Below are 70,157 nucleotides of genomic sequence, written 5' to 3'. Positions count from 1 at the left end.
ACTCACCCTGCAAGCATCCCCACGCCCAAAGCAACACGGTGTTACATACGAAATAAAACCACCGTGACAGGTGGAGAGAAAGCGCAGAAGAAAGTGAGTGCTTTTCACCACACTTCCCCCTACTTTTGGAACACAGGGCCCCGCATTTTCATTTTGCACTGAGCCTCACAGATTAGGTAGCTGGTCCTGGGTCGGAAGGAGGTGGGGATAGGGGAGGACTTGCACCTTTTACTCCAACTATGTCCATACTGTTCTGTGTTTTGCCAAGATGCATCTGATCATGCATTCATTTGCAATTTTTTAAATTCTAAGGAGAGTTTAATGGTGACACATGCAGAGGGAGAGACACAAACACACACAGACACACCTACACAGACATGGAGATACACAGACATACACAGACACACTTGGATATACACACAGATGCATACACAGACACACCCACAGATTCATACACAAACACACACACACTGGAGTTTAGAACCCAGGGACTGACTCCCAGGCGGAAGATCTTCTGTGACCCCTTGCCAGCCCCAAGCAGGCTCTGGGGAGTCCTATGAGGACTGGTGAGGGCTCGATAGTGAGCCTGCCTACCCCTTTTCTGAAAAGCAGAGAAAGGCCATGTGGCATTCACTCCTCCACTCACGCATGCACTCTCTAATCGATACTCAACAATTCCACACTGAGAAGCTGCGATTTGCCAAGCACAGTCAGTGTCCTGCAGACATGACGGGATGAGTCCCTGCCCTCAAGGGGTGAGGGTATGCCCAGGGGTGGGGACAGCTGGGACAGAGAAGGCAACCCAGGTGGGAATAAACCCCTGCTCCACAGCAGGGAGGTGGCAAACAGACACATTCAGGGGCCTGGAGGGAGCTGAGCATGAGCAGGCGGCCAGGGCGTGGTCAGAGTGTGGGGGGACAATGAGACTGAGGAGGCGGCGGCAGCAGATTGTGGGGGGGCACTGAGAGCTGGCCGAGGAGCTCACCTGCGGCCAACGGGCCCCACTCCCTGCCACAGCCCTCCCCTCCACTTTGCTGACAGTGTCCCTGTGATGTGTTCCTGTGACACTGCGAGCACAGGCCAAGGAGGACCCACCCTGAAGAAGCCTCTGGAGCTCTGCCACTGGCAGTTGTGTGGCCTCGGGAAAGTTACTTAACTTCTCTGTGCCTCAGTTTCCTTATCCTATAATGGGGATGATGTGGTGAGGAGGATTCAACGGAGTGGTGGGAGGTGGATATTTGAAAGCTCTTGGAACACAGTGTGCTTATTATATAAAGTGACAGAGGCCAGCACCCTGTCCAGGTCCACTGGCCCTCTGTACCTTCCACCACCCACCTCACTGGGCCCCTGAAGGGAAGAAGAAGGAGGAGAGTGAAAATAGATTCCTGGGGCCTCACCAGCCCAACTTGCCCTCTGAGCAACGTCATCTCCATTTCACAGAAGAGAAACTGAGGCCCTGAGAGAGTAAGCCACTTGCTGAAGGCCACGCGGCCAGTCAGGGTGGACCCAGGATTCAATCCAGGCGGGGCAGCCACTGGGGCCACAGAGTGAGTGGCCCCTGTCCCTGGGACCCTCCGCAGAAAAGCCAGCCCAGGTCACCCCCCAGGGTGCGAGACCAGCTGTCCATCCCACCAACGCTCTTCGGGCTCTGGGCGAGCCGCTGTCATGGGCTGTCCCCTGCCAGCGGGGAAAAAAAAAAAAAAAAAAAAAAAGCTTCTCCAAACCGGAGCAGCAGCCGGGCCTGACTCAGCACCCACCGGCTCGGGCAGCGGGAGGGGCGCGTAGACGCGGCTGGATGGCAGATGGAACCCGCGGCCCGGACTGAACTCCGCGGCTTTGGGTCTTACCCCCGACTCAGCGCCGGGCCCGCGCCTGCACCTCCGGCGGAGCAGCGAGGGGGGCTCTGCGCGCCGGTTCTCGGCCGAGACGCCGTGGCTGACACCGGTGGAGCGATCTGCCCGAGCTCGCGCGGCGGACGAGTGCTGGAGACAGGGTTCCAAGCTGGTTCTGTCGGGTTCCCTCCAGACCCGAGAGCACGGACTCCCGAGGGACCCGGACACTTCCGACCCCAGCAGAGCCCGCCCTGCCCCAGGACCGCACCAGGGTCGGCACCCGCGCTCTCCGAGACCCGTTTCTGGCCCGCGAAGACGCGCCCTCTCCTCCCGCACCCGAGGGCCGCGTCCCCAGGCAGGGTGAGGTCCTGCGGGGCTGGGGGCGAGGCGGGGGGCGCGCGAGGCGGCTCCGGAGCCTAGGGGCCGGGCGCCCTGCAGCCCTCGCTTACCTTCGGAAACTTCGAGGTCGGCGGCCCCATTGAGCTGGCACAGGCACCAGGAGCCCTGGTCGGCGGCGGGCGCGGCGGGCGCGGCGGGGGCGCGGTCAGCTGGCAAAACAGCAAGGGCGCGTGAGCGCGGGCCCGGGGCGGGGGGCGGGGGGCGGGGGCGCGCGGCGAGGCTAACCCGGCTGCTGGGCCATGGGCGGCTCCGCAGGCTGCGACCGCGACGGGCGTCCTCCGGGCGGCTGCGGGGGGCCGGGCGCGGCGGCCGCTCCTCCTCCGCCTCCTCCGGGCTCGGCTCCCTGCGCGGGCGGGCGGGGGGGGGGGGAGGCGCGCCCAGGAGGCTCCGCCCGGAGCGCGGGTGCGGGGCGCGGGGTGCGGCTGCGGGCGCCGAGGATGGGCGCGGGGCGAGGATCCCGGGACGCGGATCGCACGGCGTGGATCCCGGGGCGCGTGGCAGGGTGCCGGGTGGGAGGCGTGGGGCGCGGGCGCGGGGCGGGGTGTGAGTGCGGGCGCTGGGGCTGTCGCCGCGGACCGAAGCGTCCCTTTCTACCCCACCCACTGGTCCCGCGGCGGCCGCCTCTGCCAGCCGTCACCGCGCGAGGGCCGCCTGCCTCACAGCGATGCCCATTTTATCCAGGAGAAACTGAGACACGACAAGGGGAAGGGACTCAGCCAGAGTAAGCGGCCAAAGCGGGGCTCCGCTCCAGGCTCGGATTCTGGCCTGAGCCCCTTTGCGTCCTGCCCTTCACCAGGCCCGCCCTTCTGGGAGCCGGGGTCGCTGCCCACCCGCGCCCCCGGGATCCTAAGGGGACAGCAATCAATGCCATGAGGAGGGGCGGCAGCTTCACGGGCGCGCTTTCCGACCTTCCACGTGCAGCAGAGGAAGGAGGGAGAGCAATCGGCCACTCCGAGAGGAGGAGGCTGGACGTCCCGCGGGAAGGGTCAGGGCTAGAGAAGCCCGTCCAGGGACAGAGGAGACAGCGTGAGGGCGCCTGCTCCCCGGGTGATCCCGAGGCACCAGGGGCCGCTGGCCCTCCTGGGGTCTCAGCTGCCTCACCCTAAATGAGCACAGCACCCCAGGATGCCAGTGTGCACAAAGTGCAAGTAGAGAACCACAGGGGCACACGTTAATCCCCCCACTCCTCCTTCTCCTCCCCTCCCCTCTCAAGAAGGGAGAGAAGCTGGGATGGCTAAGGAGGGACTCTCCAGGGAGCAGAAGAAGGAAAGTAGAGGGAAGGAAAGAGTGCCGCAGGCCCCAGGCAGAAGGTCAGGCCACCTGGCCGCACCTTGGCCCAGCTCTAGGCCCCTGAGCGGCACCCTAGCCCCTCTACACCTCACCTAGCATGTGGGGTCACTCCAGTTCCTCTGCCTTCTAAGCTTCTGACCTTGGCCTTGAAAGTCCAGCTTCTTTACCTCCTCCTCCAGGAAGTCCTCCAGATTCTCCCAGGAGCCCTGAAAGCCCCAGAGCAGCCTCTGCCCAGGGCAGTGCCTGTCTTCCAACACAAGGGCATCTTGCAGCAGCATCACACCCTGTTCTCTCTGCCCTCAGCCCTGTGCCTGGCACAGCATCAGGGCATAGCGGGTTCTCCTGATAAATAGAGGCTCCACGGGCATCCTTACAGCCTGAGATGGGGTGAACCTGGGTCAGGTCCTGGACAGTCACTTGACATGACCTAGTTTCATATTTACAACAACCCTATGAATAGACATAAATATCCCCATTTTAAAGGTTAGAGCCTGGATGCTCCGGGTCAGGCTGCTGGGAGCCCTGGGATGCATCGGCCCGGCCCGGCCGCTCACAGCAGGTGAGCTGTGGAGGTGGGACAAGCCCTCAGCTGAGCTTTTGCACTGTACCAGGGCGTGGCCCGTTTCCTTGAGTGTGCAAGGGAGACAGGAAGGCAGGTAATAATCAATTCATTTGTTCTTCCAACAAAAGGTAGGCAGCCCCTCCCTTCTCCCAGGTGCCAAATCCGGTAGTGAACAAAACGAAGCCTCGTGGAGTGTATGGTTTAGTGGGTGAGGAAGATGTTAACCAAACGCACAGGTTGCTTTGGAATTCTGTAGAACAATCAATGCTACTGAGAGGGGGTTTCATGGATGCTGTCTTTGGCCTTCCATGTGCAAGACACAAAGGAGGAATAGCAGTTCACCACGCGAAGGGAGGAGGAAGTGCTTCCAGGCAGGAGGCTCAGCACGTGCAAAAGGCTTGGGTGGCCAGGGACTTGAAGGATCCAGCCAGGCAAGGGTGGTGGCCAAAGGAAGTGCACTCATTCCAGGCACAAGAGACACACAGAGGAGGGGACAGTGAGGATGGGGAGCCGGGCCGGCTGCAGTTGCTGGAAGGAATGTGGTAGAAGCATCTGGAAGGCAGGGCCAGAAAAGCAAGCTGGGGCTCAACCCTGAACTGTCTGCAATGCAGGCTGAGGGCGAGGCTTCCTGAGGGAGACACTGGGTATCTATGGGAGGCTTGGGGGCAGGAGTACACAAGGCTCCACGCTGCTGATCGGGAGGACCACTCAGCCCTGGGCATAGTCCCAAGCGGTTTGCCCATTAAAGCAAGAGCAAGTCCCCCAGAACTGTCCCAACTAGGATGAAGAGTGCTGATGTCACAGGGTCCAGACTGAACGGGAGACGGCGCTGGTGGGTCCCTATCGCAAACTCTCGCACCTGTAGAGGTCAGGCTGTTGCTCCTTCTGAGTCACCTGGGGTAAGTCTGGTACGCTCTACAGTTCACGAGGACAGTGGTGGCCGCTTCAAGGAGCGTCAGTGCCAGAGAATGCTGGCATGACCTGAGACTGTCCCTGTAGCTGCACAGGCCCCTCTGGCACCCCGTGTGTTTCATGACAGAGCTTTGATTCAAATGGGAAGCATTTTGCAGTACGTCTCATCAGAGTAGGGGGTGGGGGGATACACATTTGGCACCAGCTTTTTTTCTGACAACAATTTGCTACTAGTAACCAAAGTAACAGAACCCAAAACCTAAAATAGCCTCTTCGGGCTGGGCACGCCAGAGCCTGTTCTTAGAAAGAAATGTTTCTAGGCTGTAGTCTGTCCCTGCAGTGAAATGCCACCCTGCGTGAAGTGAAGCTGAACTTTCATCTGAGATTGTCATGGAAGCTGCCCAGACTCTTCCCCCCACCCAGGAGACTCCCCCCACCTCACTGCAGTGAGAAATTCTCTCCCCCACCCCCAGTCACAGAAGGGTGTGTCCCCAAGGCCAGGACGGACACTCTGTCTCTCACGGCTGGTACAGTAAGAAAACAGTTGAGGAGGGAAAAAAAACCAACTCCGACCAGCCATTAGAGGAGACCAGGGAGACGTGAAGTAAGCGCTTGGCATCATCGTGGGCTGTGCGCACCATACCTAGACCACATCATCATCCCTGACTCCCCCCGCTCAAACAGACATCAGATTCATCAGCAGATTCCGTCAGCTCTGCCTGCAAAACAGTCAAGCCCGACCACGTCCCCACCTCCACTGCTATTCCCAGGTCCCAGCCACCACCATGTCTCACCTGGACTATTGCATCTGCCTCCTACCTGATCTCCCCACTTCTGCCCGTCCGGGTCTGGGGTGTTCTCCACCCAGCAGCACAGCAGTCAGAGGGATCCTTTTACAACATACGTCAGCTCACCTCACTCTTTGCTCCAAATCCTGCAATGGCTCCCACTTCCTTCGGAGTAAGAGCCAAAGTCCCACCAAGCCCCCTATCTGCCCACTGCCCCCCACTCCTGTTGTTCTTCCCCTGGTTCCCTCCATTCCAACTACAGGAAAGGAGGGAACTGGCTCTTGCCTGGCTTGAGCTTACCAGGCACGGTGCTGCCTCAGGGCCTTTGCACTTGCAGTGACCACAGCCCAGTAAGGTTGGTCCCCAGACATTCACTCCGCCCTCTCCCCCACTTCCTGCTCAGATGTCGCTTTCTCAATTTAAAAATAAAAACTGCACCCCTTTAAATTGTACCCAATTTAAAACTGTACCCCCCTACCCTATCTCCTGATGGAGTTTGGATATTTGTCCTCTCCAAATCTCATGTTGAAATGTGATCCCCGTCAGGGATTACAGGCCGTGCTGGTTCACACCTGTAATCCCTGCACTTTGGAAGGCCAAGGTGGGTGGATCACCTGAGGCCAGGAGTTTGAGACCAGACTGGCCAAAACGGTGAAACCCCGCTCTGCCAAAAATACAAAAATTAGCTGGGCATGGTGGTGCACATCTGTAGTCTCAGCTATTCGGGAGACTGAGGCAGGTGAATCACTTGAACCTGGGAGACAGAGGTTACAAGACTCTGTCAAAAGAAAGAAAAGAAAAAGAGAGAGAAAAAGGAAGGAAGGAGGGAAAGGGAGGAGATGGGACGGGAGGGGAGGAGAAGGGAGGAGGGGAAGAGGAGAGGGTAGGGGAGGGGAGAGGAGGAGGGGAGGGGGGAGGGGGGAGGGCAGGAGGGGAGGGGGGAGGGGAGGGGAAGGGAGAGGAAGTAAGGGGAGGGGAGGGAGAAATTTGATCCCTAATGTGGGAAATGGGGAGGTGTTTGGATGATGAGGGCAGACCCCTCATGAATGGCTTGCTGCCATCCCCATTGCAGTGAGTGAATTCTCACTCTGTTAGTTCACCCACGAGATCTTTTTCTTTTCTTTTTTTTAAGCCTGACACCTTCCTTCCCTACCTCTCACTCTCTCTCTCACTGTCTCTTTTTTTTTCTTGAGATAGGGCCTTACTCTGTCGTCCAAGCTGGAATGCAGTGATTCAATCACAGCTTACCGCAGGCTGGACTTCTTGGTGTCAAGCCATGCTCCCACCTCAGCCTCCTGAGTATCTTGGACCACAGGCACCTGCCACCACATCCAGCTCTTTAAAAAAAAAAATTATGTAGACAGAATGTCATCATGTGGCCCAGGGTGGTCTCAAACTCTTGAGCTCAGGTGATCTTCCCGTTTCAGCCTCCCAAAGTACTAGGATTACAGGCACAAGCCACCTCGCTTAGCTCCTTCTCTCCTGCCCCCTCTCTCGCCATGTGACACACTGGGTCCCCTTTGCCTTCCACCATGACTGGAAGCTTCCTGAGGTCCTCAACCACAGCAGGTGCTAGTACCACACTTCTTATGTGGCCTGCAGAACGGTGAGCCTAATAAACCTCTTTTCTTTATAAATTAGCTAGCCTCAGGTATTCCTTTACAGCAATGCAAAGTGAACAAAGACAACTGCCTATCTTCTAAATGTGTTAGCACTTACCATTACCCGCATAGCATATATTTTGCTCACCTATAACAATGCTTAAAATATAGTAGGTGCTCAGTAAATATTTCTTATTTCTTGTCAGAGAAAGCAAGACAGGCAACCCTGGAACACCGGGACAATTTTACCTAAAAGAACGAGTTCACACCCTGAACCCAGAGGTTGCCAACGTACCCTTCAGGGCCTCACTAAAATAATCAGATCTTTGTATAGTTCATTATTGCTTTCTATTTTAATGTTAGTAGACATTTGTTATTTTCTCTTACCAGAAAAGTATCTCCCCTTTTGGGGGAAACTCCCTTTCCCCACTCTAACCATGGGAGAGCCACCAATCTAAGTATTCCCCCTGCCCCCATCACCTGCCTCTCATAGGCGAGCGTGAGACTGACAGGCAGAATCCTCATCCCCGGTGGCTGGGAGGGGTGGCGGCTGACAGCTCAGATGGGTCCCTCCTCACCGCCTGTCTTCTGCTGCAGAGGCTCAGCCAAGGTCACACTTACACTAAAAAATAGTTTCCCTGGGACAGCCCACACTCAGTGACTGGCCTTCGCAGGGAATAAAGGCCAGGCTTGTTTGTGATTTGGGCAGCTCAGAAGAGCCATCTCCGATCCCTGGAGGGTCAGCTGAGACTTGCGCTCTGTCTTAGAGGTCGATGTCTCCTGCCAGGACTGCCTGCCGCACGACCCCTCCCGGCGATCCTGAGAGCCTCCCTGCGAAACCTCCCATCTGCACATACCTGTCTCCTGGTCTGTTTCCCCAAGGGTGTTCTGGAAGAGTCGCCTCTGAAATGGGTTTTGGAGTTGGGTCATCTACCGGCTGCGTGGCGATGAGGCCTCTCGCAGGGGAGGAGGGGCGTAAATTGTCCCACCGGCACGCGGCAGCCGTCCAGCTATGAAATTTCCACTGGCAGTGAACCCGGATTTGTGCTGCTGGGAGGGAATTTGGTGGAAGAGGCACTGTGTCTTTCTGGCTTTTGAGGCAGAGGCAGAAATAGTGACAACAGTGACCATGGATGTTTAGGGCTCTTGCTTGCAGCTGTCACTGCCATGGAGAAAGATAGGGAGGCTGAGGGGGGAGGCCGAGCATGAAGGTCGGAATGAAGGTTCTCTACATTCACAGCAGCACAGAAATGTTCTTCTTGGCAGCTGGAGGGTAGAAAAAAAGCAAGAACCAGGCCAGGTGCGGTGGCTCATGCCTGGAATCCCAGGACTTTGGGAGGCCGAGGAGGGCAGATCACCTGAGGTCAGGAGTTCGAGACCAGCCTGGCCAACACGGTGAAATTTCATCTCTACTAAAAATACAAAAGTCAGCCAGGTGTGGTGGCAGGCGCCTATGATCCCAGCTACTTGGGAGGCTGAGGCAGGAGAATTGCTTGAACCCAGGAGGTGGAGGTTGCAGTGAGCCAAGATCACGCCACTGCACTCCAGCCTGGGCGACAAGAGCAAAAACTCTGTCTCAAAAAAATAAAGCAAGAACCAGCCCAGGGCTTAGTTATGAAGAGGGAAGCTGCAGAGTAGGCTGGGTCCCCAGCCCTGCCAGGTCTGCGATGCCAAGCTTGCAGCCCTGATCACAAAGGACTGGGACTTCAAGAAGAGCACGATGGGATGTCTGGGTGAATACACAGTCTCGAATTGTAGTTCCCCAAATTTCCCTGGACTCCCGGGGCCTGCAGAAGTGGCCAAGTCCTCCCTCAGAGGATAACACCCTCTCCTTGGCTAAAGATGATACCGCAGCCCTCAGCGTGGAAGACCAAACATCCTGCCCTCGGAATCCACCCACAGCCCATGCCAGCCACCAGATTCATCACTCGGGTTAAGTCACAACCACAGTCACCTGGCAACATGCTGGGCCAGCCAGGGAGGAAAAAACTGTACCCCGAAGGAGCTATGGGCCCAGCCGGCATGGCGCAGTGAGAGGCAGGACAGTGCTCTTGGGACTGGGTCAAGTGCAGGAGGAGCTCATGAAATGGGGGCCTTCTCTTGTTGTCATGTATTCAATTACATCCCCCAAAAAATTCATAGGTGGAAGCTCTAACCCCCCAATGTGGCTGTATTTGGAGATGGTCTATAAGGAGGTAATTAAGGTGAAATGAGGTCATCAGGGTGAGACCCTAACCTGATAAGGCTGGTATCCTTAGAAAAGATACCAAATATCTCTCTCTCTCTCTCTCTCTCTCCTCCCTCCCACTCCGCGCCCCCCCATACATGCACAGAGGAAAGGCTATGTGAGGACACAGGGAGAAGACAGCCACCTACAACCAAGGAGAGAGCTCTCTCCAGAAACTGATCCTGCTGGTACGTTGATCTTGGACTTCCAGCCTTCAAAACCATGAGAAAATGAAAGTCTGCTGTTTAAGCTGCTCAGTCTGGTTTCTTCTTATGGCAGCCCGAGCTGACTAAGACACCAGTCATGCCGTATTTAACAGTAGGAGACAGTGCTGACGCACTGCTGAAGTGGCTCTTGAAACTTGGACAAAGGTGGCAGATGATAGTGGAAGGGATCAAAAGACAGAAGTGGGCATGGACCAGAGGAGGCAGAAAACCCACCGGGTGACAGCATTCCACAAGACAGCACCAAGGGCATTCCACTGACCCAGATGCCAACTTCACCAAGCAGCTTGGGGTTGCCCACCATAAGCCAGGGTGCGCAGTGGGAGGTGCTGTTCCAGAGCCAGGCTTGCTGAGAGTGCTGGGAATAAGAGGATGCAGAAATAAGGGGCTGGGAGCCTGCACCAAACCACCGGAATCAAGGTCAGTGCCATCATTGTAACAAGCCTCGAGGCCGGAACACAGTGAGGTCCACGGCGAGCCATGGAGACGCTTGGTAGACAATAGCACCTGGCCGGGTGCAGTGGCTCCCGCCTGTAATCCTAGTACTTTGGGAGGCTGAGATAGGTGGATCACCTGAGGTCAGGAGTTCAAGACCAGCCTGGCCAATATGGTGAAGCCCCAACTCTACTAAAAAGAATTAGAATAATAAATAAATAAATAGCTGGGCCATGGGGGCTGGCGCCCATAATCCCAGCTACTCAGGAGGCTGAGGTAAGAGAATCACTTGAACACAGGATGTGGAGGTTGCAGTGAGCCAAGATCATGCCATTGCACTCCAGCCTGGGCAACGAGTGAAACTCCATCTCTAAAAAAGAAGGAAGGAAAGAAAACAGCACGCTAGGGACAAGATGGATGGATGGCTGACATGGGTGACACGTGGCCCATCCTCTCCAGACAAATCCAGGCAGGAACGGTGAAGAGGCTACAGGTAGCCCCCCAGAGAGAAATCCTGATCCCTTGCCCAGTGTCAAGACCTGAGCCAGTTTTCAAATTCAAATCCCATCCATTGAAGGGAAAAGCATGTTCCTGGGAAGAAGGACTCTGCACCACGATGACAAGGGGCTATGGGAATCCCCTACTCCTTCCCCAGTGGGACTGATGCTCATTACTCAGGTAACCAGACACCTAGGGAAAAATACCCAGATCTTTCAGGAAGTGTGGCTGAAAGCAGCAACAGACATTTGTGGTCATCCCAGTGTCTGCAGGTGAAGAATCCAGAGTGGCTTCACTGTGCATTGCTGCCTCATGGGCCTTCCTGAGGTTGCAGTAGGATGTCTTCCAAAACAGCTGGGGCTGGGCTGCAGGGCCTGCCTCCAAGGCACTCACTACTGAACTGGCAAGTGGGCCAAGGGCTCCGCTTCACAGCAAAAGAGGTGTGACAGCGAGCACACCCTCGGTGTCTAGTGGTCCTGTTACGTGCTGTACCACCCAGAGGCTGCTGGCTGATGCGGGAATGGGGTGGCCAGTGGAAGACTCAACCACAGGACCAGCTTGGAGCTGCCACCTGTGAAGCCAGGGCACCATCCTTCAGGGTGTATATGCACCCCCAAGTCCATGTCCAGTACACGGTGTGCCCAGTGGGTAAAATACCTGGGCCTAAGAACCAAAGAGTGGAAGCAGGAATCGCCTAATTTAGCATCATTCTCAGTGACCTACTTGGAGAATTTGTTCTTCCTGTCCACACAACTGCAGACTCTGTAGGTTCAGAGGTTCTGGTTTCCAAAGCGGTGATGCTTCCACCAAGTGACACCAGTCAGGCCAGGCTACTCAGGTCAAGACACAAGTAGGCAGGGGAAGTCACCCATTGAGCAGGGGCAATTGACCTGAACCATCAGAGGAGGTAGGGTTGCTGTCACACAATGGAAGCGGACAAGACTGTGTGGCACCCACATGGGTATCTCAGGACTCTTTCACCTGATATAGTCAGCAAATAGGCAAGTGTAGTCAGCTGTGGCTCAAGAAGGGAATGGTCACCAGGGGCTCAGCCTTGTTGGGGCAAGTATCTGGGGCAACGCGCCAGGTGAGCTATCTAGTCCAGCATGGGTCTAGTTGATGGTGAAAGGGATCTGAATGAGCAATCCAGGAGAGGGTTTGAGTACTGTACTGTATCAGCTACAAGCCTGAGACTAGCTGCAGCAGGAGCTCATGCAAGAGCCTTGAGGAAAACACAGATGAAACCTACACAGCTGTGATACAGAGAAAATGACATGAGATCTCACATGCGGTTGTAGTCAGATGGGGGACTGGTGCTGAAATACTTGGTGATCTTGAGCTGCTCCATGTGGTCTGCCCCATGTGGGCTGGTTGGGCTTCCTCACAGCATGGTGGCCTCAGGGCAGTTGGACTGCTGACAGGGCAAATCAGGCCTCCATGCATGAGTGCTCCAGCGAACATGGATGTCATGGAACTCACACAATGCCACTTTCACTACATTCTCTTTGTAACAAGTGTGTCAGAAGCCCACCCATGGGCTAGGCACAGTGGCTTATGCGTGTAATCCCAATACTTTGGGAGGATCCCTTGAGACTAGAAGTTTGAGACCAGCATAGATAACACGGAGAGATCCTGTCTACAAAAAAGAAAAGAAAAATTGGTTACACCTATAATTTCAGCACTTTGAGAGGTGGTGGTGGGAGGATGCCTTGAGCTCAGGAGTTCAAGATCAGCCTAGGCAACATAACAAGATACTATATCTTTAAAAAAAAAAAAAGTTTTAATTAGTCAGGAATAATGGCACACACCTATAGTCATAGCTACTCAAGAGGCTGAGACAGGAGGATCACCTGAGCCTAGGAGTTTGAGGCTGAAGTAAGTTAGGAGTCCACCTCTGTATTCTGGCCTGGGCAACAGAGTAAGACTCTATCTCTAAGAAAACAAAAATTAATAAAATAAAAAACAAATATATAAACAAGATTCAATGGGAAGAGACATAGACTCTATGAGAAGAATATCAAAATCATATTGTAAACCAAAATTCTAAGCCCCAACTGATAGAATGGACTCCCTGTTGGTCAAGGGGATTCCAAAGAAACCCAAAAAAATGAGTTCAGGCCATGATGGGAAGTGGGGCTCACACATCCGTCATCATAGACTCCCCCCTTTAAGTCTCAGCACGACTGACCGGCATTCACATTAACACAGAGAGGCTCCTGAGACTGATGGAACACTCCTTGTAGCAATAAGAGACCCAGCTCCAACCTGACCCCGTATAGTATCACACGACACAGAGCAGGCCCCAAGGGAAATCAAAGTATTCTACCCCAAAAGAGATTTTCTTCGACATATTTTGAAATGGACTTGCAAAGCCGTCTCTTGCGGGGGAAATTTGCATTCTGTAGAGAATCTCCTTCCCTTACTAGCTCTTTTCCAGACTCTGACACCTTTTAAGGTCCCAAGAGACATGCACATCTATTCTCTCTGAAGCCTGCTATGCGGAAACTTCATCTACGTAACAAGAACCTTAGCTTCCACATTCCTGTTGTCTTAACTCAGGCACTTCTTTCTGGCTACTTCAAATCTTCAGGTAAAGCTTAACTCTCTTAACCAATTGCCAACCAGGAAGTCTTTGAATCCACCTATGACCTGGAAGCACCACTCATCCACTTCAAGGTGTCCCACCTTTCTGTGCCAAACCAATGTATACTTTACATGTACTGATTTATGTCTTTGCCTGTAACTTCTGTAAAATGTATAAAACTAAGCTATAACCCAACCACCTTGGACACCTGTTCTCAGGCCCTTCAGAGGCTGTGTCACAGGCCATGGCCACTCACATTTGGCTTAGAATAAACCTCTCGAGACATTTTACAGAGTGCGGTTTTCCCCATCAACCAAATCCTACAAAGAGCTCGTGAGGTGGGTAATGGTGTGAAGGCCATCTTTGGCAAATACAGTCTGCCCAAGATTGTGGCACTGTCCTATCAGATAAACTCAGTGGCTTAACACAATTATAGCTTATTTTTCCCTCTTGTCGCAGCTCTTTGGGCTCCTCATCGTTCCATGTGGTTCTTCAGAGCCTCCATTGGTGGCTCTGACCTCCCTGTGGTCCTCAGAGTGCTCTCCACTGGGTCAGTGGGTGAGGAAGAGAGCAGGGCTCACCCACAGGAGGTTGTTAGGGGCCAGCCTGGAAGAGGAGCACAGCGCCTCCCCCTCACCATCTCATTGGCTAGCACTCAGCCATGTGGCCGCACTTGGATGCAGAGGCTGGACAGTGGAGTCCAGCTGTGAGCCTGGCCGACTGTGGGGGCATGTGTTAGTGAGTACTGTCCACATCAGGCTCAGAGCATCTGACCTGAGGCCATGGGGATGCAGGGGTTCCGAGGGGGTGGATGGGACTTAAGCAGGATGCAGTCTTGCTGGAGAACCCGTTCTCAGGTTCCATTTGTTAAACCAATGGGCAAGAGGACCAGCACTTTTGATCAGAGCTGCAGCTCTGGCCCCACTAGAATATGCCAGACAGGGTCACAGCTGTGTGGTTCTCAGACAGTAAACCCCAAGCCACAGACCCTTGCTTTCTGGGGCAGGGAGTGTAAGGTCTCCATATGCAACCCTGGAGGCGGAAAGTCTGAAGTCCTGCCTGCCCTGGCTGAAGTCTACCACCCCCTGCCTGCATTCGCCATTGTCCCTGAATGCTTCCCCGGACAAGCCCCTCACCCAACCCTGTCATCTTAAGCTGTTCTTACGATACTGTCAATACCTCTCACCCAACCCTGCCACTGTAACTGAACTTGTATACTCCTTCCCCCTACCCCCTACCACTGTAACTAAACTTACTCTGCAACACCCCTGTCCCCCCCCGAAAAAACTACCCAAACCTATAAAACCAACTCCTGTCCCACTGCCCTTTGCTAACGCCCTTTTCGGCCTTAGCCCACCTGCACCCAGGTGAATAAACAGCCATGTTGTTCACACAAAGTCTGGAATATCTCTTCATTGAGAGCGTGCATTTTTTCAACAGGGAGTAGTGGACAAGGCTGGCTCCTGGCAACAGTCCCCAACAGGCTGCATCAATGTGACTGCACCTCCCCCGAGCGACAAGAGGTGCTGTGCTCACGCTCTCAGCCTGGGTGTATTCTCACTTTGTTCACAGCGCTTCTATCTGCCCCATTTCACTGAGGCTCAGTGCGGTTACCCACCATGCCCCAGGTCACCATCCAGTAACCCAGAAAGTTTGTCTTGGCTCCTCCACTAACTGTGTGATCTCGGACAAGTCAGGTACTATCTGTAAAAGCCTGTTCTCCTTAAAATGGAGAAAGTCGAGCCGGGCTCTGTGGTTCATGCCTGTAATCCCAGCACTTTGGGAGGCCGAGGGAGGAGGATCCCTTGAGCCCAGGAGTTTGGGACCAGCCTGGCAAGATAGCGAGACCGCCATCTCTAAAAAATTTTGTTTTTCATTAACTGGTGGCATGCGCCTGTGGTTCCAGCTTCTCAGGAGGCTGAGGTGGGAGGATCACCTGAGCCCGGGAGGCCAAGACTGCAGTGAGCCCTGATCAGGCCACTGCACCCTGGCCTGGGAGACAGAGTGACACCCTGTCCAAAAAAAAACAAAAAAAGAAAGAAAACAGTCCCATAACAAGCCCCTCATGGCGCCACCCAGATGGGGTTTCGACGCGAGGGAGAAAAGGGAAAGGGTGGTCAGGGAAGGCTCCCGGTGGCAGACCTCCCAGAGTCCATGCTGAGCTGATTTTTGCACCGCAGCCTTTGAATCCCGTAGCGGAGTGCAGAGGGCGGGATGCAGGTACTGCAAAGAGGCACCACCAGAGCATGGGCTTTGGGCGAGGAGGGGTCTCCTCTGGTTGGGGGAGATTTAGCAGGCTTGGGGAGGATGGGGCTGAAAGGATCGACAGGGAGGGAAGGCCAAAACACTGGAGACCGGGATGGAGAGCTAAACAGCGAAGAGCAGGCGCCCTGCCCGCCGCAGGCCCCGCGCCTCCAGCTCCCCCTTCCCGCGCCTCCCCGGGGTGGGCGCCCAGCGGGCCGGCAGGCAACGTGCCCCGCCCCCGCCTGCAGCCAATGGGCGGCGTCCCCGCCCGCGCGGCCGCCCCGCCCCCCGCGAACCCGGAAGTGGGCCCGGCACCTTCCCCGCAGGCTGCAGGGATGGGGCTGCTGCGCTGGCTGCCGTTGCTGGCGCCGCTGCTGCTGCTGCGACCGCCGGGGGTCCAGTCCGCCGGCCCCATTCGGGCCTTCGTGGTGCCCCACAGCCACATGGACGTGGGCTGGGTCTACACGGTGCAGGTAGGTGCCGATGACGCCCCGCACGCCCCCGACGCTGCAGCTTTCCTCTTCCCGCGGGATCCGAGCGTGGGTTTGCGTCCCGGGACCCGATGCCGGCGCAGGAGGCTCACTGGGTTCAGGACCCCACGCTGCTATTGACTGGTTGCGTCACTGACTTCGGGCCGGTCACTTCCTGCCTCCGAACCCCAATTTCCCCTTCTGAGAGTGGTGCAGAATGGATGGGCCCCTTCATTCCCGGCCGGGGAGGGGCGTGGGGATTGACAGCGGTAACCCATTTCTCAGGGAGGCCTGGAGCAGGAGAGGGTGGGGCTGGCTTCAGAGCTGGTGGATGTCAGGTGCTTGCTGGGAAAGGGCGGGGCTGAATATTGGAGACCAGCTCAGCGTCCTCCACCACCCAGGACAGGGGTGAAGGTGGACCTGTGGTCACCTCCGGGTTTTACTCAGGACCTTGGGTGAGAGGCTTTGCTCCCTGAGCCTCAGTTTCCCCATCTGTAATGGGAGAACAGTAATCCCTACGGTACATCCAGGGAGCCTGGGTGCTCCAGGAGTGGCACGCTTCAGATTCCTAACACAGCCAGGCTGCCAAGACTTAAGAACTGGTCTGATCTGGGGCAGCCTTGGGTTCCCCAGGTGGCCAGAAGCCAGCCACCAATGCTGCTTTCATCGTGGTCCTGAATGTGAGGAAGGGAGGTTCCCATTTCTGTCATCTGTGTAAATGCTCAGTGGCCCCTGCCTGCCCGAGCCATATGGGGATTGGCTGTTCCCCACAACTCTGAAGGGAGCGGGTCTGGCCCCCACCTCACTCCTCCCCAGCCATGCTGGTCTCTATCCTCACTCCCTACACCTCCAAGACTACTCCTGCCTCAGGGTCTCTGCACTGGCTGTGCCCTGCCCAAAAGGCGTTCCTCCCCAGTGTCTGCCAGACTCAGTCCCTCCCTTCCTTCAGGTGGTTGTTTGAAAGTCAGTTTTTTGAGGAGACCTTCGCTGCAACCCCGACTACACCTCTGTTCCCTTCCTCATCTGTCCTGTAGGTTTTCTCCGTAGGCTTGCCTTATTGCCTTGTTGCTCACTCTTTTCCCCTGGAATGGAAGCTCCACAGGGCAGGGGCTCTGTGCATTTTGTTCACTGATCTGTCCTTACCAGGTCTGACAGCCTAGGTACTCTGCGAATATTTGTTGAATGAATGTGTGATATGAGTGCGAAAAGAAAATGAGGGAAAAGCCTGGATTTTCTTGAGTTTCTGGGGTGGATGGCTGGGCATTGTGGAGTGAGACAGGAAATACCTACATAAGTGAACAGAAACCTTTTGTGAATTTGGATATAATGCCTTCACAGAGGACATTAGTAAGAGAGGGGCGACATTTTAAAGAGAGAGCAAAAGTTACAGGAAGAGGGTTTGATGTTGAGTGTTAGGTCCGGTCCTAGGGAGCATGTGGCAGCCTGGGGTGGGGAGTGAACCACCCAAAGATGGAGACAGCTTAAGGGTAGGGGAAGCATGTCCACTACAGCTGGTTTCCAGAGGAGGAAACCGAGGCCCATTGAGGGTTGGTGCCTTGCCCAAGGTCACGCGGGAATAACCCCCATGCCCCCTGACCCCTGTTCTGTGCCCCTTCCATTCACTGACACACTGTGCAGGCACCCCTGTGTGTGGGGCCCTGGGGACTTGGATGGGAACACAATACAGCTCTGGCCCTCAGCGCTCCCAGCCTAGGGGAGGCAGACGACTAGACCCCAGGGACAGCCTGGGGAGCTCCTCCTCTCAGCACCAGTTTTCATCATTTCAGCCCCAGCAGGCCCCTTTGGGGTCACTGGACCACACCCCTGCTGGACCCCAGGACTTTCCTGTGCAGCCTCCCAATTGCACACTCAGGGCGCAGCTTGCTTGCTCCTCTGGGAAGGTGACCCTGACCCCTGGGCTGGGCAGGCACGTGTCTCTGCCCATGTAGGGTGTCTGTTTCCCTCCCTCTCTCCCAGGAGAGCACGATTCCATCCAGTGGGGAGAGGCTGGTGCAGAGCGGGTGCCTGATAGCTGTGTGCTCGGTGAGAGCAGGGAAGGAAGGGCAGAGCCCCCAACTCTGTGCAGATGCGCCGGCGAATGGCAGGGGCCCCAGGGACATTTGGTCTTGTTGGACCGGGGTTGGCATGATGCTGTCCCCTCCCCAGGAAAGCATGCAGGCATATGCCGCCAATGTCTACACGTCAGTGGTGGAAGAGCTGACCCGCAGGCAACAGCGTCGCTTCATCGCCGTGGAACAGGAGTTTTTCCGGCTGTGGTGGGACGGCGTCGCCTCGGACCAGCAGAAACGCCAGGTAATGACGCCACCAAGTGACACAGCTGGCCCGGTGGCCTGGCAAAGACCTAGGCAGAAAACTCAAGGGGGCAGTTCTAGCCACGGCCAGGGTCAGGGTCAGGCTGGCGTAAACCACGGGACCAAAACCCTGCCAGGCTGTTAACAAGCCTCGTTTAGATCAAGGTTTACAGTCAGTTTCATGCCTGGAAGAGATTGATTTCAATTTAATACTGAATTCCTGGCTACTCTTGAAAAAACGGCCAGCTCTGCCAACCCAGCTATGCGCTTCCATGACAGCTAGCGCTAAGTCAGCGATGCCTCCTGACACCAGGCGTCCCAGGCGTCCTGAGCTGGAGCCCTCTTCTGTCATTTGCATTATCTGCCTGGCCTTCTGGGCCCCAGGTCTGGTGACCCTGGATGACAGTGCAGCGGTCCCTGTGGTTTGAGGGCAGACAGCAGATTGCTTCAGCATGGAGAGTCAGAGTCCCCACTGCATAGTGAGGCAACCTGGGTCCCATCCTGCCCCCGCACCAGGGGACACGGCTAGCCCCTGCGAACCTCAGATTCCACTTCTATTAAGAGGAGGTGACCTCCTCGTTGCAGAGAGGTCATGCCAAGAATCAGGCCCTGGCCTGAGCACCCAAGACGATACTCAGGGGCTCTTAGTTTTCTTCCCGGTGTTCACCTGCCTTCAGAGCAGTTGCTGATCATAAAGTTCAGAGCTGCCAGTCAACTTGCTCAAGGGAATGAAGCCAAGAAGGGAGAGCAGGGAGTCCACCAGGTCCTGCCAGAGTCACAGGAAGGAGTCAGACATCCAGTGGTCACTTGCTGCTGCCAGATAGTGGGTTGTTACCTCAAGTTAAGGAGACATTGCAGGTTCAGAGAGGGGGCCACTGGCCTGTGGTCACATAGCTTGTAAGCTGGGATTCTGGGCCAGGCATGCCTGACTTGAGGCAGGCCTTTCCAGGTGTCCTGTGGGCGGCCCATGCTTCTTTAGGTGGACTCTCCCAAACCCAGTGTCTGTCGCCTAGCCCTCAAAGACAAGCATGGCCCGCATGGCCCAGGAAAGACCTGAACAGGAAACGTGTGGGCTGGGCTCCCTCGAGGCAGGAATTTAGGTGTTCACTTAATATTGGTTGAGTGAGTGATCTACAAGTAATGCACCTTAAGAAACAAACCAAAGGCACAGCTATAAACAGCTGTGTGTACACATCCTGAGGTGTGGAGAGGCAAGGGCATGCTGCTGCTAACTTACTTTAGGTGGTTTGGGACAAAGGCGGTGTGTGTGTAGAGATGGGGAGTGAAGCAAATCGGTTACAAATGGTAGTGATGAGCGAACCTTGGGAGAGGATACGGGAGCTCTTTGTTCCATTCCTGAAACTCTGATAAAGCTTACAATTATTTAATAACATAAGACTTAAGAAAATCTTATATATATGAATATATAATATATCCCAAATGCCACCTGGGGGCCGCATGATTTCTAGGTGGTGGGGACACAGTGTGGACCAGGACAGACAGTGCCCTGCTTCTGCAGAGGAAGCAAGGGTGCCACGTGTGTGGCGCTGTAGGCGTGTGCCACACAGACCCAGCCACAGTCAGGAGCCGTAACCGGCTTTTTTCTCTCTGCCTTCCCATGTCAAGGTCCACCAGCTCCTGGAGGAAGGACGCCTGGAGTTTGTCCTCGGAGGCCAGGTCATGCATGACGAGGCTGTGACACACCTTGATGACCAGATCCTGCAGCTCACAGGTTTGGGCACCCTTCCCTGCACCCAGGGTCCCCAGGACCTCCAGGGGACTCGGCCTCAGTATCCGGAGTCCCAGGTTCTGAGCTCTTTCTGCCCCTCTTAGTGGGCTGGGGGGACCTTAACCAGTGAAAGCAGTGATTTGCTAGTGCCATATTCATGTGTCACCAAGGAAGTTAAACGTAGGGGTTAAGAGCATGCATGCTGGAGTGAGACGGGCTCGATGTATCCTGGCTTTGCCAATTCCCAGCTCTGTGACCCTGGAAAGGAATGTAACTTTAGTTTCCTCGTAGATAAAATGAGTCTGATGGTAATGCCTGCCTCAAAGAGTTGTTGTGAGCATTAAATTGGGATCATTCAGATAAAGCACTTCAATAGGATGTGGGTTCCCTAGTGAATGCATGGTAAATGTTTGCCGCCTTCACCATCACAATCACCACCATCATTACCACCACCACCACCTTCAGCACCACGATGACCATCACTACTACATAACCACAGCCACCATCGCCACCACCACCACAGTGACCATCACCATCAGCACCACCACCCTTCACCACAGTGACCATCATCATCACCACCACAGTGACCATCACCATCACCACCACCCTTCACCACCACCTCCCTTCACCACAGTGACCATCACCTTCACCACCACCACCCTTCACCACCACAGTGACCATCACCATCACCACCACAGTGACCATCACCTTCACCACCACAGTGACCACCACCCTTCACCACCACAGTGACCATCACCATCACCACCACCACCCTTCACCACCACCACCACCACCCTTCACCACCACAGTGACCATCACCATCAGCACCACCACCCTTCACCATCACAGTGACCATCACCATCACCACCACAGTGACCATCACCATCAGCACCACCACACTTCACCATCACAGTGACCATCACCATCACCACCACAGTGACAATCACCATCAGCACCACCACCCTTCACCACAGTGACCATCACCATCACCACCACCCTTCACCACAGTGACCATCACCACCACCCTTCACCAGCACAGTGACCATCACCTTCGCCACCACCACCCTTCACCACCACAGTGACCATCATCACCACCACCACCACCCTTCACCATCACAGTGACCATCACCATCAGCACCACCACCCTTCACCATCACAGTGACCATCACCATCACCACCACAGTGACCATCACCATCAGCACCACCACACTTCACCATCACAGTGACCATCACCATCACCACCACAGTGACAATCACCATCAGCACCATCACCCTTCACCAGCACAGTGACCACCACAATGACAATCACTACCACCACCACCATCATTATCACCACCCTTCAGCACCACAATGACCATCACTACCACCATCACCACCACCACTCTGAAAACACTATCACCATGATCACCGCCATCACCACCCATCACCGTCTCCACCACCATCACCACATCCATCACTACCATCACCTCCACAGTCATCACCATCACCACCACCACCACAACCATCTTCCTCACCACCGTGTCCGCTGTCCTCAGCACATCCTCACGTTTGCTAAACGGTGAGTAGCCTGCCATGAGGCACTCACCCCAGCCAATCCTAATGGCAGGCTGATGGTGAGGCAGGGTGATGCCCTGTCTCACTTTGCAGATGTGGAAACTGAGACCCAAAGAAATGAAGGGACTGTCTCCGGGGCAGATGACCAGGACTTGAGTCCAGGCCTACGGACTGAAGCTGCAAGTCCACAGTCACTCCACGGCAGCATGGGCCCTGATTTCCCCACTTGTCAAGCATCCAGGTGGAATGCGATGTTGTCGGAGGGTGTTTTTGGCACTCTCTCCCTTTTCCTGTGTGTAATTTGGAGCCTTCCCCATCTCAGTTTCCTACTGCCTTACGTCTGGACTTTGCTCAAGCCCTAGACTTGCCCTTCCATGAGAAGGAGGCGTGCTGGAAGCAGCCCTGTGGCCAGGAGCTCAGCCCATGCTTGTCCCCCTGCCTCCTCACAGGCCCGGAGGTAACGGGGTAAGAGAGCGAGGCACAGGCTGGGAGAGGGAGCAGCTGGCCCTTAGCCACCGGCTGTGGCTTCCTGACTCCACAGCCCCTGCTCTTTCACTCCCCCGTGTGAAGTGTGGGCAAGGGATCCATCCCAGCAGGCCTCCCCCACACCCCTCACAAGCCCACTGCCAGGGCACGTGTGGCACTGTAGGCGTGTCGCCCACCTGCCTCCTGCCCCCCGCGCCAGCGAGGAGGCTCCGGCGCCGCATCTCACCTGTGCCATTTCACGCAGTGCTCCCCCTCATTCTCCACTCTCCTCCTCAAGATGGAGCTGAGAAGCCCCTCCCGCAGGAATCTCCTCCGAGTCCCTGCAGTTCTGTATCACCTCCCCACTTCCCCTGCCAAACTCAAGATGCCCCTGGCAGGGACCCTCAGCTGACTCATCTCAGCACCCAGCATAAGGTCTGGCCCAGACCAGTGCTCACTGGACAAGGCCAGGCAAGGGGTGGGCACTGAACTGCCCTGCCCTGGGGGTGCCCACCGCTGGGGTACCTTGCCTCTGGCCTCAGCCCACTGTGCCTAAGTGCTGATACCCCAGTGCTGGCCCTGCAGGTCCAACCTGGCAACTGGAAGCCCCAGGGAACCTGAGGCTGTGTTGCTCTGGGGCAGGAAGAGCCCCCAGAGACACTAGAGAGAGTGGGTGTTGGGAGGCCCCATTTCCAGACCTGTCCAAGCTCATGGGCCCTCTGGGGACAGACACATGACAACCCCCTTGTTCTAGGTACAAGATGTACACATATTTTTTTCAGTCCTCAGGGCAATCTGGTAGATGGGTAATCTTACAAAAGCTTATTTGTAGAGAAGTTTGAGGCTCAAATGCTTTCAGAGCGTGCCCACCACCAGCTAAGTGACGGGTCCCCAATCTGACCCCAGCCTGGCCACGTCAATAAGGTTACATGTCGCTGGCCCCTCTCCCTGGTGGCTGAGCCAAGCCCTTTCCCATCTGCCAGCTCCTGGTTGCCTCAGAACAGCCTGGTGGCAGATGGTACTGTTCACTGCCCCATTTGACAGCTGAGGAAACTGAGGTACAGAGGTACAGGACTGTATGCAGTAGGTAGCAGAACTGGTGCTCAGACTCACGTGTGCCTGGCCCAGGCTCCCCCTCTAACTCGTAGTCCCGAGGGTGGGGGAAGAGCATGTGCATTGGACTCTCTGGGTGGCCTTTCAGACCACCCATCTCAGATGTCCCAGGTATTCTGGCTGTGAAATATGTCCACAGTGGGCTGGTTTTCTCAGATGTGTTGGGGTGAGAGGGGCTGGGCCACCCCTCACTGCTTCTGGGCCCTTCATCCTCCGTCTCACCTTGGTGGATCCCCTGCCTCAAGGCAGGCCCTGGACAGCAAAGGAAGACAGGAGCAGGCTGGCACCGCCTCTAGACCTCTGACCTTCTGCTTGGGGTAGCTGGGGTGCCAAACCATCTCCTCAACCAAGACCCACTCCTGGGGGACTGGGGCTGCCGGGCCTGCCTGTGAGCTAACCATTCCAGCCTTTACCTCCCCAGCTTCTGCTCCCCGCAGGCACGCCAACACCACCTTAATTTTAGATGTGACATTTCTAGTGAGGGGAAAAGTACTTGTTCCCAGCACCACAGTGACAGAGAAAAGCTGGGTGTGGGCAGCAGCCCCTGGGGATAAGAGCTTTCATGCCCTTCCCTGAGGGGACAGCTTCCCAGCCAGGATGCTTAGCAGAGGCCTGGCAGAATGGCAGGTGCCAGAGGGAAAGACCCTCTTACCCCTATCCTGAGGGGTGAAAGTCCAGCTCAGGCCTCAGAGGTGCTGAGAGGCAAAGGGTCCAGGCAAGAGCCAAGAAGACACCTGGGGCCGTCCTAGATGACCGCTGCTGTCCTGGCCATTCAAACCCAAGCTCTTGGCCCTGCCCCCCGAGCCCACACCCCTCCCACTCAGCGACCCCTCTCTCCGGTGTCACGGACTCTCTTCTGCCTTCTCTTGTCCCTGACTCCTCGCAGCAGTATTTATTTGTTGTTGTGGTTGTTGTGAGACAGAGTCTCACTCTGTCACTTAGGCTGGAGCGCAGTGTCGCGATCTTGGCTCACTGCAATCTCTGCCTCCTGGGTTCAAGCAACTCTCATGCCTCAGCCTCCCAAGTAGCTGAGACTACAGGCATGCACCACCATGCCCAGCTAATTCTCATATTTTTAGTAAAGACAGAGGTTTTGCCCTGTTGGCCAGGCTGGTCTTGAACTCCTGACTTCAAGTGATCCACCCACCTTGGCCTCCCAAACTGATGGGATTGCAGACGTGAGCCACCAAGCCTGAGCCCCAGCAGTATTAAAAACACACCTAAATTGTCTCTTTTTAAATTTATTTATTTATTTGTTTTAAGATGGGGTCCACTGTTTTGCCCAGGCTGGTCCTGAACTCCTGTCCTCAACATGATCATAAAGTAAGCTTCTCCAGCTCAGGCTGGAGCAATATTATTTATTCCCACCACCACCTCACCCGCCACCACCTCCCACTACTTAACCCTTGGCCCCTGCAGCCTGGCCTCTGCCCTCCACATGCTGGCTAGCTTCCTCGTGACCTGGTCATTATACTGGTGAGGATACTGGTTCAGCAGCTTGAGCAGAGACCAAGTGACCCTAACAAGAGGGAAGGTGTGTTTCTTTCCTGTGGAAGAGTCTGCAGTGCAGGCCGCTCTGGTGACTGAGTGGCCCTGCTCCATGATGTGACCCAGGGATCCAGGCTTCTTCCAGCTTGATGCTCAGCTATCTCCCATGGTGTTGCCTGCCTAAGTTGCAGTTGAGGCTGGCTCACCCCCCTCCATTGTCCTTCTGGCAGCTAGGGGATAGGGAATGGTGGAGCCAGGGCAGGCACCTTCCTTGTAAAAGATGACCCAGAACCTACCCACATCACTCCTCACATTCCCAATTGACCAGAACTTTGTCACATGGCCTCCCTCAACTGCAGGGAGTGCTGGGAAATGGAGTCTATTATTTTGCTCACAGCCCATTGGCCAAAGTGGTGTCATGTGACCTCTACCAGCTGCAGAGGAGGCTGGGGAATGTATTATCTGGCTTGCAGCCCATGTGCTCTGCTAAAACCAAGAAGGAGCATGTGGTTCTGTTACTAAAAGGAAGAAGGACAGGGTGTATATCGGAGGTCAAGTAGCAGTTTCAGCCATGAATCTCCTTGAAGTCTCAGGAATGCTTTCTGCTGGAGGGCCAGAAAACCTGAGTAAAGCTGTTACTGGTGGAAGGGATCCAAGTCACCAGCAGCTAATCCATACGGGTCTGCAGCACCCTCAGTTCTTGCCTCAGAAGAAAGAATTTGAACTGATGGGCATAAGGCAGTAAAAGACTGAGGCATGTTTTAGAGCAGAAGTGGAAGTTTATTTTAAAAGGCTTTAGAAAAAGAAAGAAAGGAAAATATGCTTGGAAGAGTCCCAAGTAGGCATGTGATGGTCAAGTGCTGTGTGGGTCCTTGATCCTAGGAATTTATAGGCTGGTCCCTTTTCCCATGATTCTTCTCTGAGGGTGGTCTACCCCCACGCACAGTACCCTCCTTACCCTTGGGAGGTGAGCACGTGCAGTGTTTAGGAAGTTGCACGCATGCCTATCTGACGCTTTCTTCCCTTTTCCAGTGGAGTGCCCCTGGAATGTCAAACTCCACCGTTTTGTCTCTTAAGGCACCTGCCCAGGAAGTTGCGTCTCCCTGGCACCTGCATTCCTTTAACACATGAGTACAACAGGTGTGGGCCATCAGGAAATGGTCTCTCCCTAGCCCAGCTGCCAATTTATCACTTTCAGAAAGGCAACGAGATCATTGCCAAACTATCACCCAACATTCCTAGTGGGTGGGGAGGGCCCTCCTGTGCCCCACTCATGGTTGTCTAACCACCTGTAACAAAGCAACTTGAGTCTTAAGAACATTTACTGTTTGCGTAACAAGATGGGGATAGTTTGGGACTGGTTCTGCGGTACCTTGATATCTGTGATTCTCATGTCCTTACCCTCATGGTCACAATATGGCTGCCATAGCTCCAGGCATCATGTTACCAGACACTACATTCAAGGCAGTAAAAGGAAGAGTGGGGCTTTCTATACCCATAGCGTATTCTGTTGGACAGACTTAGACACGCTGAAATGTTAGCGTTTATTTGAACAAACAGTGATTCCTGCTGTGAGCAGTTCAGGGCCCCACTAAGGGAACACGAGGGAAAACTTCTCTAAGGTGCTCCTGGAAGCAAGACAGAAAACATTTGCCTACGGTGAACAGTCCCTAGTTAGAGGTTGTTGGCAGCTTCTGATGGATCAAGCTTAAGTTCTCTTTTCCTGTTTACAGTGAATTGGATTGGGTTTGCTGATGGAAGAACCCGAGGCCTGGAGCCAGCTTGGCCTGATGGCCTCCCAGTTTGTTTCTTAACAATGCCCCTCCAGCTGCCACACAGGCTGAGAGAACAAATATCTGACAGGAGGGAGTGAGCATGCCATATTTGCCTTAGATCAACTGTGATCATCCCTTGAGGCTGGGCGTGGTACCCCCGAACAGAGGGAAGGTTCTGCGAGTGAAGAAGGGGTGCTGACTTGGCAGTTGTCAGCCTGCTCCCGTCGGCTGCCCTGTCTGGTGCTAGGCCATACCCTCCAGAGCTCCTGCCCCCTCTCAGTGCCGTGCTGTTGCCCACTCCCTCCTTCATCCTGTACCTGGCACTCCCCCGGTGCTCCCCCCACCCTCTGGCTGCTCCTTCTCCATCGTCTCTGCTTACACTCACACGGCCTACGCCCACACTCCTAGTCCGTGCTCCCTCCTGGTCCCCTGACGCCAGCCCCACCCCTCACCTCCCACAGTCACCCCCCTGCCCTGTCTTAGCCTTGCTTATGGGTCTGACCACTGCTCGGTCCCAGCATCCCAGGCCTCATCTGAACCTCAGCCAGGGTCCCCAGGACTGCGAGTTCAGCAGTGAAAGGCAGTTTGACTCTAGATCAGTTATGAGAGTTCTCTGAGGCTTTGTTCACCAATCTTAAAGTGCAGATTATAACACCCATCTCTCAAAGTATTAGAAAGATTATATTTGGGGGAAAGACTTGGGGAATGTTAATCAATGGCTTATACAAGTATGGGGTTTTCTTTCTCCCTGCAGCACTGAACCCAATATCTGGTTCACTATGGTGACTCTTCAGTAATAAATGAGTAAATGAATGGCTGGGTGATTCTGGCATGGAGCCGTCTGTATTTGTGATCTATTTCCATGTGGCAAATTGTCTCAAAATTCAGGGACTTCCAAGAACAGACATTTCATATCTACAGCTCCTGTGGGTGAGGAGCTCAGGAGTGGCTTAGCCAGGGGGTTCTGCCTCTGGACCTCTTGAGAAGTTCCCATCTGGGAGTCAGGTGGGGCAGTGTCATCTGAAGGCTGGACTGGGGCTGGAGGATCTGCTCCAGGCTGGCTCCCACAGCTGTAAGGGGAGGCCTTGGTTCCTCACTGTGTGACTGCTCATGGCACAGCAGCTGGTTCCCCAGTGCAGTGACCCAGGAGAGCAGGCAAGAGCCGCCACAGTGGAGGCTGCGTGCACTTCATCTCACCTCAGGGGCACACAGGCATTTCTGCCTCATTGTGTCTGTTAGAAGAGACTCAGTGCGTCTGGCCACCCTCTAGGCCCTACGCCTCACCCCTTGAAGAAAGCGATAGTTTATGATGTCTTTTCTTTTTCTTTTTTGAGACACAGTCTCACTGTCTCCCAGGCTGAAGCCCAATGGCAGGATCACAGCTCACTGCAGCCTCAACCTCCTGAGCTCAAGCGATCCTCCTGCCTCAGCCTTCTCCCAGCCTAACTACCTGGGACTACAGGCATCTGCCACCACACCTGGCTAATTTTTTTTTACTTTGTGTGCATGTGTAGAGACAGGGTCTCACTGTATTGCCCAGGCTGGTCTCAAACTCCTAGGCTCAAGCAATCCACCCAAAGTGCTGGGATTACAGGCGTGAGCTACCTTGCTGGTCTTGGATGTCTTTTGAACCACCACATGCTTAAGTTTGAAGTTCACCTTTAACCTTTTATTGTTGGTGATGTCCAAGACCTCCATAGCATCATCAAAATCCATGCTGTATCCAAGTTCACACAAAAATTCTCACCCCTGCATGTTATAACATGCAGGAACCTTGAGGACATTATGCAGAGTGAAATCAGTCACAGAAGGACTAATGCTGTGTGAGTCCACTGGTATCTAATTGATCATCAAATTCACAGAGTCCGGGGGGTAGAATGGGGGTGCCAGGGGCTGGGGGAGGGGCATGGGGAGTTAGTGTTTAATGAGGACAAGAGCTTCATTTTGGGAAAAGGAGAACATTCTGGAAAGGGGTGATGGCGGTGGTTGTGTAACAGCGTGAACATACTAACACCGCTCAGCTATACACTTGGAAATGATCGTATGTTACGTGTGCTTCACCAGATTAAAAGGTAATAACTAACATCCTCACCCCTGCAGTTCGGCATGGCCCTGCCTGGTACTGCAGCCCACTGGGCGGGGAGGGTCCCCTGGGGTGAGCGTGGGGGCGGGAGGCGCAGGCCCACCCTCCAGACACCAGCGGGCGATGCTGTCTTTGCAGAAGGACACGGGTTTCTCTATGAAACATTTGGGATCCGGCCACAGTTCTCCTGGCACGTTGACCCGTTTGGCGCCTCTGCCACGACCCCCACCCTGTTTGCGCTGGCAGGGTTCAATGCCCACCTCGGCTCCAGGATCGACTACGACCTGAAGGCAGCCATGCAGGAGGCCCAGGTGAGTGTGTGCCGTGACTGCTGCCGCCCGCCACCGCGGCTTCCTTCCCTCCGTGGGTCAGAGCATGGTGGAAAGACGCTGCTCTACGCCGGCGTGCTCGGGAATTGCTGGCAGCCACATAGACCACGGGGCTGTCCCCTAGCCTTTGCTCTCGCTGTCTCCTCCACCAGGAGGCCCCCCTTCCCTGTATGCCCAGCTTCTCACAGAGCTGCAGGCATAGCATGGGGGTCTCCCGCTTCCAGACCCCTATCTGTAGGGCTGTTGGGCCCCACAGGGTCGTGGGGTGTCCCTTATGCTGTGCTGAGGTGCAGGATCCGAGAAGTAAAGAGACAGGACACTGAAGAACTGGAGAAGAGCAGCTGGACTTGGGGGGCCACGCCACCTATGATCAGAGATCAGCGAGAGCCCCAAATGCACAGAAGCATCTGTATTTATTAGGTACAAGCAGGGGGCAGGGTCGTCAGTGAGGTCATCATCTATAGGCTTAGGGCATACATAATCACATGAGTCACAAGTGAGGGGGCCACCCCATTATGTCACCTGGGCAGAGAGGTGGGCCGTGCGCAGTAGGGGGCCGTGCAGTGTGCAGTAGTAGAGGGTCGTGTACAGAAAAGAGGTCCACCCCCATTAAGTCACCAAGGCAAGGAGGTGGGCTGTGTGCAACAGGTGTCGTGTGCAACACTTCTTATCTAGGGGCTGGAGACTTCAAAGGATTTCTAATAGAAGAATATTGTAAGCCAATGCGGTGGGAGCTGACAGACTTGTGTTCTTCTCTTAAGATATTTACGGGAGGAAGATTTGAGGCAGCACAGAAGTGCCAAAAGGCTGACAGGGTGTACAGCCACCGTGAATGGTCACACCAGAGGGGTTCTTCTCCCTCAGGTATTTCCAGGATCTCAGGCCTGAGGCCTGCTTTCCACAGGAACTGGATGCAAGGTGCTACAACTCCTTTATCAGGAGGAGAGGCTCTTGCTCCAAGCTGGCCATACAGCGTATGTCCTTTCAGGCAGGGACGCCACCGCCTGGGTCTTTGGTTCTTGTCCTGGTCTGGCTGTTTTCCCATGTACTGCTTCTGTTCTGTGACTGCTCTAGGCATTCCTCCTACTACAAACTACTATATGGTTATATAGAAGGATTCTATAAATCAGCACTAAATGTGTCAGTACAGCTCTGACTACATAGAACTGAGTATGCTAGATATAAGTATTAAGTATGATTATATAAGCTAGATATATGTAAGCAGTGAGTTATGCTTCAGGCACTAATTCTATAAACTAATATATGATTATGTATAAAGGATTATATAAAGGAAATAGCTGAGTAATAACACTATAACTAAGATATTCTTCAGGCACTAATTGTGCCTGGGGTCTGGACAGTTCTCCTTCCTCGGTGCCCATGGGGGGTGTTACCCACACCTATCCGCTTCAGCTGGCCCAGAGGTGGGCTTATTCCTTCTGTGGGCCCCCAGCAGGGACGACAGCAGAATGGCACTCAGTAAGCAGGGGCTCACGGCCAGAGGAATGGCAGGGCGTGTTCAGCTGGGAGAAGAGTTAGCAGCGACGCCCTGACCCTCAGGTGTGTGGGCAGCTATTACTACAAGACTTAAGTAGCAGCCACCGCCCTGGTAGACGCTGCCCTCCATCGTGCCCGTGGGAGTGCCAGGCCTGGTTCCAGGCCCTACCATCCGTCATCTCTTTTTCTTTTTTTTTGGAGACAGGGTCTCACTGTGTCACCCGGGCTAGAGTGCACAATCTCGGCTCACGATAAATTCTACCTTCCGGGTTCCAGCGATTCTCGTGCCTCAGCCTCTCAAGTAGCTGGGATTACAGGTGTGCACCTCCAACCCCAGATAAATTTTTTTTGTATTTTTTGTAGAGACAGGGTTTCACCATGTTGGTCAGGCTGGTCTCAAGCTCCTGGCCTCAAGCGATCCACCCACCTCAGCCTCCCAAAGTGCTGGGATGACAGGCGGGAGCCGCGGTGCCCGGCTTCATCTTGCATTTCTTTTAACCCTCACAGCAACCTTATGGGATGGTGTCTTAGTTTCCTGGGGCTGCCGTAACAAAGCATCACAGACTGGTAACTTAAGCAATAGAAACATTGTCCCACGGTTCTGTAGGCTGGAAGTCCAGGGTCAAGGCGTCGGCAGGGCCACGCCCCCCTCTGAAGGTGCAAGGGAAGGGGCTACTCCAGGCCTCGCTCCTTGGCTTGCGGACGTCGCTCTTCTCCCAGTGCCCTCTGTCATCTTCCCTCTGTGCATGTCTGTGTCTCAGTTTTCCCGTTTTCTAAGGGCACCTGTCCTATTGTATTGGGGTCCACCTTAATGACCTCATTTTAACTTGATTACTTCTGTAAAGATCCCACTTCTGGCTGGGCATGGTGGCTCACGCCTATAATCCCAGCCCTTTGGGAGGCCAAGGCAGGCGGATCACCTGAGGTCGGGAGTTCAAGACCAGCCTGGCCAACATGACGAAACCCTGTCTCTACTAACAATACAAAAATTAGCCAGGCGTGGTGGCAGGTGCCTGTAATCCCAGCTACTTGGGAGGCTGAGGCAAGACAATCGCTTGAACCCGGGAGGTAGAGGTTGCAGTAAGTCGAGATCACACCACTACACTCCAGCCTGGGCAAAGAGTGAGACTCTGTCTCCAAAAAAAAAAAAAAAGACCTCATTTCCAAATAAGGTCACATTCTCGGGTACTGGAGGTCTGGGGGTTAGGACTGCAGCATATTTTTTGAGGGGGGCACAATTCCCATAACAGATGGATAAGGTTATAATCATACCCATTTTACACATGAGGAAACTAAGGCCCAAAAAGTTACATATCCTTTCCAGGATTGATCTGGTAACAGTTCTGGAGGGCAGTGGTCGGCCTGGCCAGCGGGAGTTACACAGAAGTAGACATAGGCTGTAGGTGGGCAGGAGAGGTCACATTTTTATTGTGAGTGGGGGCTCTTCAGTGCCTCCTGAACACATACTTCCTGGGTCTGCCCCATGTCACCTGCTGATGGCCCTGTGTGCTGGGTGTGGGCCTCCCCATTTTTCATGCAGAAACCGAGTCGCAGAGCCAGTACTTAATAGAACTAGGACTTTTTTTCCTGCTTTGTAAACCCTGAGCACTTTCTAACCATCAGAACTATTAAAAATAAACTGTTCCTCAAGGATCTAGAACCAGAAATACCATTTGACCCAGCAATCCCATGACTGGGTGTGTATTCAAAGGATTATAAGTCATTCTGCTATAAAGACACATGCACACGTGTGTTTATTGCTGCCCTATTCACAATAGCGAAGACGTGGAGCCAACCCAAATGTTCATCAATGATAGACTGGATAAAGAAAATGTGGCACACATACACCATGGAATACTATGCAGCCATAAACATGAATGAGTTCATGTTCTTTGCAGGAACCTGGACGAAGGTGGAAACCATCATTCTCAGCAAGCTAACACAGGGGCAGAAAACCAAACACCACATGTTCTCACTCATAAGTGGGAGTTGAACTATGATAACGCATGGACACAGGGAGGGGAACATCACACACTGGGGCCTGTTGGGGGGTTGGGGACTAGGGGAGGGATAGCATTAGAAATACCTAATGTAGATGACAGGTTGATGGATGCAGCAAACCACCATGGCACGTGTATACCTATGTAACAAACCTGCATGTTCTGCACATGTACCCCAGAACTTAAAGTATAATAATAAATTGATAAAAAAAATAAACTGCACACTTGGTGAGAAGTAATGAGCTCCGTGCATCTGGGGGCATTCAAGCAGAGTTAGAATGCGCTGATCCTACAGGCTTTGGCAAAGAAAAGCCTGCATTGAGGAGTGGGTGGGGTGAATGAGCACGCTTTCCCAAGGGAAATCCCACAACCAGTCTTACAGAGGAAACAGCAGAGGAGATCTCGTCCTTGAACCATTGAGGGAGGGCTGAGGTGAGGGCAGGCAGGACACATCCAGATGGGGCTGAGGGAAGTGCAGCTGGGGCAGCCGCTGGGCCCCTCCAGCCTCACTCTGCTCCCTCTTGGTTTTCAGGGGCTGCAGTTCGTGTGGCGAGGGTCCCGATCCCTGTTGGAGCAGCAGGAGATCTTCACACACGTCATGGACCAGTACAGCTACTGCACCCCGTCCCACATCCCTTTCTCCAACAGGTACGTGCCCTTCCACGGTGCCCTTGGGATCTGAGACAGCAGGGTTGGCCCAGCCCCTGCAGCTGTTCTACAGCATTGTTTTTGTTTGTTTGTTTAAGACAAGAATGTCCGCCCTGTTGCCCTGGCTGGAGTGCAGTGGCGCAATTTCAGCTCACTGCAACCTCCATCGCTTGAGTTCCAGCGATTCTCCTGCCTCAGTCTCCCTGGTGGCTGGGATTACAGGTGCCCACCACCACGCCCAGCTAATTTTTTTTATTTTTAGTAGAGACAGCGTTTCACCATGTTAGCCAGGCTGGTCTCAAACTCCTGACCTCAGGTGATCCACCCACCTCGGCCTCCCAAAGTGCTGGGATTACAGGTGTGAGCCGCCGTGTCTGGCCCTGGTCTGCTGTTTTTGACAAGAGCTCCTTGAGCGTTTCCACACATGGTTTCCCATTCTTAAGCTTCCCCAGCAGAGTGGGTGGGCTTATCAACCGCATTTTACACATGAGGAAACTGAGGCTCAGAGAGAATAAGTGACCAGATTAGGGTCACCCAGCTGGTAAGGAGGGGAAACAGGATTTGACTCCAGTTCTGTGTGACTCCGAATTGCTTCTTGTTATGAGTCCCTGTCTCAACAGAGGACTATTTAAAAGTTGAGGCCTTGGCTGGGTACGGTGCCTCATGTCTGTAATCCCAGTGCTTTGGGAGGCTGAGGTAGGACAATCATTTGAGCCCAGGAGTTCAAAACCAGCCTGGGCTTCATAGTGAGACCCTATCTGTATAAAAACTTAAAAATTAACCAGGTGCATATAGTCCCAGTTATTTAGGAGGCTGAGGCAGAAGAATTGCCTGGATCCAGGAGTTGGAGGTTACAGTGAGCCATGATGGTGCCACTGCACTCCAGCCTGAGCAACAGAGTGAGACCCTGTGTCTATTTAAAATAAAATAGAATAAAAATAGGTGTCAGACCTGTAATCCCAGCAGTTTGGGAAGCCAAGGTGGGTGGATCACTTGAGGTCAAGAGTTTGAGACCAGCCTGGCCAACATAGGCAAAACCCTGTCTCTACTAAAAATACAAAAAAAAAAAAAAAAATTAGCTGGACATGGTGGCAAATGCCTGTAATCCCACCTACTTGGGAGGCTGAAGTTGGAGAATCACTTGAATCCAGGAGGCAGAGTTCACAGTAAGCTGAGATTATGCCACTGCACTCCAGCCTGGGTAACACAGCAAGACTCTGTCTCAAAAATAAGTAAATAAAAATAAATTAATTAAAACGATAAGGTCTTTACATCGGTGTTCCCAAGAACCTCCTTCCTGGCCATGACAGGTCCCCTTCTGCTCTGGCCTCCGCTGTCGCTATCTGCAAGGTGAGGAAGTTGAATGCGCTGACTTCCGGAGCCATCCATCACCCCCCATCCCGTCCACAGCCCTCCAGGACACTGTCCAGCATCTCCCTAACACCCTCCAAGCTCACCTGCCCTCAACCACAGTGACCTCCCTGCCTCCGTCCTGCCTGGGCCTGGAGAGTGAGCTGGGTTCCAGGCTGCAGTTGCAGGGATGGGGTGCAGTGGATGTAGGGGAAGGTCCCCTCCCCGGACACAGATGTTTCCCCACCTATTCCTGACATGGCCTGGCTTTGTTGTTGGGGATTTGGCACAAGGGTTTGTCCCCGCCCACCCTTTCCCCTCCACATCCTTGTCCCTGTCAGGAATCACACTGAAGAAGGCTGGAGGAGGCAGGACGCAATGGCTCACGCCTGTAATCCCGGCACTTCTGGAGGCTGAGGTGGGTGGATCACTTGAGGTCAGGAGTTCGAGACCAGCCTGACCAACCTGGTGAAACTCCGATTCTACTAAAAATAAAAAAATTAGCCAGATGTGGTGGCAGATGCCCGTAATCTCAGCTACATGGGAGGCTGAGACAGGAGAATCACTTGAATCCACAAGGTGGAGGTTGCAGTAAGCCAAGACGATGCCACTGCACTCCAGTCTGGGCCACAGAATGAGACTCCATCTCAAAAAAAAAAAAAAAAAAAAAAAAAAAAAATGGCTGAAGGAGTGGGAGAGGGAAGGGGCCTGGGAGTCTCGGGAATAAATCACTGCTCATCCTCATCTTGTAGAGCCGCCTCCTGTCTGTTCACCTTCTCTTCACCCCGTGGTGAGGGAGGGGTCCTCGCCCTAAATAGTAGATGGTTGAACACACACCACCCTGACCAGCACAGGTGACATCCGCTGCAGTTTCTGTTTGTCACATGCACTCACAACTCACACCATGCTCGCCAAGGCCCTGTGGGGGTGCACTGTGGAGCGGACTGAACACACAGGGGCAGCCGTGTAGCAGCAAGGGGGAGGGTGCCCTCCAGCTCCGGCAGAGGACGTGAGTGGCTGGTGTGAATAATTTCACCAGTGGCAGGGACGTGGAAACTGTTAGGTGGAGGACAAGGTGGCATGCAGCTGGTCCGACTGCTAGCGGAAGAGCTAGACAAGAGGACATTCCTGCTGGTGGGGGCTATCAGGTGGCAGCTGGGGACTCCTAGACCACTGGGGGCCTTCAAGTCTCAGATGTCAAGAAGCACATGGGATTTCAGCCTCACCGTACACCTCCTTCCCCAGAAGGGTTTGGGTGAGGACTCAGTGGGGACCAGGAGTGTGGAGCCATGGACCAGAACCCCCGCAGGCAGAGAGGGACAGCAGTGAGCCCACCTGCATGTTCCTGGCACATGAGCCAGGCCGTGTTCCAGGCATTCTCCCCATGATAACTCACAGACCCTCGCAGCAGCCCCCTGACAGAGATGCTGTGAATGCTCCATCTTACGGAAGAAGAAACCGAGGCATAGCCACCCACCCCAGGTCCCACACCTGGCAGAAGTGGTGGAGCCGGCGCTGGATTCCGGCCATCGGCTCCGCCGCCTCCACATGGTGGCAGCAGCCAGCCTCCGTCTCCGTGCAGTCAGGCGGCCCTGGGTTCAAATCCATGCTCTCCCCTTTGTGTCTGTGAGGTCCTGGCCAGGTGCTTAGCCTCACTTGGAACAGAAAAGACAACAGGCAAGGCAGATGCGGATGAAGAATGCCGGGCGGGGCTCATTAGCGGTCCCTGCCATTTGTCAGCCCCCCCCTGCTCCCAGCGCTATTTCTACCTCCTTTCCGTAAATGACGTTCATTTAATCCTCACTACAACCTGCTCTGCATTCTACCAGGGAGACCGAAGCTTGGTGAGGCTAGAGGTGGCTGATGCCGCTATCCCAGCGCTTAGGGAGGCTGAGGTGGGAGAATTGCTCAAGCCCAGGAATTTCAGATCAGCCTGGGCAACGGGGCAAGACCTGATCTCCACACAAAGTTTACGAATAAGTCAGGCGTGGTGGTAGTCCCAGCTCCCGGGGAGGCTGAGGCAGGAAGATGGCTTGAGCGCAGGATTTCGAGTGAGCTGTGATCGTACTGCCGCACCCCAGCCTGGGCAACAGGGTGAGACCGTCTGTAAAAGAAACAGAGGTGGGCCGGGCTCGGTGGCTCAAGCCTGTAATCCCAGCACTGTGGGAGGCCAAGGCGGGTGGATCACGAGGTCAAGAGATCGCGACCATCCTGGTCAACATGGTGAAACCCCGTCTCTACTAAAAATACAAAAAAAAAATCAGCTGGGCATGGTGGTACATGCCTGTAATCCCAGCGACTCAGGAGGCTGAGGCAAGAGAATTGCCTGAACCCGGGAGGCGGAGGTTGCGGTGAGCCGAGATCGTGCCATTGCACTCCAGCCTGGGTAACAAGAGCGAAACTCCGTCTCAAAAAAAAAAAAAAAAAAGAAACAGAGGTGGGAGTGCTGGCAGGGGTTGCCCAGGATGGAGCGCTCCAGACGAGGGTCCCACGGGTGTTACCCCGAGGCTGCACAGTGTGAGCAAGGAAGGCACTTAACTGGGGGTTCTCCACACCCCAAGCCTAAGGCAAAAGGAGGAAGATGTTAAATACCGAGCCTGTCTTTATTTCAAACTCTGACATTTTCTTCATCATGGTTTTTTTGCATTAATTTTAATTTTTTAAAGTACTGCATTAAAATAGCATTTATCTCAGCTACTGAGATTTGAGGCATCCCCATAAATTTTGTGCTGTAGGCCAGGGTCTCACTTGCCTCACCGGGGCTCCAGCCCACTTGGGGTCCTGAGACCCCGGGTCTGATGGGTGAGGAGGTGGCCTGCGTAAATGAGCAAACAAATCTCTGACCTACCGTTGGTCGTGGAGTGAGAGGATTCAGGCTCAGGTGAAATGCACCGAGGTCCCAAGGCTGGTAGAACGTGGCATTTGGCTGTGAGTTCTGGCTGTCCACAGAGCTCCTGTCTTCTCCCCTAACCTTCTGCTCTCGCACAGGTCAGGATTTTACTGGAATGGCGTGGCCGTCTTTCCCAAGCCGCCCCCAGATGGGGTGTACCCCAACATGAGTGAGCCCGTCACCCCAGCCAACATCAACCTCTACGCTGAGGCCCTGGTGGCCAACGTGAAACAGAGAGCCGCCTGGTTCCGGACACCCCACGTCCTCTGGCCCTGGGTAAGGCAGAGTCCCAGGCCCTATGTCCTCAACACAACCCAGGGAGTACTGTGCAAGGCCTGGCCCCTGCACCGAAGGCCACCCTATCCAGACCGATCAGACAGCCATGCTCAGCCCAGTGGCTCCATCCTCCTTCCCGGCAGACCCCTGGGCCTCTCCCACTCTGCCAGCCCCTCCCCCACCTGGAAAAGCATCCTCACCCAAGCTGGCTTCTCTAGCTCCCACTCAGCTTTCCTCCCTGCCTGGGCCGGAAGCCTGGCTCCCTGCTGGGGCACTGCGTTCCTTAGAGCATGCTGAGCCTCATTTGCCTCCGCTATAAAGTGGGGATGGTGGCAGCAAACTCGATGAGAGTCGAAGGGCTCCCAGGAAGCCAGTGCCTGGCACGTCATCGCCATCATCACAGCTCACCTTTAGTGAGCACCTACTGTGTGCTGGGCACTGCTCCATGGGATATGTTTGTCTCATCCATCTAATTTGCACCACTGGGCCTAGGAAACAGGCTGGTAACCCATTTCACAGTTGTGGGAACCAAGCCCAGAGAGGTTAAGGAATTTTCCTGAGGCCACAGAGTTCCTTAGCAGGGTGGCTAGGAAGGGGTGGAATTTGTGTTCAGACCCAGTTGGGCAGGCCCCACAGCTGGACTTCTTCATCCATGACTGCCCTTTTGAAGGCAAGCTTAAGGTCAGTAAGTGACTCATGGTTATTATCATGGTTATTAATAATTATATTAATTATAATGGTTTGGATAAGTAGTAGCACTGATGGACCTTAAGAGATGTCCAGGGCCAGGGGCGGTGGTTCACATCTATAATCTCAGCACTTTGGGAGGCCAAGGCAAGCAGATCACCTGAGGTCAGGAGTTCGAGACCAGCCTGGCCAACATGGTAAAACCCTGTCTCTACTACCCCAAAACCTAAAATGCAATAAAATAAATAAATGGAAAAAAAAAAAAGTCAAGAAACAGTAGATGCTGGTGAGGCTGTGGAGGAATTAGTTTAGCTATTGTGGAAGACAGTGATTTCTTCTTTCTCCTTTGCACTGTTATTATTGTACAAATTAAATCCTTATACATTGTATTCTTATCAAACAAAAAAAAAATTAGACAGGCATGGTGGTGCAGGCCTGTTATCCCAGCTACTTAGGGAGGCTGAGGCAGGAGAATTGTTTGAACCCAGAAGGCAGAGGTTGCATGAGCTGAGATTGAGCCACTGTACTCCAGCCTGGGCGACAGAGTGAGACTCTGTCTCCAAAAAAAAAAAAAAAAGATGCCCAGGGGATTCTGCTGTGGGAGCCATTTTTTGGACAGTGGGAAGTCAGCCAGCAGGAGATGGTGTTGAGCCCCCTTTCCCCACCCCCCGCCGGGCGAGCGCTCTGCTCCCATGGCACAGGGTGTTTCTCCTGTGTCCCCGCAGGGATGTGACAAGCAGTTCTTCAATGCCTCGGTGCAGTTCGCCAACATGGACCCGCTGCTGGACCACATCAACAGCCACGCTGCCGAGCTCGGCGTCTCAGTGCAGTATGCCACGCTGAGTGACTACTTCCATGCCCTGCACGCTCTTAATGTCACCTGGCGTGTCCGCGATCACCATGACTTTCTGCCCTATTCCACAGGTACAGCCTTCCAGGGGCTGGGGTGGCAATTTGGTGGCAAGGAGGGGACAGTCCATGTACCCTCTGCCCACCACATTGTCTGCTCAGCACTGCTCTCCAAGCCCTCGAGGAGTGCCAGGCAGGTGCTGTGTGGGGTGCAGGAGCAGAGACTGGCCCCCACCTGCTCACTCCACCTGGACGTCCTGGCCGCCACATGTACCACTTGGTTCCCACGGGGTTCAGCCTCTCACCGGTGCCCACGCATGCCATTTCCTGCCTCTGGCCTTTGCGCAGGCGGTGCCTCCTGCTGGGAGCAGCCTCCACCACCTTCTCTTCCTGCCTGAATTCCACATACACCTCCTCCAGGAGGCCCTTCCTGAGGCTGAGGCTGACTCAGGCTTCCTTTCCCTGCATGGGCATCACAGTCATTACTGGGCAGCTCCTGTGGCTCACGCCTGTGTCCTCAGGCCAGAACTGGGCTGGCCACCAGCAGCACAGCCTGAGAGCTAGGAGGGCTGGCTGGGAGTGAGCCTCTATTCCCCGGCCGTGTGTAAGTCATGAAACCACCCTGCCCCCAAAGGGGGACATTCGTGGTGCCTTGTCCATAGATAGGGTTGCTGTGAAAATTCAATGAGGGGACGTACTCTCAGCTTCCTGCCCAGCACGGAGGCAGGACCCAGCAGGTGTCCTAGCTCTGCTGTCACAGAATGCCACAGAATGGATCATGGACGAGGAAGAGAAGTGTCTTTGACTCACAAGTGTAGAGGCAGGAAGTCCAAGCTGGAGAGCCGGTGTCTAGAGCCTTCTTACTGCACCACGCGTGGCCAAAGGCAGAGTGCAGAAGAACAGCCAGACAAGCGGGCTGAACTCACTTTTCTAACAATCCCAGTCCCACGACAATGACATTAATCTGATCGTGAGGGCAGAGCCTTCGTGGCCTAATCACTTCTTAAGCATCCCACCTCTTTATACGGTCACAGTAGCAATTACATTTTAACATGGGCTTTGGAGGGGCTTTCAAACCTTAGCATTTTGCCTCCAAAGAGATGCCACAGATGGACTCCAACCATAGGGCTCATTCTGGCCTGGGCACTGCCTTGACTCACCCATGACCTGGGCTAGTCCTGCCTCTCTGGGCCCCAGCCTCTAGGGCTGCATAGTCGCAGGCCCCTGCTGTTGACACGAGGTTGGAGGCAGGTGGGGCAACACACAGGGGTTGGGGGTTGCACGTGGATGTGGGCGTGGTTGTAGTCGAAGCAGGAGAGGTACATTGATGTGGGCGTGGCTGCTGGTGAGGTGGGTGGGGTGGTGAGTGTGGGTGCAGCTACATCTAGTGGGTAGGGATATACCCAAGTCAGGTTGGGTGTGGGTCTGACCAGGTGGGCGTGGTGTCCACGTGGGCATGGTGTCGTGATGACAGCTGATGCTGTGGAGCCCCTGCGAGACTGAATGGAATTGGGCCCCACCACCCACCCTCAACATGGCTGCAAAGCCGTGGAGGATCCCATCTGACCCACAGGCAGTGGCCTGTCCTCTGGGCCACATGACCACCGCTCCCAGTCTGGTGCAGGACTAGTGGGGGAAGAACAGGGAATCAAGGCAACTCTGGGCACATCCCAGACCCCGAGGAGCAGGAAAGCAGAAACAATAGGAAGCCGCCTTCTGGGACGGACAGCCACTCCCGGGAAGGTTCAGACCCTGCGTCCTGCACGGTCCTGGGCATCCCCATACTCGCTGTCCTGCATCAGGACAGTGGCTCCCTGGGGGTCTCTGAGCCCTTGCCTCCCCTACCATCCATCCTCCCTGGACAGCCAGAGAATGCATGCCTGGCCTGGCCTCCCCATGCCCACGTCACACACGAAGGCCTCTGCATGGTCAAGGCCCTTCTCAGTGGGCTCCCACCCACCTTGCTCCTCCTTTTCCCTCCCTGGGTCTCCCAGACCCTCTCTAGACACCAGCTCTCCACCTTGGACTTCCCGCCTCTACACTTGTGAGTCAGAAACACTTATTTTCCTCTGTCCTGGGTTTCCTAGGCACGCTGGGCTTGCCTCCAATTGCCATCCGTCAGCACCCCACCTGCCCCACCTGACCCACCTGCCCCAGCGCAGCCTGCGTCTCCCACCCTGCCCAGGCCCTTTCCAGGGCTTTCTGGCCAGTTCCTGGTCTGGCTGTGGGAGAAGCCCTAAATTGGGAGCTACACGCCTGGGATCACTGCCTGCCCAGACTGCCTCCTTGGGTGAGCCTGGTAGAGGCCACCTCTGTGGCCCCAGCTTCTCAGCTCTTCCAGGGCTGGAGCTTGGTGGACTTCTGGGCCAGCCCGTCTCAAACTCACTGTCTTCCCTTGTCTCCCAGAACCTTTCCAGGCCTGGACAGGCTTCTACACGTCCCGCAGTGCACTGAAGGGGCTGGCCCGGCGAGCCAGCGCCTTGTTGTATGCCGGGGAGTCCATGTTCACGCGCTACATGTGGCCAGCCCCCCGCGGGCATCTGGACCCCGCCTGGGCCCTGCAGCAGCTCCAGCAGCTTCGCTGGGCCGTCTCCGAGGTAACACACTTAGCCACAGTGGCAGGATTGGAACCTCCCATGCTGTGCTCCGCCCCTCCCTTGTCCTAGCCAAGCCTCCCAGCCCTGGGGCACTAGAGGCCACAGCTTACGGAGGGGAAACTGAGGTTTCCTTTGGTTACAAGGCTGGCGCATGGTGAACCCAGGCCAAGGCTGGGACCACAGCCTGATCCATCCAGCTGGTGGCCTCGTTAAGTTTTATAGTAGTTTACCAAGAGGGATAAAGGACAATGTGGCGTGGCATTTGTGTCTGACAGCCCTGCCTGCTTCCAAATCTTAACTCAGCTGTGTGATGTCAGGCACATGACTCCACGCCCACTCGAGACCTAATTCCCTCCTGTACAATGAGAATGACGAGCTTGCCCAGGAGGACGGTGGGGCGATTGGGTGTGCTGATGTGCACAGCTGCTTGGCATGGTGGCTGGCAAATAGCCAGTTCATGAGCTTCTGTCTCCACCCATTCCCCACTGTACTGAAAGCTGAGACCCGAGACAGCCTGCAACTTGTCCTCGGTCACCTATCCAAAACAGCGTCACGCCAGCCATGACACTATAACAGTTCCCTAAGAGGAATTGCTGGCAGAACATGTCATTGTGTTGTGGGAGAAATGAGGTGACTTTAGGGCCTGTCAGAGCAGGGGGTCCAGAGATGGAGGGCAGGGGCTCCCACATGGGGAGGAAACGTTGGTCAAGCCCATCAGCTTCTCTGGCCTCAGTTCCCTCTTCTGTAAAATGGCGGGGACTCCCCACTTCTCCACTGGCACCTGGCAAGCCAGAACGAGAGCCAGCACCTAGTAGGTGCCTTGTGGGTGCCTCGCAGAGTCGGGTCCTAATCCTGTTCTTCCTCCTCCCCTGGGGGTTGCCACAGGTCCAGCACCACGATGCCATCACTGGGACTGAGTCCCCCAAGGTGAGAGACATGTATGTGGCGCACCTGGCCTCGGGGATGCTGGCCATGCGCAAGCTGATGGCGTCCATCGTCCTGGACAAGCTCCGGCCCCAGGAAGCCACGACGGCCAGCTCCGGTGAGCCAGGCCCTGCGGGGAGGCTGTGGCCCCTTTGTGAAGGGAGAACCTGGGCGGGTCAAGGGAGGGGGTCAACCACCCCAGTTTCAGACTCTGAGTCCGTATCTCCCAGGTCACCCTACCCCACGGTGAGAGCTCGGACAGGTGGCTTCCGTCCCCCCAGCCTCTTTGCTCGTCAGTGCAGTGAGGGAGGGTTGGTGATGTTACAAGAAGAGCCAGAAATAACAGCTAACATGTTTTGAGCGTTTACTAAGCTCAAAATACCCTTCATGCAGTGTTGAATTTAATGCCTCACAAAATCTGTACAAAATAGGAACGGCTACTGTCCTCATTTTACAGCCAAGGAAACAGACTCCAGTTATGTGCTAGCCCAGGGCCACTCGGGTAGGAAGGAGCACAGTAGGGATTGAACCTGAACCTGGTGCTGCCCAGCCTTGCAGAGAGGACTCCAGTGTCCTCAGGGGTCCGGTCCTTTCCTGGCTCCTGGCACTCCCTCCCGAATGCCGCTTTGCTGAGATCACAGCAGGGCAGCCGTGGGACCAGCCTCTTTGACTGTGGGGCTTCCCATGTGTAGAGTGACTGATTGATCACATGCCAGTGTGCCTGGGACTGAGGGGTTTCAAACGTGGGAAGATCCTGGGCAGATGAGGACAGGTTGGTGGCCCTCCGCCCACATGGGACTTGTGAATAGGCCCCCAGGTCCCACCCTGGCATGCACTTGGTTATCTTGCGCTGGCTTCCTTTTGTTTGTTGAGACAGGGTCTCACTCTGTCACCCAGGCTGGAGTGCAGTGGTGCCAATCACGGGCCACTGCTGCCTTAAACTCCTGGGCTTCAGCAATCCTCCCACCGCAGCCTCCCAAGTAGCTGGACTACAGGCATCCCCCACCATGCGTGGCCCATTGTTTTGTTTTTATTTTTATTTTTGGAGAGACAGGTTCTCGCCATGTTGCCAGGATGGTCTCTAGCTCCTGGGCTCAATCAGTCCTCCCACCTTGGTCTCTCAGAATGCTGGGATCACAGGCGTGAGCCGCTGCGCCTGGCCGTCTTGTACTTCTTGGTGTCCCAGCTCTGGCCTGCCCACTGCCCTAGCACCCGATGTGCCCTTCCCCTCCCATCTCTGTCTGTGTACAATCCTATCCAACCCGCAGGCCCTGGAAGGCCCCCTGGCCTCAGGAACACCAGCCAGGTGGAAGAGACAGTGGCAGAAAGGGAGCTCTCAGTTGGGGTCTGCCTTCACTGCCAGGTGGGGCCATTGAGGAGCTGTCATTCCCGTGAACACTCAGGGGAGGCTTCCCTAAGCTGTGACTAGGTAGAGAAGATGAGGAAAGGTGTCCCAGGAAAGGTGTCCCCGGCAGAGGGAACAGCACAGGCAGAGGCAGGGAGGCTGGAAGTGTGTGTTGGGTTCAGGGATCCAGGAGTTCTCAGGTGTGGCCGGAGCGCACACACATGGGATGGTAGGATGGAACAGAGAGGCCAGGTGCTCATCACAGGGACCCCAAAGGCCAGGGTAGGCAATGGACTTGACCCTCTGGGCTCCAGAGAATTATCTGGTGGCTCACGGTGCCCAGCACTCAAAGTTTTGGAGCCAGGCCTTAGAAGCTCGGTCACCTTGGGCAGGTGGCTGGACTTCTCTGGACCTGTTTTCTTACCAGTAAAATGAGCTGATAGAGATGTGTGAGGAACAAATAGAACCTCAGTTCTCCAGAGGGACAAGGACACCTTATGTTCCGAGCTCCCCCGCCTGCCCTGCCCTGGAACCCAGACTGCAGCCCTGAATAGAACGGCAGAACATAGCCCACACTGTGTGTGCGGGAACCACCTGCTTACCTGCCCCCTTCCTGGCTCCCCTGGCAGTTCTGGAGGGCTGGGTCCCACCTGCCTCAGTTTCCCTCGTACTGAGGGACACCTAGGGATACCACATGAGTCACGTGGTACAAAATCTCTTCTCTGTGTGCAGGTGCACGGCCTACAGGACACTTTGCATCGGTCTACAACCCGCTGGCCTGGACAGTCACCACCATCGTCACCCTGACTGTTGGTTTCCCTGGAATCCAGGTCACAGATGAGGCGGGCCACCCAGTGCCCACACAGGTATGGACACAAAATCCTGCGGAGGGGCAGTGGCTGCCTGCCGAACCTGCTCTGGGCCAGGCACATTGTCTTTTCTGACCCTGCAAGAAGGCCTGACTGCCTCTGTTTTACAGAAGAGGAAACTGAGGCTCTGAGAAGCAAAAGGGTTTTTTTTTTTTCCCAACACCACCCAATCCTCCACTTTTCTGACACCAACTGACTGTCCTAAAATCAATTCATTCGTGAACTAAGTACCTGGAGAGAGCCCAGGCCTCACAAGTGAGGGGCTCAGTCTCACAAGACCCCTCATTTCAGACACAGACACAAATGGGGTTCCCAGGCTACCACACTTGTGTCCTGCTGACTGAATTCTGGGGTTTCCATGATACACACACCCCTGATAACTCACTAGAATGACTCAGAACTCAGGCAAGCGCCATACTTACCATGACAGTCTCATTAGAAAGGGTACAACTGGCCAGGTGCAGTGACTCACACCTGTAATCCCAGCACTTTGGGAAGCTGAGGCAGGTGGATCACCTGAAGTCAGGAGTTCAAGACCAGCCTGGCCAATGTGGTGAAACCCTGTCTGTAACTAACATATAAAAATTAGCCAGGCATGGTGGCACACACTAATAATCCCAGCTACTTGGGAGGCTGAGGCAGGAGAATCACTCGAACCTGGAAGGTGGAGGTTGCAGTGCACCGAGATCATGCCACTGTACTCCAGCCTAGGTGACAAATTGAGACTCCATCTCAAAAAAAAAGAAAAGGTACAACTTAGGGACAGCTGTGGGGAGCACTGGCGAGGTGAGGCAGGGCGGGCCAAGCGTCCCGGCGAGGTGAGGCAGGGCGGGCCAAGCGTCCCGGCGAGGTGAGGCAGGGCGGGCCAAGCGTCCCGGCGAGGTGAGGCAGGGCGGGCCAAGCGTCCCAACCCTCGAACCTGGGCTCAATGCCTTGGGAGCAGCCCCATCCTAAGCCACCTATGGGCCCTGCTCAAAGGCACCTCAACAGCGTAGGCTCAGATGAGGTTGGAAGGGGCTATGAACTTTGGAAGACACTCCTGCCACTCAGGAAGTTCAGTGGGTTTAGGAGCTCTGTGGCAAGAACTGGAGAAAAAGACCAAATCTATAATGTTTATTGTACCATAGAGTCCCCAGGGTCACACAGCTGGGAGGTGGCAAACTCCCAACCTCCAGACCTTGGTGGATCAAAAGCCATAGTAGAGTGAAAGTGTGACAGCCCGCCCTTGTAGGAAGACACCACCCAGGAACACACAGCCATTGAGGGCGCTTGGATCCACCCAGCGGACTGATGCTGGGTTTGGGGAGCCAATGTGGCCAGAAGTGGAGGGCCATCTGTGTCATCATCCCTGCCATCCCCTCGAGGACTCGGAAGCTGCTGAGACTAAGGGATTGGTCAGAGTCCCCCAGTGAGGGAGAGGTGGGGCAAGCTCCACGTTCAGGCCCCACCAGCTGTGTCACAGTCTGCCTTGGCTGCTATGAAAAGGATCGTAGGCTACATGGCTTGAACAACAGACATTTATTCCTCACAGTTCTGGATGCTGGAGTCTAAGATCGAGGTGCCAGCATGGCCGGGTTCTGGTGAGGGCCTCTTCCTGGTTGCCATCTTCCTGTGTGTCCTCACAAGAGGCCGAGGGAGCTCTCTGAAGTCTTCTTTACAAGGGCACTAATCCCATTCTTGAAGGCCACACCCTTCTGACCTAATCACTTCCCCAAAGCCCCACCTCCTAAATGATGACTTGGAATCCGGACGTCAGCCATTTGTAGGGACACAGAGATTCAGTCCATGGCATCACTCATGCCAAGGAGGACTTAGGAAATGCCATCAGCTGTTTGACTGTTGTGCCCTGACTGCACTTTAAAAAAAAACTTTAGTGTCGATTTTCCTTTTTTTTTTTTTTTTTGAGGCAAAGTGTCTGTTGTGCAGGCTGGAGTCTGGAGTTCAGTGGCATAATCACAGCTCACTGCAGCCTCGACCTCCCAGGCTCAGGCAATTCTCCCACCTCAGCCTCCCGAGTAGCTAGGACCACAGGCACACACCACCACACACCGCTAATTTTTGGTAGAGACAGGGTCTCACTATGTTGCCCAGGCTGGTCTCAAACTCCTGGCCTCAAGTAATCCTCCCACCTCAGCCTCCGAAAGTATGGCAGGAACCACTGCACCTGGCCTGTTCACGCTCCTGTTCACTGGGCCCGCTTGTATGGGCCGATCCCTAGAAGGGCCTCAAGTGTGGGAAGCTTTCCCTCACTCCCCTGCCTTTGGGAATGTTTGTGATCTAATATGAATTTCCACCCTGGCATGTGGGAAAGTCTTCAGGAGTCTTAATGGAGTGCTTTAATGGAGGTGCTGATGTAGGGGTGGGACTGGACTGCCTCTGTCCACGCCACCCAGACACCCCACATGAGTCAGGCCAACTCCATTCCAGAGGGCGCCAGACATGCCACCCAGCTGACCCTTCTTGGAGAGGTGGAAGACGGGCTAACATCACTCGTTCACTCGGCAAAGCCCCCAAATGCCCATCCTGGGCCCAGCCCTGGGCTGAGTGCTAGGTCCCTGGACCTGAGCGAGGCCAGGCCCCACCCCAGGACACAGACATGGATGTGGCAGTGTGGAGTGGTGACTCAGGAGCCAGGGGAGGGGCCCTCGGCTGGAACTGAGACTGAGGAGGAGTTTGTCCAGCACCGGGAGAGGTGTGGGGAGCTTATGGGTCTTTGCAGACCCCCGCACACCCTTCCCCACCCAGATGCAGCGTCTGTTAAGAGTAGATTGCCTCGGGCTGGGCGCGGTGGCTCAGGCCTATAACCCCAGCACTTTGGGAGGCCAAGGCAGGTGGATCATGAGGTCAGGAGATCGAAACCATCCTGGCCAACATGGTAAAACTCCATGTCTACTAAAATACAAAAATTAGCTGGGCGTGGTGGTGCGCACCTATAGTCCCAGCTACTTGGGAGGCTGAGGCGGGGGAATTGTTTGAACCTGGGAGACGGAGATTGCAATGAGGTGAGATCCCGCCACTGCACTCCAGCCCACGTGACAACAGAGAAAGACTCCTTCTCAAAAAAAAAAAAACAAAGTAGATTCCCTCAACACACATTTCTGGAGCTCCTACTGTGTGTCAGGCCCTGTTCTGGGTGCCAGAGCTGGGGTGCTAACCAAACAGACACAAATCCCACTGCCTGGGGCGTCTCTTCCCATGGGAGAGACAGGTGATAAAGTAAGGAACATATGGACTATGATAGATGATGATGACCGTGAGGCGGACAGTCACTAGAGCAAGTTTAAATAGGTGGGCCAGGCCGTATCAATGCAGGATCGGGCAAACAGAACAGGCGTCTGCTGTATTTGGGATAAAGGCTGGGTTGAGGGGCGTGTACACTATTATTGTGCTTGCTAATAGGGTCCCCCAAAAAGGCCTCTCCACAGGGGCACAGGAACTGAGTGGGCCCACTGCCCTCCTCCAGCCTCCCTCCCCAAATGAGACACCTCGGCGGTGAGTGGAAGCCAGGAGGGTTAACCTGGAAAAGTCCCTCCATATGGGGATGAGAGGATGGGGGGACGGCTCCTCCCAGGAGAAGGCAGTCCAGGTGGAGGGCACAGCGTGGCACAGGCTCAGAGGCAGGAAAGGGCAGGAGTGTCAGGAAGGAAGGTTGGTGATGCCGGAGCCCCAGGGGCCAGAGGAGAGAACGAGGTGGCCCTGGGGAGAAGGCTAGGTTCCAGAGGAGGCTTCCTTCCCCGATTGCAGCAGACAAGGGTCTCAAAAAGCTCACTCTGGTTGCTGCGGTGGATGGGTGGTGGGGACAGCAGTGAGGATGCTGGGCAGTTATCTAGGGAGGGGCCACAGGGAAGGGAGATGAGAGGCTTCAGGAAGACAGTGGGGGGCGGGGGCCTTGGTGGAGGATGGGGGTGGCTGGAGGGTGAGGGATGGGTGCCTGGGATATGGGGAAAGGGAGTGGCTGGGGGATGGGATGACTAGGGGGTGGGGTAGAGAAGGCTGGACAGCAGGGAGAGGAAGGTGCAGGGTATGTGCTGGAAGGGCCATCGCTGGATGGGGATGCTGGGGAGTGCAGGTGCGAGTGGGATGGGGTAGCTGGTGAGGTCAGCTGTGGACATCCAGGTGGAGGTGTCAAGAAAGAAGCTATATGCATGGGTCTCAGGTTCCAGAAGAGGTCAGTGGATTTGGGTTTAGATTTGGGGGTCATCACTTTTGGTTGATGAAGGATGACTAAAGAAGCTGGGGGTGTTCAGGAGCTCCCAGTTCAGGAGCTGGGAGTAAGAGAAGCTTTGGGGACCCCAAGAACCAGCCATCTTCAGGTCGCTGAAAGGTTTTCCCAGGACCGATGTGATTTGTGGGGGTCCAAGAGGAGAAAGCCAGAACTGGGGGTAGGGAGGGGAACTCGGCACGGTCTGAGAGAGGAAAGACACTGCTGCCTCAGCAGGTCGTGAACAACCCAGTCCAGGTGTGTGAGCTGACATTTACAAGTCCCATCCTTCTGACCTCGCAGATCCAGAACTCAACAGAAATCCCATCTGCATACGACCTGCTTATCCTGACCACAATCCCAGGCCTCAGTTACCGGCACTATAGCATCAGACCTGCCACAGAGGCCCAGGAGGGCACCCAGGAGCCAGCTGCCACTGTGGCCAGCACCCTTCAATTTGGCCGCAGGCTGAGGAAACGCACCAGCCATGCGGGCAGGCGCTTGGTTCCTGTAGCAAATGACTGCTACATTGTGCTGCTCGACCAGGATACCAATCTGATGCACAGCATCTGGGAGAGGTAAGGTACAGCCATTGCTGTCTATGAGGCACAGGCATGCCTGGAGCCTGGGTGTGTCAGGCCCCTACCTGGATTCTCCATTTGTTCACTTGCCTCAGGGAAGGACAGATGGTGGTGAAGCCCCTTCCTGCTATTATGATTTTTAATTCTAGAAGTGTGAGCCTGGGCCAATGCAGGAAAGGCTCTCATACTTTTCCATTCCAGGGCTGTTGATCCATAGAAAAAAAATGAGCATCGAGGTACTCACTCTGGGGAAAAAAAAAAATTATTGTTACCCACTTTTTTTTTTATTTAGAGAAACGTAAAATCTCTATTCAGTGAATAGTGATACTGTCTTTAAAACAGGAAGAGACTTTCAAATTCATCTAGTCCCACCCACCCACCTGTCTACTTACCCATCTAATCACCCACCCCCTTATCTACCCACGCAGCTATCTAGCCATCTATCCATCCACCCAATTATCCACCCACTCATCCATCCACTTACCTATCCATCTGCCTACCCACCCATTCATCATTCATCCATCTACCCACCCACCTATGTACCTACCGATTCATCCATCCCTCCACTCACCCAACCAACCACTCATTCATTCATTCATGTATTCAGCAGCTATTTGTGGACATCAGAGAGGGCAGCTGACCTCCCAGGAAAGTCCTCGTGGCTGGTTTGCTTTTCCTCAGGCCACATCGGTGCAGTCTTCATCAGGCCCAGCTGCCTCTGCCAGAACACCCACGTTGTCTCCTGATGTGACCTCCTAACCGAGAGGAGTACATGGCAGAAAGTTAGGGGACAGGAAATGGGAGGGGGAGACAAGAAGAGGAGGGAGAGAGGAAGGGAGAGGGTGTTTGTGCTGAGATGGGTGTCAAGGAAGAGCTCAAGGTCACTGTCAGCAGTTCTCCACCCACAGAGCTCCAGGACTTCTCTTGAAATGAGGCCCCAGTCAAGTCTGCCCTCATGTTCCCCCAGGGGCTCCTGAGGGAGGGGGGGCAGGTGCAGGGGGAGCAGGTGCAGGGGTGACAGCGGCCAGCGTGGGTGGCTGGCAAGGGGGGACTTGGGCAGAGTAGCTGCAGAAATGGGGGAAACCACAGCATAGTCCCAGCCTGCCAGGTTAGGCCAGGAGAGGCAGAGTGTGTGCCCTGCCCCTTCCTCACTCAGGCCCCCGCCCTGGCTGTAAATGCCCCTTAGGGCAGCCCACGGATGCCACATGCCTAAGCCAAGGTCCACCTGTCATTTCCAGCGCTGGAGCTCAGGCCGTCCTGTCCTGTTCGTGGCCCTGTCTGTCTCTCTTCCTTTTGAACTCCAGTGAGGACAAAGGAGTTCTTATTAGGTTCCCAAAACCCCAGCAGGGGTAAGCCTTGCAAAACCAGTGCCTGCCACCTGGGCAGAAAGGAGAGGCTGTTGGAACTCAGAGCAGGGGCCATCTGGAGACAACACCTGAGGCCAAGTCTCAGACCTTGAAGGGCGTGGTGGGGGGCCCCGGACCTGGAGACCACCTGTGCAGAGACCTGGGGTGGGAAGCCAGGTGTGCAGGCACCAGCCCCAGGGGAAGTTTGGATTGAGGGGAGCACTTTTCTTCCTTACATAACAGCTTGACAGATGCACCTCACGTACCACACAATCCACCCATCTCAAGTGGGCGAGTCAGTGGTTTCTGGTGTGTTCACAGAGCTGTGCAGCCATCACCACAATCAATTTTAGAACATTTCCATTACTCCAGAAAGAAACCTCATGCCGTTTAGCAATCACTCCCCATCTTCCGCTCCCCCGTGGGCCCTGGCCATCCTAGTCTATTTCTGTCTATGTGGATTTGCCTGTTCATACAAAATGTGGTCCTTTTGCAACTCACTTCTTTCACTTTGCATATTTTTTTCCTTTTTTTTTTTTTTGGAGAGAGTCTCATTCTGTCATCTAGGCTGGAGTGCAGTTGCACAATCATGGTTCACTGCAGCCTCAACCTCCGGAGCTCAAGTGATCCTCCCACCTCAGCCTCCTGAGTAGCTGGGACTACATGTGTGTACCACCACACCCAGCTAATTCTTGTATGTTTTGTAGAGACGGGGTTTCTTCATGTTGCCCAGTCCAATCTTAAACTCCTGAGCTCAAGCGATCGCCTCCCTCAGCCTCTCAAAGTGCTGGGATTACAGGTGTGAACCACCATGCCCAGCCCACTTAGCATGTTTTCAAGGTTCATCGGTACTGCAGCACCTCGTTCCTTTTCATGGCTGAATACTATTCCACCGCATGTAGGTACCACATTTTGTTTATCCATTCTTTAGTTGATGGACATTTGGGTTGTTTCTACTTGTTAGCTACTATCAATAGTGCTGCTCTGAGCATTCATGTACAACTTTGTGTGGACATACATTTTTGTTCTCCTGGGTACATAGCCAGGAGTAGAATTACTCGGTCATAAGCTAAGTCTATGTTTAACTCTTTGAGGAACTGCCAGACCGTTTTCCAAAGCGGCTGCACCATTTTCTGTTCCTCCCAGCAGCAGATGAGGGTTCCGATTTCTTCACATCCTCGCCTACACTTGTTATTTTCTGTCTTTTCAATTATAGCCATTCTCGTGGGCGAGAAGTGGCATCTCATGACGGCTTTGATTTGCATTTCCCTGCTAACTAATGATGGTGAGCATCTCTTCATGTTCTTACTGGCCACTGACATATCTGCTGTGGTGAAATGTGTCTTTAGATCCTTTGCTTATTTTTAAATTGGCTTGTCTTTTATTATTGAGTTGTAAGAGTTCTTTATATATTCTAGCTACAAGTGCTATGTCGGATTTAAGATTTGCAAATCCCTCCTCCCGTTCCGTAGCTTGTCTTTTTACTCTTTTTGTGGCCCCAGGGGAGCTTTTTAAAAGGACGCTGGAGGCAAGGGGTGCAGGGCCAGAGGCCCAATTCTTCTCTTTCTCGCCTTCCACAGGCACTCAGTAGAGCCCTCCTTGGCCTGCCTCCCTCTCCTTCCCCACCCTGACCACGTTCCCACGGAGAAGTGGGTGCGGAGGCCGTCCACCTCATTGTCCACCCATAGCCAGGCCAGACTCACGTACAAATACATCACTTGTGCATTTGCTTTGGCCAAACATTGCATTTTACAATTAAAATACTTGGACTGGGCGCAGTGGCTCATGCCTGTAATCCAGTGCTTTGGGAGGCCAAGTCAGGTGGATCACCTGAGGTCAGGAGTTTGAGGCTAACCTGACTCCATGGTGAAATCCCGTCTCTACTGAAAATAAAAAATTAGCCGGGCATGGTGGCACATGCCTGTAATCCCAACTACTCAGGAGACCGAGGCAGGAGAATTGCTTGAACCCCGGAGGTGGAAGTTGCAGTAAGCTGAAATCATGCCATTGCACTCCAGCCTGGGTGACAGAGTGAGACATGGTCTCAAAAAATTAAAAAAAAAAAAAAATACCTGGCCCCTCCTACTCTTCTCCCGTCCTCTGTCCTAACACGAGCATCCTAATAGAAGAGAGGGAGCACAGAACTGGGAGTTGGGGCTGAACTGGAGTTCTGGCTTGCACACTGCCTAGATTTGTCATGTCGGGTGCGTGATGTCTCAGCTTCCATCCTCGGGGTCCTCGGGAATGGGAGGGGTTCATAGTCCCTGCCCGTGGGGGTTGGGAGAATTTAAGGAGGTGAAGTCAGTGAAGGCCCTCGCCTATAACATGGGGTTTGTACACACTGGTGTCCTGCTGGACAGCTCCAGGTCAGCGTGACAGAAGCACGTTCCTGTGCTGGTTTCACTTGCAGACCACAGCCTGGGTGAGCCACTTCCACCTCTGGGGGTACCCTGTGCTGACGCTTACGGCCCCTGTCTGCAGGCTCTGTTCCACTCCTCCTTTGTGACCTGCCCTGGGACAAGATGGTGTCTCAGGCCACGCTGGCTGTGGGTGGGGTCTTGGGGCTTCTAGATGAGCCAGGTCTCGTGGCCTCGTGAGTGCTACGCAGGCCACTCAGATGGCATCTGGAGAGAGGGGCTTGCCAGCCTGTGTCTGTGAGAGCTTGTGCAGGGCGAGAATGATTGATGTCTTCTCTCTCCTGTCTCTGCAGACAGGGCAATCGAACAGTGCGCATGACCCAGGAGTTCCTGGAGTACCACGTCAATGGTGATGTGAAACAGGGCCCCATTTCTGATAACTACCTGTTCACACCGGGCAAGGCCGCGGTGCCCGCGTGGGAAGCTGTAGGAATGGAGATCGTGGTGGGACAGCTTGTGACTGAGATCCGGCAGTACTTCTACAGGTGCCTCCCCTTGGGGTGACCCCACAACCTGGCACGGTCAGCGCACATGGGCAGGCAGCTGAGTGAGTGAGGGTCCATCTTTGCTCTGACCCCAGCACCTGGGGTGTGCGTGACACATGGTTTGATGAAGATATGAATTGCTCTGGTGTCTGCCTGCTGGCTGCATTTGCACGTGCTGTGTCTCATTGGTCAGGAGCTAAGTTCAGAGCTGGGAGAGAGACCCACAGACCCTGTGGCCACAGAGCACCTGTTCTTCCGTGATCAGAGCAGATGTAAGGCAGGCCCAGCATGGCAGCCCTGTGGTGTCAGGGAACCAGGCTGCTCCCAGCTGCTCGGGGTCCTGGGTGATGCCATTGTCCACATGGCCCAAGAAGGCTCCCTGCCTGCTGGCCCTATCTTGCCCTGCCCACCCTGCCCAAGTGAAGGAAGGGAAGGAAAAAGGAAGCATCTAGAAGGTTCCTGGAGCTTTACTTACTGAGGGTCTCGTCTCCTGCAGGAACATGACGGCCCGGGATTATACATATGCGATCCGCTCCCGGCTCATCCACGTGCCGCAGGATTATGACGGGGAGCTGCTCTGCCACCGCATAGAGCAGGAGTACCGGGCCGGCCCCCTGGAGCTGAACCGCGAGGCTGTCCTGAGGACCAGCACCGACATCAACAGCCAGCAGGTCATCTACTCGGACAACAATGGCTACCAGATGCAGCGGAGGCCCTACCTTCCCTATGTGAATAACAGCATTGCCCGGGTATGCCCTGCGGTGCCCACAAGCCACGCTCCCGGGGGCGCCTTTCCCGGGCCCGCTAAGCATCAACTTGTAGAGTAGAGGCCTCCAGTGAGAATTCTTGCTTTGTTTTTTGTTTTTTGGGGTTTTTTTTTGTTTGTTTGTTTTTGCTATTGATGGCATCTCGATCTGGCCCCCAGGCTGGAGTGCAATGAAGCAGTCTCAGCTCACTGCAACCTCTGCCTCCCGGGTTCAAGCAATTCTCTTCCCTCAGCCTCCTGAGTAGCTGGGATTACAGGCACATGCTGCCATGCCCAGCTAATTTTTGCATTTTCAGTAGAGATGGGGTTTCACCACATTGGCCAGGCTGGTCTCGAACTCCTGACCTCAGATGATCTGCCCGCCTCTGCCTCCCTAAGTGCTGGGATTACAGGCATGAGACGCTGCACCCGGCGTCTCCAGCGAGAATTCTTTTAAAGCCTGCTGTTCAGGGCTTGAGAGTGCAGGCTGTGAGTCAGACTGGTGTCTGAATTCTGATGCAACCACATACAAGAATGGTGTGTGCTCTGATTTGTGCCTCGGTTTCCTTTCTCATCCTGAGGATTCATGGGATGACCATGGCAAGTGCTTGGCCAGGGCCTGCACCCACGTCAGCTGGGCCGTATGCTTGGAAGCCAGAGAGCTGGTATCCCAACCCTGGTCTGTTGGTCTCCAAAGTCAGGGTCCCGGCCCCACGCGGCTGCCATGCCTATGGGGAGCGCTCTGGGGTGGCCAGAGGGCAATGCCTGACCTACCTTACCCTTCACCCCAATCACCCCCTTGGGGATGTTTCTGTCTACAGAATTACTACCCCATGGTTCAGTCGGCTTTCGTGGAGGATGCTGAAAGCAGGCTTGTGCTGCTGTCGGAGCGGGCTCATGGCATCTCCAGCCAAGGGAACGGGCAGGTGGAGGTAGGAGGCATGGTCTGTTCCACCGCAGCCCCTCACGGCCTCAACAGGCATGCCCAGGTGCAGGCCACGCCCCTCGGACACCTCCTTCCCGCAGGTCATGCTCCACCGGCGGCTATGGAACAATTTCGACTGGGACCTGGGCTACAACCTCACGCTGAACGACACCTCCATCGTCCACCCAGTGCTCTGGCTTCTGCTGGGACCCCGGGCCCTCACCACGGCTCTGCACCAGAGGAGCGCATTGGCACTGCAGCACAGGCCCGTAGTGCTGCTCGGAGAGCTGCCCGGTAAAGGGGTGCCCCTCCAGAGTCCACGTCAGCACTACCCCAGCACCAGCCTGGCAGGGTGGGCCTTGCAAGGGGCTTGTGGGGCAGGAAGGGACCTCAGGGACCTCTAGCCCAAGCCCCTCATTTAACAGATGAGCAAACCGAGAGCACATAGTGGCTCACTTAACGTCATACAACTAGTAGGTACAGAACCGGGGCTCACCCCTTTCACCATATGCCTCTTCCCTGGGTCCTCTCCATTTTCTTCTCTGATGAATCTTTTCCTTTCTTAATATGATATTATGTCACTACGTCACTTTAGGTCTGGAGGCTCAGCATTTAAAAGACTGGTTTGTTAGCTGGGCGTGGTAGCATATGCCTGTAATCCCAGCCACCCCGGAGGCTGAGGCAGGAGAATCACTTGAACCTGAGAGGCAGAGGTTGCAGGGAGCCAGGATCGCACCATTGCACTCCAGCCTGGGTGGCAGAGCGAGACTCTGTCTCAAAAATAAAGACGAGTTTGATCTGAATCTAGGTGTGCTGGCACCAGGTGGGGTGTTTCTAGTCTAATCTGAAGGACTTCATTCTGTACCTGCACTGAGGCTGCTGTACCTCAGCAACCTTGTTGTTCTGTGTCTCTATTGAAATAGCAGAACATGAGAAACATTAACAATGATTACATTTGAAGACGGTCTTTTGGAGCGGGCTTTAAAACTTCAAGACCTAGATACAGCTTGGTGCCACTCTCTCTAATCCTTAAACTCTTTTCTTTTTCTACCCACCTGCGGAGCTTTTGATTGGCATGTGCTTTTATGATTCTTCCTGCTTTGGATTTAGAGCCAGAACCTTCCCAGGGCAGTAGCAAACAGGCAGGCTGTCACTCGCCCATGCAGCCAGCATATACCGAGCAGTGGCAGTGTGCCTGTGCCATACGCCAGAGATGCAGAAAGCAGCCGCTGGCCCCAGAGAGTCTCCATGGGCTGCTGGACAGGAGGGCGTGCTCGCCTAGAGCCAGGATCCAGGGTGGAGAGGGAGCCGTGCTATCAAGGGCCTGGTGTTTCGTGGGTGAGAAGCAGCGTGAGGCCACAAGCTGGGAGGAGGTCAGATACTGTACGAAGACGGTAGCTCCATCTGAACACCTGGACTCGGAAGGAGTGAGGGCCGAGGTGCCTTCTGAGGAGAGAGACGAGTAGATGACAGAACGGGTGGAACTGGAGTCCCCAGACCTTGAGTAGAAAACGGGGCTCTGGCCGAGCACAGTGGCTCACGCCTGTAATCCTAGCACTTTGGGAGGGCAAGGCGGGAGGATCGCTTAAGCCCAGGAGTTTAAGACCAGCCTGTGAGATCCTGTCTCTACAAAAAAATTTTTTTAATTGGCCAGGGTGGTGGCATGTACCTGTAGTCCCAGCTATTTGGGAGGCTGAGGTGGGAGGATAGTTTGAGCCCAGGAGTCTGAGGCTGCAGTGAGCTCAGCCTGCTGCACTCCAGCCTGCGTGACAGAGCAAGTCCCTATCTCGAAAGAAAGAGAAAGGGAGGGAGGGAGGGAAAAGAGAGAAAAAGAGAAAAAAGAGAGAGAGAGAGAGGGAGGGAGAGAAGGAAGGAAGGGAGGGAGGAGGGAGGGCAGGCAGGCAGGCTCTGCAGGAACGTGACACGTTATCTTGAAGAAGCTTTGTACCCTCTGGGCTTTCTTTTCCTGGTCTCTAGTTGGAAATGGCTAGGCTGAGGAGAGTCAGGGTCCTCCCAGGTCCTCCCAGCTCTAAAGTCTATGGTCTGAGCAAAGGCAGGGAAGCCGAAGCCCAGGGCGCCAGGAACGCAGACACTTCAGGCTGGTGCGCAGTAGGCTACCCACAAGGATGTGTGGGAGGTGGCTGGCAGGGCAGAGACACGTAATGTGCAGAGCTGTGAGTGCCAGGAGGAAGAGTTGAGCCCCAAACCCTATCCTCACTCTGTCCATCTGCCTTGCAGGGACTGCCCCGAAGCCCCCAGTACCCCAGCAGCAAGAGGCCGTGACACTGCCCCCGAATCTTCACCTGCAGATCCTGAGCATCCCCGGCTGGCGCTACAGCTCCAACCACACGGAGCACACTCAGAATCTCCGGAAAGGTGAGGTTCTACCAGCCAGGGTTCAGGAAACACCTGTGTTAACCAGGCCGTCTCTCCAGGACCTTGAACTCAGTGCTTTCCTTTGAGCCCTGGTCTTCCCATCTGTAAAAAAGGAGCAATGGCAATGAGCCTTTCTGAGTGGGAAAGTCAGGGACAGGACAGGAGATCACATACTTGACGTGGTGAATGACAGCATTGTATCAGTCAGGGTGGCTGGTGTATGCTGTAGTAACAAAGAGCCCCAAATGCCCACGGCCTTAGCAGTATACATTCATTTCTCCCCCATGCTGTGCATCCAGTGGTGTTAGCAGGAAGGGTTTTCTTGCTGTGGCCACCAGAGCCCACGCTGATGGAGGCTGTATTGCAGCATGTGCTTCCTCACTCACTGAGGCAGGAAAAAGCTTCTGCCAGAAGGTACTGCGTCACTTCAGCTCAGTTTGCATTGGCCACAGAGGCCACACAACCTCCCCTGACTTCAAAGTGGGCAGGGAAGGAGAGACTGGAGTATATGAGGACATGCCCCATCATGCCTGCAACAGTGGACAAGGATGGAGACATTGCAGCTGGTCTCTTGGTGGGCAGCCTTAGAGTCGGCGAGACCTGGGTGCAAATCCTCGCTCTGCTGTGCACCAGCCGTGTGCCTGGGGCACGTGACTGCCCCTCTCTGGGCCTTGGTTTCCTTGTCGAGTGGGGGCTGTGTCAGCTGTCTGACAGGAAGTGTATTAGTCTGTTCTCATGCTGCTAATAAAGACATCCCTGAGTCTGGGTAATGTATGAAGGAAAAGGTTTAATGGATTCACAGTTCCACGTGGCTGGGGGCACCTCACAATCATGGTGGAAGGCAAATGAGGAGCAAAGCTACGTCTTACATGGCAGCAGGCAAGACCGCATGTGCAGGGGAGCTGCCCTTTACTAAACCATCAGATCTCATGATTCACTGTCAGGAGAACAGCACAGGAAAGCCCCACCCCATGATTCAATTACCTCCTAATTGTCCCTCCCACGACACGTGGACATTGTGAGAGCTACACTGCAAGATGAGATTTGGGTGGGGACCCAGCCAAACCATATCAAGGAGGTTAAGGATAGGAAATGGAGCTGAGTGTGTAAAGCACTGCGTATGGACCAGGGGCATGGGGTTGGTTGATGAGGGCCTTCACTGCCACCTTCCTCTGTCCCTAAAGGCCATCAAGAGGAAGCGCAGGCTGACCTCTGCCGTGTCCTGCTGCGGCTCCACCACCTGTTTGAAGTGGACGAGGACCCGGTCCTGTCTCAGCCAGTGACGGTGAATCTGGAGGTGAACTTCCCCGCCCCCACCTCACCTCCAGACCATGAACCAGGGAAGCAAACCCTAGATGAAGACCCGAGAAACTGCCTCGACAAAGACACCCACCAGGGCATCCTCCCAAATGGGCGCTGGTATGGGCCCCGCCCCTCCCTTCTTCAGTCTCCTGGGTTTGTCAGGTGTTACAACTGGCCTGTATTTTAAGGGTTTCTGTGTGAGCAAGACAGGATCTTGCTTTCTTACCCAGTCTGGAGTACAGTGGCACAAGCCCAGCTCACTGCAACCCCTGCCGCCCGGGCTCAAGTGATCCTCCCACCTCAGCCTCCCAAGTAGCCAGGACCACAGAGATGCACCACCATGCCCAGCTAATATTTTAATTTTTAGTAGAGACAGGGTTTTGCTGTGTTGCCCAGGCTGGTCTTAAACTCCTGGGCTCAAGCAATCTGCCTGCCTCAGCCTCCTAAAGTGCTGGGATTACAGAGGTGAGTGGCCTATGTTTTATTTATTTCATATTTATTCTTGTAGTAAAACTTGTAAAACAGCACAGCCATCATCTGTGTAATCAGAAAACAAAACAGATTCTCTGTAGAGTTGCTGTGAAAGGTGACTTAGACAATCCGGGGTCCACACCCAGGTCCCTCTACGGGAGCGTCTCAGGCACCCCATGCCTCTAGGCCTCAGTTTCCCCCCCCGTAAAATGGGGCGAGGTGAGAGTTCTTTGCCCAGAAGGCCGTTGAGAGGCCCTGGCACCAAGAGGCCTTGTGCAGTGTTGGGGCCCTGAGGCCTGGTCGCCTTTCTGGTTCCCTCTTGGCTGATGTTGCCCGCTGAGCCCGACTGTCAGGCGAGGCTTCGCCACCCGGCCTGCGTATGCTTCCTCCCAGCAGGTGGGACCTGAGCCGCCTCATTTCTTCCCCAGCTTGCATTCCTTCTATTTCATTTCCTGCTCATGGAGAATTGCTGTGAATCTCGGTGTTTCTTCCTTGGCCTCCTTTGACATCCGAGTCTTCAGGGGAAACAGAGAAGCCCCGTACGCTGTCACCCCCTCTTTCATGGTCCTCACCACGGAGCAGCGGGCGTCCCTTCCTCACAGTCCCTGGCCTGCCTGAGAGCAGGTCCAGGCCATGGGGGGTTCCAGTGCCCAGCGCAGGGCCAGCCTGCCCTGGGGAGCAAGGAGGCCGGCATGGGACCTGGAAGCTGGTCATCTTAGGCCCCCAGGTTTCACAGATGGAAGCAGCAAGGCCCTGAGAGGAGAAGATGGTTGGGATGGACATCATGGCCCCTTCCCCATGTGGACCGTGGCGGGTGGGAAGAGTGTGGACAGTTAGAAATGTAGTTAGTTTGGCTGCAAGTCACAAAACACCTAACACGTGTTTGGAACAGGGGACAGAGTGTTTTCTCACCTAGCCAGCATGTCCAGGTAGGCCCCCAGCACTGTCACTGTGGGCCCAGTCACTGTCATCTTCCCGCCATCGCTGGTACACTGGCTGTTTGTCTTTTGCTGGCTGCTTGTTTGCCAGCAAAAAGAACAAATTTCAAGGCAGGGATGGGGCTGGGTGGTAGTGGCCAGAAGGGCCTTGCCCAAGAGTGGCTCTCTCTCTATCCATCAGCACATGGTAACTTCTCCAAGAACCGTCCCACCGCTCCTGCTCCACAGACTTTTCCAGAACCCTAAGGGTCTTCTGCCTCCCCTAGCTGTAAGGGAGGCTGGGGCAATGCCTGTTGGGAAGGGGGGATGGGGTAACTCTGGCTGGCTTCCTCCCTGGACTGGGCATGGGGCCACCTGAGCAATGTGGGGACCGGAGGACTCTGCGCAGGGCAGGCAGTTCAAAATGCCACACCTCCTCGGGCTCCGTCACCTGGTGAAGCAAACGCCTCCCGCCTCAGTGTCCTTATCCATAAAGAACAGGGCCAGTCCTGTCCTCACAGGTGTGCTGTGAGAAGCAGGTGAGGGAGCTGCGTCAGGTGCCGGGCAGGGCCTGGGCCCCAAGTATGCTGGGTTCCTGGCGTGTCTGCCCTGCTGCTCTCTTGGTTCTCTGCTCAGATCTGGGACTTGGTGCAGCTCACCCTCCCTCTGCTTCTCTCCCTGCAGGCTGTGCTGCAGGCGCTGGGGACCGTGGTGGCAGTGGAGGAGCGCTCGCTCACAGGGACCTGGGATGTGAGCACGCTGCGCCGCTGGAGCTGGAGGACGGAGTCTGGCCACCGCAGAGGTTTGGGGACCCCTGCTTCAGCCCCCTACCCAGGATTCCCAGCCAGGCTCAGGAGCTAGTCAGACCCGGTGCACATCCAACCATCTGCCTGTTCTAGCCTGTGTGACCATGCGGGGCTGCTTTTCTGCTTTGAACCTGCACCCCTCCCAGTCAGTTAAGAAAGGCTTTGGGTTAGGGTCCGCCTGCCAGGGCTCCACAGACGTGTGTGTGCATATGCACGTGTGTACACACAGACCGCACACGTTGCCTGTGCCCTGGGTGAGAGCCCCAGGCTTGTGAGGGGCCCAGGGGCTTCTGCCCACCTTGGCCCTGCTGACCACAGCCCTGCGGACCTCAGCCCATCAGCCAGTCCATGCCTCACACGGCATGCGCCACTGCGAGCTCCTGCGCTGCAAGCAGCTTCCAGCCCCCAGTCCGTGTCCACACCATGCCCTCTGCCTGGAATGCACAGATTCCATTTATTGTGGCCAGCACCTGCTCAAGCTCCCCAGGAGACCTCCCCAGAGTCCCCAGCCAGGCCAAGGGCCTCCTCCACTCTCCCAGCCCCAGGGGTTTCCTCTGTCCTGTGCAGCTCCTGCCGTCCACTGCACACAGCATGGTGCCGGGTGCATGGTGCACACTCTGTTAGTGGTGGGAGGAAGGGAGGGAGGGAGGGAGGGAAGATGATCCTTGGTTGGAAAGAAGGACGGAAGATGGATGAGTGATAGATCAGTGAACGGCTCCCTCCCAAGGCTGGAGCCCAAGCCCAGGCCAAGCCTTCCGGGGAGCCTGGTGAGGCGAGGGCAGACTCACCAGATAGTCTCAGAAAGCTCTGGGGCTTTGAGTGCAACACCCAGGGGAAGGGAGGCCACTGGGACCAGGACCAACCTAGGAGTTGCCCTTGGGGTGGGCAGCAATGAAAGAGACCCACAGGAGTCCTGGGAGAAGGGGGTGGCTCCAGGCCATCGCCACAGTGGGAGCCACAGCAGACTGCAGACAGGTGCAGGTGCAGTGTGGTGAGAGGGAGGCTGGGAGGGGGCATCCAGAGCCACGCTGGACAGATCACCTCTGTTCCCCTAGGTGACACCACCTCTCCCTCGAGGCCACCAGGAGGCCCCATCATCACCGTCCACCCAAAGGAAATCCGGACATTCTTCATTCACTTTAAACAGCAGTGAGCCCTGGGCGGGTTTCCCTGGCTGTAGGGCTGCCCCCAGGAACTCGATGTAACAGAACAGACCAGGACAGGGAAGAGCAGTGCAGAGGGACAGGACTGGGGAGTCAGCTGCTCATCTGTCAGGCTGATGGCAGCAAATGATCATATTTGGGGTTTTATCCCTAATTTTCTTAAATAAAAATTACAAGATCCAGGTTCTTCCCTTCCCACACTCAATCAAGCCAGCCCTCTCCTGTTCTCTCATGTAAAGGATATTTGGCATGCTCATGCGTCATTCATTCACAAAAGACAAACTCAGGACGTTCTGCCTGAGGCAGAGCACAAGACCTGCAACAGTGCCGAAACATCCCTGCCATCTGGACCCTGCCAGGCTTGCCCAGGCTGCTGGTGGTAACTGTGGACCTACTGCGTGCCCTGTGCTTTCATAGGCTCATCCCATGCTGGCGACAGCCCTGCAAGGGGCTTGGCTCTGCCACAGGGCAGGAGAGGAAGCTGTAGCACCCAGCCAGAGTTCCAGCCCCAGACGCCCACCTGTGCCCCAGGGCCCCGCCCATCGAGCAGGGAAGGCACAGCAGTGGTCCAAGTCCATGAAGAGATGAAACCACACCGCAAGGATGTCCAATATCAGAACTATTGAGATAAAGTGTAACCTTCCCAGGTCTATGCCCAAGAGAAGTGAAAACCTCTTTTCACCCAAACCTGTGCTCCCGCGTTCACAGAAGCATTACTCAAAAGTCCAACGGTAGAAGCAAACCAAATGTCCAGCCGCAGACGAATGAAGAAATGAAATGTGTTCTCTCTATACAATGGAATATTATTTGGCCATAAAAATGTAGGAGATTCTGACACATGCCACAGCCTGGGTGAACCCTGCAAACATTACATGAAAGAAGCCAGACGCAAAAGACCACACATTGTGTGATTCTGTTTATGTGAAATGTCCAGAACAGGCAAATCTATGTATAAGAGACAAAGCAGATTGGTGGTTGCCAGGGACTGGAGGAAGAGAGAAGAGGCATGACAACTAATAGGGATGGGGTTTCTTTGGAAGACGGTGAAATCGTTGTGGAATTAACAAAGACGGCTGTGCAACTTTGTGAATATACTAGAAACCACTGAATTGTTAACTTTGAAAGATGAATTTTATGGTCTGTGAATTATATCTCCATTTTAAAACTTTTTTTCCTGAGACGGAGTCTTGCTCTGTCGCCCAGGCTGGGATGCAGTGTCATGATCTCAGCTCACTGCAACTTGTGCCTCCCCGGTTTAAGCAGTTCTCCAGCCTCTGCCTCCCGAGTAGCCAGGACTTCAGGCGCGCCACTGCATTCAGCTAATTTTTGTATTTTTAGTAGAGACAGGGTTTCACCATGTTGGCCAGGCAGGTTGAACACCAGACCTCAGGTAATCCACCCGCCTCAGCCTCCCACAGTGCTGGGATTACAGGCATGAGCCACTGTGCCTCACCAAAACTCTTTTAAAGCGTAAACTATGAGATGTAAAGAAATTATACGGTACTCTAGGACTGAAGGAAAGTACCCAGAAAGGACCGACTTGGAAGGATTCAGACCTCTTTGGACAAGGTGCAGTTTGGCCACCAGAGAGCAGACAGTTTCTGGTTTGGCCAGGCAGGAGCTGGGCTGGAATTGCTGACCAAGCAATAGACCACCTCTGTGGGGTCAGGTGACCAGCCACCAGTGGCTTGGATGTGCAGTGAGATCTTGGGGCACAGTGGGTGAGGTAGGAGCTCTTTAGAGCACGTGGGCTGCATGGGGCTTTAGAGCACATGGTTTCTATGTCAAGAAGACTGGAAGCTGGGCACAGTGGTTCATGCCTGTAATCCCAGCACTTTGGGAGGCTGAAGCAGGCAGATCATTTGAGGTCAGGAGTTCAAGACCAGGCTGGCCAACATGGTGAAATGCCATCTCTACTAAAAATAGAAAGTTAGTCGTGAGTGGTGACACGCACCTATAGTCACAGCTGCTTGGGAGGCTAAGGCAGGAGAATCAATGGCTTAAACCTGGGAGGCGGAAGTTCCAGTGAGCCGAGATTGAGCCACTGTACTCCAGCCTGGGTGACAAGAGCAAGACTCTGTCTCAAAAAAATAAATAAATAAATAAGATTATGGAGGCCAGGTGTGGTGGTTCATGCCTGAAATCCCAACACTTTGGGAGCCCTAGGTGGGAGGATCACTTGAGCACAAGCGTTCAAGACCAGCCTGGGCAATATAGTGAGATCCCATCTCTACAAAAACTATTTTCTTAAATGCGCATGGTGGCGTGCACCTGTGGTCCCAGCAAGTCTGGGGACAGAGGTGGGAGGATCACTTGGCCCCAGGAGGTTGAGGCTTCAGTGAGCCATGGTCATTCCACTAACTCCAACCAGGGTGATAGAGCAAGACTTTGTCTCAGAAAAAAATAAAGAAGACTATGGAAATGTTATCCCCAGGCCTGCCAGGCTGTAGAAAAATCACGTGCACTGAAAATACCATCACCCATGCTGACCATCCCCATTCAGAACAGAAACAGCAGCGCAGTCACTTCCTTCTTGCAGGCCCTGCAGCACCCAGCACCCAGCACCCTCAACTGGGAAGAAGGAGAAGAATGTAGAGGACAAGGGAAATCCCACCCACAATAGGCAGAGTATTGGCTAAAATCTACCATCCATTTGTTGTTTTGTTTGTTGTTATTTTATTAGAGACAAGGTCTTGCTCTGTCACCCGGGCAGGAGTGCAGTGGCACTATCACAGCTCAGTGTCACCTCTTAACTTTTGGGCTCAAGCAATCCTCCCATCCCACCCTCCTGAGCAGCTGAGACTACAAGCATGGGTCACCACGCCCGACTAATTTTTAAATTTTTTGTGGAAACGCAGTCTCACCGTGTTGCCCAGGCTGGTCTTGAACTCCTGAGCTTAAGCAATTCCTCCCACCTAGGCCTCCCAGAGTGCTGTGATGATAGGCTCAGGCCACTGCGCCCGGCCTGTTTTTTTTTTTTGTTTTGTTTTGTTTTTTTTTTTTTTTTTTTTTTTCACAAACAAACTCCCAATAAACTATGTTCCTCACTGATAGTCATTATCCCAATAAAAATCCCAACAGGTTTATTGTCGAACTTGACAGGATGATTCTAAAGTGCATTGGGGCTGTCGCAGTAGTTCGCGCCTGTAATCCCGGCACTTTGGGAGGCTGAGGTCGGTGGATCACTGGAGGCCAGGAGTTCGAGACCAGCCTGGTCAACATAGTAAAACCCCCTCTCTACAAAAACTACAAAAATTAGCCGGGTGTTGTGGCATGCACCGGTAATCCCAGCTACTCCAGAGACTGAGGCAGGAGGCAGGAGAATCACTTGAACCCAGGAGATGGAGGTTGCAGTGAGCCAAGATCGCACCACTGCACTCCAGCCTGGGCAACAGAGCACGACTCTGTCTCAAAAATAAGTAAAGTGCATTGGAAACTACAAGTCTTCCATGGTGGCTTACGCCTGTAATCCCAGCAGGATTGGGAGACCAAGGCAGGCAGATCACCTGAGGTCGAGAGTTCGAGACCAGCCTGACCAACATGGAGAAACCCCATCTCTACTAAAAACACAAAATTAGCCAGGCGTGGTGGCACATGCCTGTAATCCCAGCTACTCAGGAGGCTGAGGCAGGAGAATCACTTGAACCCGGGAGGCGGAGTTTGCGGTGAGCCAAGATCGCGCCATTGCACTCCAGCCTGGGCAACAAGAGCAAAACTCTGTCTCAAAAAAAACAAACAAAAAAAAGAAAGTGCATGTCTTCGTCCGTTTGGGCTGCTATCACAGAATACCATACACTGAGTGGCTTAGCAACAATAGGAATTTATTTCTTCCGATTCTTGATGCTGGGAGTTCAAGATCGAGGTGCCAGCAGGTTCAGTGTCTGGGGAGGGCCTGTCTCCTGGTTTAGAGATGGTGCCATCTTGCTCCATCCCCACATGGCAGAAGGGGCAAGGCAGCTCTCTGGGCTCTGTTTCTAGGAGGGTGCTAATGTAACAGAACTGAGTCTATGGTAAAGAAAAATTTTGTTTGCTTGAGTATAATTACTGCTTTGCTTTAGTGTACAGACTACTCATTAAAAACAGCCTCAGGGAAAGAGGACCTTCAGCAGAGGTAAGAGAGAAGTGCACTGACCAGCAATCCTGGGAGCGCTGGCCTCGGGTTTCCACCCACCAGATGAGAAGAGCTGGGCTGAGGTCAAGGCAGGAGGATCACTTAAGCCCAAAAGTTTGAGACCAGCCTGGGCAAAATAGGGAGACCCCGCCTCTAAAAATAGTAACAAAAAATAACTGGGTGTGGCACATGCCTGTAAGCCCAGCTACTCAGGAGACTGAGGTGGAAGGAGTCCCTGAGCCCCGGAAGTCAAGGCTGCAATGAGCCATCCCCGGGCAACAGAGCTAGACGGTCAAAACAAAAAACAACTAAGAATAGTCTGGTTGGCCTGGTGCAGCCAGCAGTTTGGGAGGCTGATGGGGGCAGATCTCTTGAGCCCAGGAGTTGGAGACCAGCCTGGGCAAAATGGTAAACCTGATCTCTTTAAAAAACACAAAAATTAGCTGCGCATGATGCGGTGCCTGTAGTCCCAGCTACTCTGGAAGGTGAAGTGGGAGGATCACCTGAGCCTGGGGAAGTCAGGGCTGCAATGAGCCGTGATCACGCCACTGCACTCCGGCCTGGGCAACAGAATGAAAACCCTGTCTCAAAAAAAAAACAAAAAAAACTGCACCTGCAGAAGGCCACAAGACGCCCACCAAGCCAGCAATGATAACCGCCTGCCTGCGACTGCGCACAGCTGCTGTTCCACAAGAACGCTTTGATCATCATTTGCACATCCCCAGCTTTCCCTTAAAAACATCCATCTGGAGACACAGCGGTGATCTCTGAACACACGAGTTCACTGCCCTCCTCCCACCTCCCGAGTTGCTGGCTTCCTGAATAAAGCTAACTTTCCTGATACCAAAACTTGTCTGTGGCATATCAGCTTTCAAGCGGTGAGTGGCCTGAACCCGAGTTCAGTTACACTAATCCTCATGACCTAATCACCTCCCAGCATCCCCACCTCCTCATACCATCACCTTGGGGATTAGGGTTCAGCATATGAATTTAGGGGGACAAAAACATTCAGACCAGAGCAAAGAGCCCAGAAGCTGAAGCACACACATGGAAGCCAATACAAGAGAGAAGGGGTGCCTTATGGCGGGGAGGAATGGTCACATGGCAGAGGCGCTGTCACAACTGCCTGCTCACCTGGAACAAAAAGAAACTTGACCGTCCCTTGCGTCACACACAGCCAGCCCCTAGCTGAAACCCCAGGCGTCCACATGCACGTGACAGGATGGTCAACCTCATTAGTAGTCAGGTCTATGCAAATGAAACCCAGAGTAAGACACTGTTTCACTTCTGCCATGTTTTCTATTTGAAAGATTAAAAATATGGGCAATTTTTAGTGGCCAGTCATGGAAACTCTATTGGACTTCTAATGTGAAAGTAAACAGAAAGAGCAAACTTAAGAAAATACTTCCATGGTATCTTCCAAAGTTAAAGATTCACAAGCTCTAGACCCAGCAATTCTGCTCCAGGCATGTAACCTAGAAAAAACTATGTTCATCAGGCACGGTGGCTCATGCCTGTAATCCCAGCACTTTGGGAGGCCACGGTGGGCAGATCAGTTGAGGTCAGGAGTTTAAGACCAGCCTGGGCCAACATGGTGAAACCCCGTCTCTCAAAAAAAAAAAAAAATGGCCAGGTATAGTGATGCTCACCTGTAGTGCCAGCTACTCGGGAGGCTGAGGTAGGAGAATCACTACAGCCCGGAGGGCGGAGGTTATGGTAAGCCGAGATGGCACCACTGCCCTCCATCCGGGGCAACAGAGTGAGACTCCACCTCAAAAAAAAAAAAAAAAAAAGGAAAAGAATCGTGTTCATGTGCACAAGAATATGTAAGATTGTTCAGTGGCATCGTTCATGATAGCTGTAAATTGGAAACCATTCATAGGTCCCTCACCAGTGCTTGGATAAATAGAAGGTGGTTTATTTGTACAAGAGAATACTACAGGGCAGCAGGTCTCAAAGTGTGGCCCCCACGCCACTAGTGCCAGCATCACCTGGGGAGTTGTTAGAAATACAAAGTCTCAGGTCTTATCCCAGATGAAATAAATCAGAAACTATAGGTACAGTGGCTTTGCCCTGTAATTTTAGCTTTTGGGAAGCCAAGATGGCAGATCACTTGAGCCTAAGAGTTTAAGACCAGCCTAGGCAACATGGCAAAACCCTATCTCTACCAAAAAAATAAACAACAGGTTGTGGTGGCACACACCTGTAGTACCAGCTACTCAGGAGGCTGAGGCAGGAGGATCACTTGAGCCTGGGAGATCAAGGCTGCAGTGAGCCATGATCATGTCACTGCATTCCAGCCTGTGCAACAGGCTGAGACCCTGTCACAAGACAAAAAAGATTTGAGGTATCATGAACACAGCACTAGATAACTGATATATATAACTTCTTTGTTAAGTCATATTTATCATTACACAATGTTCCTCTTCTTTGTTTCATATTTTAACCTTAAATACTGCTTTATTCCTTAATTTTTATACATTCCTTGCCACGTCATGATAGGTGTGTTTCTTGTATATAACACATACCTTGATTTTAATGTTTAACTCCAACTGCTGGTTGCTATCTTTTAATAAAAATTAGTATGCTCACTGATTTTATTTTATTTTATTTTATTTCTTGATACAGGGTCTTACTCTGTCACCCAGGCTGGAGTGCAGTGGCACCATCTTGGCTCACTGCAACCTCCGCCTCCCGGGTTCATCCTGCGATTCCACTTCTACCTCCCACAATTCTCCTGCCTCAGCCTCCTGAGTAGCTGGGATTACAGGCACGTTCCACCACACCCAGTTAACTTTTTGTAGTTTTAGTAGAGACAGGGTTTCACTATGTTGGCCAGACTGTTCTCAAACTCCTGGCCTCATGTAATATGCCCACCTCAGCCTCCCAAAGTGCTGGGATTACAGGCATGAGCTGCCTAGCCTGCCTGGCTAGGATTGGATTTTATTAAATATTTCTTCTATTTTCTATTTATAGTGCGTTTTCCTTCATTGTTTTCTCTCGTCATTTTACCTTTTATTTTCAGTTCCCAGAGCCCTATTTTATTTTCTGTTTTCTTCTCATTACTTTGAAAGTTCTACTAGTCTTTTCAATTTTTCTAGTAGTTTCATTCTGGATTTTTTTTTTGGCATAATAATTATAAGTAAGCCTATTTTTCCTTTCTGGAATAACAAAATAAAATAATCATTATCCTTCACCACCACAAAGATGACTTTGCTGCCCACTCTCCTTCCTCCTTCTCCCATAGCAAGATAAAACCTTTGGACCGTGTGCACATTCCTACTCTTCCCATCCATTTATAACTTCAGGCTCTGGTTTTGTCAAGCTGTTCAAGTCTCTGGAGAAGCAGCAAGACAGAAAGTGGAGGAAGCATGGCAGTTTATGCACTTCAGGCCCACAGCAAGCAAAGGGCAAAGGAGAGGAAGCCGGTCTGCTTATGACTTCCCTTGGGATAGATACCAGCTA

The 70,157-nt window shown here is 54.1% G+C and overlaps 2 protein-coding genes across 2 annotated transcripts in view; one reads left to right on the top strand and one right to left on the bottom strand.

The window, feature by feature from the left end:
* The window catches only part of PPP2R2C (protein phosphatase 2 regulatory subunit Bgamma), a 237,778-nt gene extending 235,262 nt beyond the window's left edge, over positions 1-2,516 (bottom strand). Inside the window, exon 1 of the mRNA XM_032254147.1 lies at positions 2,282-2,516. The gene's annotated coding sequence lies outside the window, so the exon portion shown is untranslated. The remainder of the gene's footprint in view (positions 1-2,281) is intronic.
* Positions 2,517-15,894: 13,378 nt separating this feature from the next.
* On the top strand, positions 15,895-63,711 carry MAN2B2 (mannosidase alpha class 2B member 2). Its single transcript, XM_032254144.1, has 19 exons — positions 15,895-16,069; positions 18,233-18,379; positions 20,005-20,110; positions 28,724-28,896; positions 32,944-33,059; positions 37,398-37,575; positions 38,988-39,186; positions 41,518-41,708; positions 42,594-42,750; positions 44,710-44,843; positions 49,351-49,625; positions 53,685-53,876; positions 54,373-54,625; positions 55,443-55,553; positions 55,648-55,840; positions 57,785-57,922; positions 59,107-59,219; positions 61,297-61,414; positions 62,474-63,711. The coding sequence occupies exons 1-19, from the start codon at positions 15,932-15,934 to the stop codon at positions 62,569-62,571; spliced, it is 3,030 nt and encodes a 1,009-aa protein (XP_032110035.1). The 5' UTR covers positions 15,895-15,931; the 3' UTR covers positions 62,572-63,711.
* The last annotated feature ends 6,446 nt before the right edge of the window (positions 63,712-70,157 follow it).

The sequence above is a fragment of the Sapajus apella genome, unplaced genomic scaffold (assembly GCF_009761245.1).
Source record: "Sapajus apella isolate SASKATOON/1434 unplaced genomic scaffold, GSC_monkey_1.0 scaffold85, whole genome shotgun sequence".
Classification (NCBI taxonomy): domain Eukaryota; kingdom Metazoa; phylum Chordata; class Mammalia; order Primates; family Cebidae; genus Sapajus; species Sapajus apella.
The sequence above is the reverse complement of the archived record's forward strand: the minus strand, read 5'-3'. Positions and strand labels throughout refer to the sequence as shown.

Excerpts from the sequence above, each read along its gene's own strand:
- MAN2B2 (XM_032254144.1), top strand. The coding sequence starts at position 15,932 with ATGGGGCTGCTGCGCTGGCTGCCGTTGCTGGCGCCGCTGCTGCTGCTG. Across the intron at positions 42,751-44,709 it reads AGCCACGACGGCCAGCTCCG|GTGCACGGCCTACAGGACAC; the intron begins GTGAGCCAGGCC and ends CTCTGTGTGCAG. Across the intron at positions 55,841-57,784 it reads GCTGCTCGGAGAGCTGCCCG|GGACTGCCCCGAAGCCCCCA; the intron begins GTAAAGGGGTGC and ends TCTGCCTTGCAG.